This window comes from Panicum hallii, chromosome 2 (assembly GCF_002211085.1).
Source record: "Panicum hallii strain FIL2 chromosome 2, PHallii_v3.1, whole genome shotgun sequence".
Taxonomy (NCBI): Eukaryota; Viridiplantae; Streptophyta; class Magnoliopsida; order Poales; family Poaceae; genus Panicum; species Panicum hallii.
In genome coordinates, this window is record NC_038043.1 from 36168687 (window position 1) to 36240775 (window position 72089).

Genomic DNA, 72089 nt, shown 5'->3' on the forward strand with positions numbered 1-72089 from the left:
TTAGGGCACGGTGGGTGGGGGTCGCAGGGCCACTTAAGGGCGGACGTCGAGGCCTCGGCGTGCAGGCCCAGAGGGGAAAACCGCCGGCGGATTCGGAGGCCGTTGAGCGCCGGAGGAAACAGAGGAAGGAGAGAAAGAAGGGGAGGACCGGCGCTGACACGTGGGTCCCGATCGCCAGAGGGAGACGGGGGAGAGCGGGAGAGGACGAGCGCGCTCGGGCTGAGGGGGGGAAAGGTGGGCCGGGGCGCGGCCCACGCGAGAGAAGGAGAGGGAGGGAGGGTGGAGCTCGGGTTTGGCCCACGCGGGAAGGAGGGGAAAGAGGAGAGAGGGGGAAAGAGATGGGCCGAGAGAAGGGCCGGCCCAAGGGCTTTGGTTGCTTTCCTTCTTTTCCTTTTCTTTTTCTATCCTCAAACATTCAAACAAAACCATTCGAATTCAAATGCAATTTGAATTCAAACCTATGAACTCAACACAAATAAAATAATGCTGCGGCATGAATGCACAAACAATTTAATCCTATGATAAATTTTATTTCCTTGTGTTATAAATTACTTTAAATACGAGATAATTTAGAGAAAACCCTGGAAAATTTATTCAAGCCCAAATAATTTAATTAAAATTTGAGGAAATTACCTTAGGGTGTTACAAACCTACCCCCCTTATAGGAATCTCGTCCCGAGATTCGGGTAGGCTAGCTAGCAAAGAGATCGGGGTATGTCTTCCTCAGCTCGTCTTCTCGCTCCCAAGTAGCCTCATCCTCCGTATGATGACTCCACTAAACACGGCACATCTTGATCTTCTTGTTTCGAGTGACTCTCTCAGATGTCTCCAAAATCTTCACCGGATGCTCAATATAGGTCAGATCTTCCTGCACCTCCAACCCTTCTATCGGTGCTTGCTCTTCTGGCACTCTCAAGCACTTTTTCAGCTGAGACACGTGGAACACATCGTGCACTCCTGAGAGATTGAGTGGCAACTCCAGACGATATGCCACCTCACTTTTCCGTTCCAACACCTTGAACGGACCAATGTATCGAGGAGCTAGCTTCCCTCGTACATTAAACCTGCGGATTCCTCTCATCGGCGAGACCTTCAGATATACATGATCACCCACTGCGAAGGTCAAATCTCGACGACGAACATCCGCATAACTCTTCTGACGAGTCTGAGCGACCCTCAGATTCTCTCGCACCTGCTGTACCAACTGTTCTGCCTCTTCAACAATATCTGGACCAAATACCTGCTTCTCACCAATCTGATCCCAATACAACGGAGTCCTGCATTTCCGACCATACAGGGCCTCAAACAGGGACTTCTTCAGACTAGCCTGATAACTGTTGTTATAAGAAAACTCTGCATATGGCAGGCATTTATCCCAGCTGGTACCATACTGAATAGCACAGGCTCGAAGCATATCCTCCAACACTCGGTTGGTTCTCTCTGTCTGCCCATCTGTCTGAGGATGATAAGCAGTACTGAAGCGCAGCTTCGTATCCAACGAATCATGCAACTGCTCCCAGAACCGTGAAGTGAACTGAGACCCTCGATCAGATATAATCTTCTTCGGAACACCATGCAGACAGACAATCCTGGAGATGTACAACTCTGCGAGTCTAGCACCGGAGTAAGTAGTGTTCACCGGGATGAAGTGAGCAACCTTCGTCAACCGATCCACTACTACCCATATGGAGTTGTACCCTTTCTGAGTACGAGGCAAGCCAACGATGAAGTCCATAGTGATTTCCTCCCATTTCCACTCTGGAATCTTCAACGGCTGCAATAACCCTGCTGGCCTCTGATGCTCTGCCTTGACACGCTGACAAGTGTCACAGATGGCCACGTACTCCGCAACGGAACGCTTCATCCCATACCACCAGAATCGTTCCTTCAGATCGTAATACATCTTCGTGCTGCCTGGATGGATAGAATATGCTGTATCATGAGCCTCACTCAGAATCAGCTTCCTGAGATCGTTCACATCCGGCACACATATACGACCCTTGTACCACAGGGTACCCTGATCATCCTCTCTGAAATGAGGAGCCTTGCCCATCTTGAGCAACTCACGAATCTCCTGCAGCTTCTGATCTCCCTTCTGATGCTGCCTAATCTCAGCCTCTAGAGTGGGTTCTGCCTCGAACGATGTACCCGAGGTATGATGCAAGAAACCCAGGCTCAACTGCTCAAACTCCTCGCATAACTCCTGAGGCATCTGAAAAGCCACGGCCATGTTAACATAGCTCTTCCTGCTCAGAGCATCTGCTACAACATTAGCCTTGCCCGGATGATAGTGGATCTCTAGGTCATAATCCTTGACCAACTCTAGCCATCTTCTCTGCCGCATATTCAGCTCACTCTGAGTGAAAATATACTTGAGACTCTTGTGATCGGTGTAAATATCACACCTCTGCCCAAACAAGTAATGCCTCCATATCTTCAGAGCATGCACAACTGCGGCTAACTCCAGATCATGAGTGGGATAATTCAGCTCGTGCCGGCGCAACTGCCGCGAAGCATAAGCTATCACTCTGCCTTCCTGCATCAGGACGCAACCAAGACCATCTCTCGAAGCATCACAATACACTGTGAACCTCTTGCTCTGGTCTGGCAGAGTAAGGACTGGCGCCGTAGTCAACTTCTTCTTCAACTCCTCGAAGGCACTCTGACGCTCATCAGTCCAAGAAAAGCCCACATCCTTCTCCAGCAAGGAAGTCAAAGGCTTCGCAATCCTGGAGAAATTCTCGATGAACCTCCGATAATAGCCTGCTAAGCCCAGAAAAGAGTGGACTTCCTTCACCGTCTGTGGTACAACCCAGTCAAGCACATCCTTCACCTTTCCGGGGTCCACAGCAATACCTCCCTTGGAGATAACATGACCGAGGAATGGAACCTCGTCAATCCAGAATTCGCACTTGCTGAGCTTGGCATACAGCTTGTGCTCTCTGAGCCTCTGCAACACAAGCCTCAGATGCTTCTCATGCTCCGCTTCTGACTTGGAATATATCAGGATATCATCAATAAATATCACCACGAAGGTGTCCAGATAATCCATGAAAACCTTGTTCATCAGATGCATGAAGAAAGCCGGAGCATTAGTCAAGCCGAAGGACATGACCGTATACTCGTATAACCCATACTTGCAGGTGAATGCCGTCTTCTGAATATCCTCAGGGCGAATCTTCAGCTGATGATAACCCGAACGCAGATCAATCTTCGAGAATACACAAGCACCCTGGAGCTGATCAAAGAGATCCTCAATACGGGGCAATGGATGCTTGTTCTTGATAGTGACTGCATTCAGATCCCGATAATCGACGCACATTCGCTTCGCGCCATCCTTCTTCTCTACAAGCAATACAGGAAAAGCCCAAGGAGAGAAACTGCGACGGATATAACCCTTAGCTAGCAGCTCGTCGACAGTCTTCTTAACCTCCTCATGCTCGACAGGAGCCATACGATAGGGCCTCTTAGCAATAGGAGCTGTGCCAGGCAAGAGATCAATAGAAAACTCAATGTCGCGATCGGGCGGCATACCTGGCAGATCATTCGGAAAGACATCCGGGAATTCAGACACCACGCGAATACCATCCGTGGGTCTAGCCTCCATCTGATGAAGAAATCTAGAAGGCTCTGTGGCACCGACAGTGACCTCCTGACCATCCGGTGCTGACAGAAGAACCGTCCTCTGAGCACAATCTATTCGGACTCCCCACTTAGCAAGAGTCTCCATCCCAAGGGTCACATCAATGCCCTTGGAGTCTAACACCATCAGATTTGCACTGAAATCTACCCCCCTTATGGCCACTCTGACTCTGGACAGAAGACATGAGACCTCAACCGCCCTCCCGGTGAAGATACTATCATGCACCTCTTTAATGTGCTAGTAGGAATGCCATGATGCTCAACAAAAGACCGGGTGATGAAAGAATGTGTAGCACCAGTATCAAAAAGCACTGTAGCAGGATGGGCATTAACCATGAACGTACCAATAACCACGTTGGGAGCCTCGGCCGCTGACTCGGCCGTCACGTGGTTCACCCTGCCCTGAGCTGGGGCCTTGGGCGGTGCTGCACGTCCCTGCTGTCCTGCCTGCGCCTTCCGAGGGCAGACGTTGGCGTAGTGCCCTGGCTCGCCGCAGTGGAAGCACACTCGAGGAAGTGCCGGAGCCTGCTGCCCAGGAGGAGGAGTGGGCGCTCCCTGCCTCTGAGCTGGTGGAGCCGGAGGCGCTGGAAGCCTCTGACCCTGTCCCGCCTGCTGCTGCTGCTGAGGACGAGGCGGGTACTGCTGCCGCTGCTGGTACTGCTGGGGCGGCCTCTGCTGCTGCTGCTGCTGCTGTGGAGGGTACTGGTAGCGGGGACGGGTGTTGCTGCCCGAAGAGGATGGAGCCATCTTCCTCTTCTTGTCCTCAATCTCCCGGCGCTTGCGCTCGGTGTTGAGGGCCGCATCAACCAGCTGGTTGAAGTTGTCGAAGCGGTGGTTCAGCAGCGCATAATGGATGTGATCATCCAACCCCTCCTTGAAGTACTCCTGCTTGTCGCTATCACGAGCGACGTCAGCAGGGGCGTAGCGGGCAAGCTGAAGGAAACGGTCACGGTACTCCGTCACCGTCATAGATCCCTGAAATAGCGAACACAGATAACAAGGATAGAAATCGCTCAATTGGTCAGGTTACAAAAGAAATCAAGGATGGATCAAGCTCAAAAGGAATGGTAGGGAATTCCGTTAAATTTTACCTGCTTAAGAGCACGGAACTCCTTCTGCTTCATCTTCATGATGCCCTCAGGAATGTGATGGTTCCTGAAACGCTCACGGAACTGGTCCCACGTGAGAGCCTCACGATCTCGAGCAGGGTAGGACTCCCACCAGTCAAGAGCGGAGCCTCGCAGCTGCCCTGCTGCGTAAAGGACTCGCTCCCGGTCGTCGCACTGCGCAACAACCAACTGGCGCTCCACCGAACGAAGCCAGTCGTCCGCCTGGAGTGGGTCCGTGGCGTGAGAGAAGGTCGGCGGGTGACCTCTCAGGAAATCCGCACGCCTGTCACGGGGCTGAGGCGGCGGAGGAGGCGGTGGCTGAGCATGGATCTGCTGCAGAGCCTGAACGGTGTTGTTCAGGGTAGCCATCATCTGCATCTGGAGCTGGAAGAACTGCTCCGGGGTCAGTGGTGGCGGCATCGGCAGCGGCTGACCAGTACTCTGGTTGTTCTGCTCCTGCTGGTCAGAACCGGAACCGGTGCGCCTGGTGTTCACCATCTGATTGCAACAACGAAATTTATGAGAACGAGATATTGTGCAGCTGCGGAAATGAAACTTCGGAAAGATATGCCAGAAAGGAAGGAATATAGGTTTTACCCCCCCAACGTTCTAACTCAATTTTATTGTTTAGTTCAAGTGGGGTTAGGTCGATTTGCATGAACAAGTTTAACTACTAGCCTATGCAATCAACCAAAAATCCAAATCAAGCATTTGCACAATAACAAACATTCAATATTCACAAATTAGTCGAGTTTTCCACACTACTCGACCAACACACACGTTCTAGCGTATTTTTATCGGGACAACCTAAACTTATAAATTACAGGATTAGGCGACTCAGGCCAACGTCTACGGAAAGCTCAAGCTATTTCTCAAAAAGGCGGGGAAAACAGCAAATCGAGGGCTTAAGACTCAAGGAATAGAAGCAGAATCATGATGGTTGAGGATTTGCGGAGGCAAGCAAGAGAAAAGAAGTCCTAAACTCGACCAATTCTACCTAGGTTTCGTCCTACAGTCGACACGGCTCTGATACCAATCTGTCACACCCGATTTATAAGAACATAAATCGAGCAATCATATATGCGCCAGGATCAAGTCACGCATATATACAACAGATTATCAAGATATCACAACACATGCCACGAATAACATGAATATAAATCGTAGATAAATCAATAAATGAATTATTTTATTACAACCGAATCAAGAATCGGTTCAAGAGTGCGGAAGCGTAAAAGAGATACGTGAAGAGCTGGGCGCCACAGGGACGTCGACTGGGAGACAAACGCCTAGAAGTCGTCGAAGCCGCTGACGTAATCCTCCACGTTGCCGGGCACTGAGCAGCAGTCGAAGATGTCCGAAAATAGAACAGAAGAGTAGAGAGGCAAGTGTGAGTACAAACTCGTACTCAACAAGTATAACACAAACTATGAGGCTCTAGGCTGGCTGACTCAACTGCATTAGCTTTTAGTCTTGGCAAATTTTATTAAAGCTAATTACTACAAGTGGATTGGTTACCATAACCCAAATTGCATAAGAATTAATCAATATTAATTAAGAACTACTGAGAACCACCCAAACCAAACCACCCGGGGAATCGCCCTCGTCAAAGGTTGATAACCCCACTAATCAGACGGAGGATCTGGGCCGCTCATGACTGTGAGCACAGCTGATATATCAGTTTTACACTCTCGAGAGGTTGCACATCTTTACCCACAAGTCGTGAGCTACGCTAGTTGTTCATCACACTTCCTTAGGTGAGATGGCTAGCAAGCACACTACGAGACCGTTACAAAGGACACGTTGGTAAGGTGTAACCGCTAAGGATTCTGGATCAGCGACGATGGGGCCCACCTCCGGGGGTACAAGCACACAGCACAGACCAAGCCGGAGGAGCAGGGACCATTGAAGCCTACCACCCCTCTTGCCCACGCAGGTAAGTTACTCCCGAACCAAAATGACCTAATTAGTAAGTCAAGACCGTCCCATTCCAGTCTTGTGGTTGCGCGGTTGTCCCAGGTTGTCGCTCTATGAACCGGTCCTTATGGAGAGTGGCCAACCAAGCACTAAGCACCGTGCTGGCCCCCTAAACCATGTTTCTAACAAAAACATCTTTTAAGGACGCACAAACCACTCACGCACACAGCACAGAGGGTCGGCTCCAGAATTAAGTTGCATAAGACCATTAACAAATTAATTAAAAAGGACCAAGTGTGTTATAGCGCAGCAACCTAGCACAACTAACCACAATGCAACCCAAAGGATATATATAAAGGATATAAAGTGGCTAGGAAAGTCCTTATGGGTATATAGTATTAAAATGCAGTATGAAATTGTATTAAAAAGTGATAGGAGGTTCATGTTATACTTGCCTTCCTCGTACTCTCCCGGCTGCTGCTCGAACTGCTCGGAAGACGGCTGCTCCTGGTACTGCTCCAAAGGCTCCGCGTCTACTCACGATCATCAAACATAGTCCACACATACACACATGCACAAACAATAGCAAAATATAAGAAAACAGTACAACATCACATAAAAACAGCATACAAAACTAGCCTAGAACTAATCTACGCGTTACAACGATCGCGTGGATATAAAGAACACCTAAAACGGAGCTAAAACGCGAAAACTGCGCTTAAAACAGGATCCAAGGACCTATTTGTAAGAAAAACAGAACTTCAGGGGGTTCTGGACAAAAACCGAGGACTTAAACGAAATTAAACCCTAGATCTAGGGGCTAGCGCGGAAAAACTCAAGAGATGGACTGCGGGTTCAAATTCCAGAGAAGCCAGGGGCCTAAAAGCATAAAACAGGACCTATCCGTAATTATCTTTGAACTTCGCCGGAGCGCGGGTTGATTCCCAGAAAACCCGAGGACTCTTTAGCAAAAGAACAGCCCGAACCGGTATCTCCTGTTCTGGGCCCTCGGATCTTGATCGTGCGGCTGGGATTAGATCCACTAAGTGAAGGGGTACGCGTGCATCCCGTCCGTTGGATCCAGATCGGATGGTCGGGAACGGATCTAGGTTTACAACTCGCGCGATCCACCGGATTTGAATTGGACGGCGGAGATTTAAAATCCCGGCGAACCGGTACGCGCTGCTTGGGTCCCTTGGATCTGAATCGCACGGCTCAGAGCTACCCCGGCACGATCTAATCCTGGGCGTGGGCTCTAGATCGGATGGTTGGGGGCTCTCGGGCGCTCGGGCGGCGGCGCTGGTCGCCGGAGCTTGTCTCCGCGGCGGCGCTTCGCCGGTGATGACCAAACTTGGCCGTCCGGGCTTCGTTTGGGTCGGGATCAAGCCGTGGAGATTGCTGGCGGTACGGGTAATCCACCTGGGCTATCAACGTGGCGGATCGGGGCTCGGGTGGGCGATCCCCGCAGCGAGGGCGGCTCGGGGCGGCGAACACGCCGGTGTGCGTGCGTTCCAGGGGCTAGGAGGGATTCCAGGCTTCGGCATCTAGTGTATACGATGCGGGGGAACGTGTAGTGCTCACCAGGGGCCTGGGGTAGCTGGTGTTGTAGCCGAGGGTGGCCGGCGACGGGCTTCCGCGGCGGAGGAGATCGGGTGCTCACGGGGAGGGGTGCTGCCGGGACTCTCCTAGCTCCGGGTCACCGTAGTCCGTCGCGTGGGAGTCCTGTGGAGGTGTAGCGGGGATCAGCGCGGCCAAAGACCCAACGACGGCGAGCAATTGGGGAGACGGAGCAGATCACCGGCGGTGACGTCGAGGCCTGATTCCGGCGATGCTGAGGTCCAGAGCTCCAACACACGGCTCGGTAAGCTAGCGGGGATCAGCGCGGAGCTACTGCGGGTGACGTGGTGCTCTGGGGTGCAGCGAGGTGACCTACCGACGGTGAGGCCGAGGGGAGGTGGCGCGGAGGAGCGGGGGAAGGGCAACGCTAGGGTTCTGGGTGGCGGCGGGGTTAGGGCACGGTGGGTGGGGGTCGCAGGGCCACTTAAGGGCGGACGTCGAGGCCTCGGCGTGCGGGCCCAGAGGGGAAAACCGCCGGCGGATTCGGAGGCCGTTGAGCGCCGGAGGAAACAGAGGAAGGAGAGAAAGAAGGGGAGGACCGGCGCTGACGCGTGGGTCCCGATCGCCAGAGGGAGACGGGGGAGAGCGGGAGAGGACGAGCGCGCTCGGGCTGAGGGGGGGAAAGGTGGGCCGGGGCGCGGCCCACGCGAGAGAAGGAGAGGGAGGGAGGGTGGAGCTCGGGTTTGGCCCACGCGGGAAGGAGGGGAAAGAGGAGAGAGGGGGAAAGAGATGGGCCGAGAGAAGGGCCGGCCCAAGGGCTTTGGTTGCTTTCCTTCTTTTCCTTTTCTTTTTCTATCCTCAAACATTCAAACAAAACCATTCGAATTCAAATGCAATTTGAATTCAAACCTATGAACTCAACACAAATAAAATAATGCTGCGGCATGAATGCACAAACAATTTAATCCTATGATAAATTTTATTTCCTTGTGTTATAAATTACTTTAAATACGAGATAATTTAGAGAAAACCCTGGAAAATTTATTCAAGCCCAAATAATTTAATTAAAATTTGAGGAAATTACCTTAGGGTGTTACAAGGAGCTCATAGGCTGTATGGCAGCCCTGAATAGATTTATCTCGTGACTTGGAGAACGGGGATTACCCTTCTTCAAATTGCTCAAATGAAATGACAAGGTCCAGTGGACCGAGGGGTTGAAGAAGGCGCTGGAAAATCTCAAGCATCATATGCAGTCGCCCCCCATCTTGACAGCTCCACAACCAGGAGAGAACTTGTTACTCTACATTGCCGCGACTACTCACGTCATCAGCACGGCAATCATGGTGGAACGCCAGGAGGAAGGCCATGCTTTTGGTGTGCGGCGACCAGTCTACTTTGTTAGCGTAGTTCTTTCTGAATCCTAGGTTCGTTACGTGACAATTTAGAAATTACTCTATGCTATACTCATCACCTCCAGGAAGCTTCGCCACTATTTCGACGCACACAAGATCTCAGTGGTCACTAATTTCCCATTGGCGGATATTCTCCATAATCGAGACACCACTGGGTGCATCTCCAAGTCGGCAGTGGAACTGAGGGCTCTTACTCTCGACTTCAAGCCCTGAAGTGCCATCAAGTCGCAAGCACTAGTCAACTTTATGGCAGAATGGCCACAAAACCAAGTGGAAGCCCCAGCCAACCTACCAGAGCATTGGGTGATGTACTTCGATGGCTCACTCAAGCTCGGAGGCAGTGGCACGGGAGTACTCTTCATCAGTCCAACAGGAGAACAAGTCAAATATGTATTCCAAATACTATTTGAGGTCTCGAACAACAAAGCTGTGTATGAGGCACCACTGCACGGGCTACACCTGGCAGTCTCTCTGGGCATCAAGCGACTACTTATTTACGGCGACACCTTGCTGGTGATCCAACAAGTCAACAAAAAGTGGGATATCAACAAGGACACCATGGATGCGTATGTCGCGGAAATACGCAAGCTCGAGAACAAGTTCTCAGGCTTGGAAATTCATCATGTGATTCACGATAATAATGTGGGAGCAGATGTGCTCTTGAAACTTGGTTCCAATCGAGCTAATGTCCCACTAGGTGTTTTCGTCCACGAGTTGCATCACCCATCCATCAAGATACCAAATCAAAGCACCATTGCTCAGGGTCCAATAGAACCCGACTGAGAGGCCTTGATGATTGAGGTCGACTGGCGGGTGCCTTTTCTCGACTTCATCAAGGAGCACAAACTACCTCCCTGCATTGACCCAAAAAGCGCTGAGGCCGCACATACCCTAAGACGCAGCAAGGGGTACATTCTAGTCGGGGACAACTTATACAAGCATGGATTAGCATCAGACATACTAATGAAGTGTGTGTTGACACCATTTTTTTTGGCACGTGTCAAGATAGACGTCGGAAAGAAGTAGGAGGGCCTTTGTGGAATGAAGGAGGAAAATTGGCCGATTCAGATGACTGAGAGGAGATAAATGGAGACCGGCCGATGGGGTTGCCGATTGGAGGCTTGGCCGATTTTGCATAAGGGGTTCAGCCGATTGCCGATTGAACATTACTGCCGATTGGGCCAAATTGGGCCCGCGGCATTTTGTGGTCAATTAGGGTTTTGTGTCGAGTCCGACTCTTGCATGGGTCGATAAGATTGTTTAGGCAATTTGTTTCTTTAGCGTCATGTTTTGTATTTGTCGTGATCGACAAGGAGTCTATATCCTAGGATATAAATAGCGACCCTGCGTGGTCTAAAGAAGTTGAGTACACACCAACATAAACGAAAACCCTAATTTTTTTTGCAATCTACTTTTCGTACTTGACGACTTCATCGAATCTTTTTTCTTTTTCCACGAGTTCTTTCGAGCTAGCAGGGCTGCATCGTTTCGATCTCCAGATTGCTGGAAAGTTCCGCGTTTACCGAATATTTTCTAGACTCTAACTTCGGGCGCATCGCTGTTGTTTTCTCTAGTTTTATTCATAATTTATTGATATCTGCTAGATCTGCAAGTTTTAGTTTAAATCTTGTAGTTTTAGTTTTTATCATCAATCGATTTAGCTTGAAATAGCTTCTATCAGCTAGATCGGATCCATTAAAATATACTGTCTCACAGCCGATTTAGATTTGTTTCGAGTGTTGTTCATTGAGCTTTGTTTAAGTTACGTTTTAGTAGCTTTTTCACTCATGTTATCACAATCGGCTCTCTTAGCTTTTTGTCTTTATCTGCATCGGTAGCTTTGCAGTTACCACCTATCAGAGAGATTCGGTACAGCAGCCGTTTCGCTCCTGAATTTAACCTCTCGTTTCCTTGTCAATCAACAGGTCAGATTGACTGGCATGCCTTTGGTTCAGGTTCAGTATGCTAGTATGTGCAGGTTGCCGCCCGATTTTTGCGTCAACACACTTTTGCCATGCCTTGTGGGACACGAAGCATTTCCAAGATGTCACTTCCTGATCCCTAGAACGTTTCGAAATAGAACATCATGTTGGTAACTGAAGAGTATCTGAAAGCTGAATAGAGGGAGGATATGGCAAAGGCTATGGATGAATTCAAGGCGGTGTTCCTCAAGTCGTTCAGCAAGACCAAGAGTGGGGAAGTTATCAAGAAATTTCCTCCTCTGTCTCCCTGCAATATTGTCATCCATGAAGATCCAGGGAAGTTGAGTGAGATGGTCAATGAAGCTCTTCATCATGCATTAATTAACCAATCTGATGTCATGACCAATGCAATACATAATGCCGTTGTCCAGGCTCTAAGAACTGGAGAAATGTTTTAGGGTTTCCATGGACCTACATATAAAATGCCAGGAGCTCGAATTGGCAGTACACATACAACATTTGAGGCAGCTGCAGCAGAATCATTGGTCACTCAGCCGATTCAATCTGAAGGTGTTTATTACACATTGCCTCAACAGTTTTCGACATCTTTGCTGCAGCAATCGGCACCTCAGCCTCCTCCAGTGTTCACCACTTCATTGCCGTTAATCGCTTCATCGGGGCAAGGAGTCGCAGGGAATTCAATCAGATGGGATCTGAAAACTGGCTTTGGAATGCCACCCAATTTCGGAGGCACGTCCACCAATACACCTTTGGAGACACCACCGAGACCTCCTTCACCTCGGACTCCAGTTCCTCGGTCAGCCAGTTTATACCAGATGCATACACCAAACTCCGGGCTGACAGGTACTTTGGTTCACCATCAGGATGGGATTAAACTAGTGCTGCATGATCCTACAACGGATTAGTATGACACCTTGAGATTCCTCCGTTGCAGGCATCACCACAACAATAGCCACCTCCATAGCAAGAATCGGCTCCACATATGACGTCACAAAACCAATATCAGATTTCAGGTTCACAGCCGATTCATCAACATCAACCTCAGATGTCGGCACCATGGATGACGCCTCAGCAATATTAGCATCAGCAGGCAGTTTACCAGCACCAGATGTAGGTGGCTATCCCTCCATCGCAGCAGCTCCGACAACAGCAGACGACAACAACTCGACCGGTGCAACATCAACCGATGGCTCCTCAGCCGGTTTATCAGCAGCCACAATCGGCTTCTCAGCCGACAGGTCAGGAAAAACAAAACTAGCTGATAGAGCAGCTGCAGCAAGTACAAACAAACAGTTAGGTTGATTGGGCTGCAAAGATAGATGTGGTGATGCAGGATCAGTTTGGATTAAAGCCGAAACAGCAGACATACATGTACAGGACTCCATATCCACCTGCATATGATCTACTTCTGTTTCCTAATCAGTATAAGGTGCCCGACTTCATTAAGTTTTCTGGACAGGATGAAACCTCCACCATTGAGCATATTAATCACTTTATAATTCAGTGTGGAGAAGCAGCTACAACCGACGCTCTGAGGGTTCGATTGTTTTCTTCGTCTCTCTCCGGATCGGCGTTCACATGGTTCACGACATTGCCAGCCAATTCCGTTGTTTATTGGGCTGATCTGGAAAAGCAATTTCACAAGTATTTCTTTGCTGGTATAATGAGATGAAGCTGACAGATTTGACTAGTCTAAGGCTGAGGAGTGATGAATTGGTAGCAGCTTTTATACAGAGATTCAGGGAAGTTAGAATCAAATGCTATAGTCTGACCCTGAATGATGTATAGTTAGCTGAGTTAGCTTTCCAAGGGCTTTTGCCACATATCAAAGAGAAATATGCATCACAAGAATTTGAAAGCCTGACCCAATTGTTACATCGGTTGTCGAACCAAGATGTGCGCCCCTATGAACAAAAGAGGAATTTCCAAAAGAGGGTCGCATATGTGGAGTATTCGGATATCGAAGCAGAGGCTGAAATCGGCTTGGCTGAATGGCTCGGAAACAAAAAGCCGATGACAATGCCTTATGGGAAAGAATAAGGTCCAAAGTTTGGGTTTGACGTGACCAAAGCCGAAAAGATCTTCGATCTATTGTCACAAGAGGGATAAATCAAGCTCTCTCAATATCATGCTATTCCATCGGCTGATGAGTTGAAAAAGATCAAGTATTGCAAATGGCATGCTACTTCCCACAGTACCAATGATTGCAAGATCTTTCGTCAGCAGATTCAAACAGCAATTGAGCAAGGAAGGCTTAAGTTTGAGATCCCGAAGAAGCCATCAAAGCCGATGAGAATTGATCAACACCCCTTCCCAACCAATATGGTAGAAGTCAATGGTAAGGCTAAAGTATTGAATTCCCAATCGGCTAAAGCCAATGGAGCCATTGATCCGGAAGTCCAAATATCGGCTAGAAAGGTAAAGGGGAAATATCTGATTGAAGGGACTGAATGTTCGAAAGGAATACGACATCCTGTAAATGTCTCAAATGTTGTTAAATAAGTTCCAACGACAGCATGAAGAAGCATGACGTGAAGAAGAGATGATACGTCGGCACAAGGATCATTGGAGATGCCCGTTCTTCATATACTATTGGGAGGAAGGAATCAAACTACCGTCAACTGATAATTGTCTAGAATGCAATGGGCCATTTCGAGATAGCCAATGCTTCAAAAGACCATGTTTTGATGATAGGCAGCAGAGGCTGATCATCAGGGATAGGCGTGATTATGAAGAAAAGCGTGTTCCAACTCATGATCGGCCGGGGGGCAGAATTACAGTAAAAGATCGGATGACAGTAAGCGTTCATGATCGGCTAGAGGAAAGGGCTAATAACAGAGTCCTTGATGAAGAGCCGTTGTGTCACGAACTGGAAAGATGGCGGGCCCCGGAGCACAGTGGTGTAAGGCATCCTCGGTGGTGCCCAGATGGGTTAACCAAATCTCAGAAGAGGAGAGTTCAACGCCAATGCCAGTGGGAGCAACAACAACAAGAAGAAAGACACACTCTAGAGAAAAAGAAAGTTAAGTCTCAAGTACAGCGTGCAAAGCCAAAAGTCGATGATGCAGGCACAAGCAAATCGGCTGCAGATATTAACATGGTATTCATCTTGCCAATGGAGTTTATGGCTCCCGCTAGCGATGGAGAAACATCAGACACGGAAGGAGGGATGGCTCAACTTGCTTTGGATCCGATGCCGACTACTTTTGAAAAACCAGAAGAGGAAAAACGTCGGCACTTGAAAGCATTGTTCCTCAAGGGACAAGATGATGGGAGGCCCGTCACCAAATTGCTGGTAGATGGAGGTGCAGCAGCGAACATAATGTCATATGCCATGTTTTGCAAGCTCGGCAAAGGCGAGGAAGACCTGATAAAGACTGACATGATGCTCAAAGATTTTGGGGGTAATGTCTCGCCAGCTCGGGGGGCACTCTGTGTTGATCTGACTATCGGAAGTAAGACTCTACCTGCTACTTTCTTTGTTGTTAATGGAAAAGGGTCCTACAACTTGCTCTTGGGATGTGATTGGATACATGCGAATTGTTGCATCCCTTCGACCATGCACCAATGTGTTATTCAATGGGTCGGAGATTCTATGGAGATTGTCAACGCTGATTCCTCCTTCAGCATTGCTGCAGCCGATGCCCAACAATGGAGTTATGAGATGGTAAGCTGCATGTCGGGCAAGGTATGGGATACCGATTTTGTCAAGGTATCTGATTTTGACCTACAGCTGATCTAAGCAGTTGGCTCCGAAAAATCGTCTTGATGGATAATTATATCGAAGAATGAAAATTAGATCATGGGTTTACGTCAGCCAATGAGTTAGAACAAATAGATCTAGGTGATGGTAGCAAGTCAAGGCTGACGTATATTAGTGCTAAGTTAGATCCTGAGTACAAGCAAGAGTTAATTCAGTTATTAAAAGAATATAAAGATTGTTTTGCTTGGGAGTATTATGAAATGCCTAGTTTAGACCGTTCTATTGTTGAACATCGGTTGCCTATAAAACTAGGGCATCGGCCACATCAGCAGCCTGCTAGATGCTGTAATCCTAAAATATTACCTGATATCAAGGCCTAGATTACTCGTTTAATTGAAGCGAAGTTCATTAGGCAGTGTCGTTATGCTGAATGGATCTCTAATGTGGTTCCTGTGTACAAGAAAAATGGTCTCTGAGTCTGTATTGATTTCAGGAATCTTAACAGGGCAACACCGATGGACGGTTACCCGATGCTGATTGCCGATGTGTTGATAGATGCTGCTGCAGGGCACAAAGTTATTAGCTTCATGGATGGTAATGCTGGATATAATCAAATATTTATGGCTAAAGAAGACATTGCTAAGACTGCGTTCAGATGTCCTGGGCATGTTGGATTATTTGAGTGGATCGTCATGACTTTCGGATTGAAGAATGCAGGGGCTACATATCAATGGGCCATGAATTACATATTCCATGAGTTTATCGGTAGGATAGTTGAAATTTATATTGATGACGTTGTGGTTAAGTCAGAAGGTTATAAGGAGCATTTGGCTGATTTACGTAAAATTTTGGAGTGCACAAGAAAACATGGGCTGAAAATGAATCTAAATAAGTATGCTTTTGGTGTATTGGCTGGACAGTTTTTGGGTTTCATGATTCACCAAAGAGGCATCGAGTCAGTTAGAAGATGATTGGTGCAATCAATAAAGTTACTGCTCTGACGAATAAAACCGAGCTTCAGTCGTTGATCAGCAAAATCAATTTCGTCCGGAGATTCATATCAAATTTATCTTGGAGAATTCGGTCGTTCAGCCCTTTGTTGAAGCATAAAGATGATCAAGAGTTTTTATGGGTGTCCAATCAACAAAAAGCATTGGAGGATATTAAAAAGTATTTGGTGACCCCACCAGTGTTGGTACCTCCTCAAAGGGATAAGCCGTTTAAATTGTACTTATCGGCTGATGAAAATGCTATCGGATCGGCTCTTATTCAAGAATTTGAGGGCAAGGAACGGATACTTTATTATGTGAATAGGAGACTTTTGGATGCCGAAACCAGATATTTTTCGGTTGAAAGGCTATGTTTATTCCTATATTTGTCTTGCACCAAACTCAGGCATTATTTATTATCAGCAGAATGTACTATTGTCTGTAGGGATGACGTTTTTAAGTACATGTTGTCATTGCCGATTTTGAATGGGAGAGTCAGAAAATGGATTTTGGCATTATCCGAGTTTGACTTAAGGTATGAATCGGCTAAAGCTGTCAAGGGGCAAGTCATGGCCAATTTTGTGACTCAGCATTATGGCTTAGAAGTTAAAGTGGTGGAACCTGCGCCGTGGACTTTATTCTTTGATGGATCATCTTGTGGAGTAGGATCAGGAATCGGCATAGTACTAATATCGCCTCAGGGGGCAAGTTTTGAGTTCTCACTGCCGATTGAGAAGATTGCTGCGAATAATCAAGCTGAGTATCAAGCTGTATTGAAGGGGATTAAATTATTAAGAGAAATCAAGGCCGATGCTGTTGAGATATTTGGGGATTCTATGCTGGTTATTAATCAGTTGCTCAGAGAGTATGAATGCAAAAATGATATTTTGAGGGTTTATCATGAAGAATGTCTCCAGTTGTTAAAAGAATTCAAGACTGTGATGATCGAGCATATTCCCAAAGCCTATAATGAAGAAGCCAATAAACTTGCTCAAGGCGCTTCTGGATATCGACCGATTTATGGGGCAATGGCAGTGGAGTTGGCGGCCGATGATTGGAGAAAGGAGATCGTTGATTATTTGAAGGACCCATCTAAGAAAGTTGATAGGCGGCTACAGTACCAAGCGCTAAGTATGTTCTACTAGAAGACGAGTTGTGTTACCGAACAATTGATGGGGTTTTACTCAAATGCCTTGGCAAGGAAGAAGCCAAGAACTTGATGGGTGAGATTCATGAAGGAACATGCGGGGCTCATCAATTGGCTTTCAAGATGAAATGGATGATTAGGCAAAATGGGTATTTCTGGCCAACTATATTGGAGGACTGCTTTAGATATTATAAAGGTTGTCAGGAATGTCAGAAGTTCGGCAATGTGCAGAGAGCTCCAGCGTCAGCAATGAACCCGATAATTAAGTCATGGCCATTTAGAGGTTGGGCAATTGACTTGATCGGTCAAATTTATCCACCATCAAGTAAAGGGCATAAGTTTATATTAGTGGCAACTAATTATTTTACAAAATGGGTTGAGTCGATTCCTTTGAAAAAATTGATATCGGCCAATATGATTGATTTCGTCAAGGAACATATTGTTTATCGGTTTGGAATTCCTCAAACTATTACAACTGATCAGGGGACTATGTTCACCTCGGGTGAGTTCGATGATTTTGCTACTGAAAGGACCTCAAGATGCCTAGAGGGGGGGTGAATAGGCTAATCTGCAACTTAAAAACACTTTGAACACGGTTAGCAACACAGGTATCCGGATACTCCGGATATATGTCCGGATACTCCGGATATAGAGTCCGGATACTCCGGATATATTGTCCGGACTATCCGGGTATGAGAGAACGTGCTACTAATCACTGATTTAGATGCTGTAAATTGAGTTCAGTAAATTTAGAGGGACTAGTGGTACCTTTGAGGTGTTTCTCACCAGTTGTCTTACTAGTGAGACTTGTACAAAAGTAGATCGGTCTCAAACCCTAAAAGGTTAGTATCACAAGCAAATAATCCCAAATGTGAAGTAGAAATATGAGAATGACACAGAATTTGTTTCCCGAAGTTCACTCCCAAAGGAGCTACGTCTCCGTTGAGGAAGAATTCAAGAGACGGTGCTCAAGAACTCCTATGCTCCTCTCCCAAGGGTGAGACCAACGCTCAAACCCTAGGGTTACTTACTATGAATTCCTCGGGGAGGAATGAAGGTTACAAACCAGCTGTGATGCTCACAAAACAATCACGCAATCACAAGCGACGCCTAGCCGTCTAGGAGCTTGAAACTCCAAGAGTAATAAACTAGAATCCACGGGCTAGACTTGGATTGATGTGCTTAAGAGATGAAATCAAGGCTTACTTGCACAATCTTAGCTCTTGCAACAATCTCACTTCAAACCCCAACGAAAATCACTCAAGAATGTAGCAAATAGGGAGTGAGAGAGCTCACTTTTGGTTTTCTGCAGTTCTGGTCGAAAAAGAGCAAGAGAGAGAGAGTGAGAGGGGGTATGGGGGTATTTATACCCCCTCTCCTAGAAACTAGCCGTTGGGAGAGCGGTACCCGGAAACTCCGGGTATACGTCCGGATACTCTGGACGTAGGGGTCTGGACACTCCGGACCAGACAGGTTTTGCAGACCGGTAACAGTAACCCGGATACTCCGGGTATACGTCCGGATACTCCGGACGCTCTGTCCGGACATTCCGGACGTGTCCCGGACATTCCGGGTTGGACACTGAATTTCACATTTAAGTCCCTTTTGAGTGTTGAGATGGTTTCTTATGATTTTTGTGGGTTCTCTTGAGCACACCTACCATGTCTACACTAGTGGATCATAGTTCCCCTTGATAGTACGGCGTTCCTATACTCAATGTTAAAAATAAAATCTAATCTTCACGAACACTTGAGGATGCCGCTTTTCATATCCTTTTTGAGGGTTCACACATCTCTAAAAGTTTTGCTTAGTCACCATTACCACCTGCACACATGCTTAATAACACGATTAAATATACATGTGCTTTGTCATTTATCACCAAAACCCACTTAGGGGCCTAGATATCTTTCAATCTCCCCCTTTTTGGTGATTGATGACAACTCACATGTATCTCATTTGATAACAAAAGAATGTAATCATAAGCATGTAAAGAGCTCCCCCTTAATGAATGCCATGAATTTGAATTTCAAATTGACTTTTCTAAAGTCAAGATTGGCATATTCGTAAAAGATATGGAAACTCTTTATACATTCTACAGTGGGGTAAGCATGTGTGTGCGCTGAAAAATGTGTGATGCAAATGTCATGATATATGACCAACAAACACTAGTGCAACCCGGAGACTCCGGGTTTATGTCCGGAGACTCCGGACCATGTGTCCGGAGTATCCGGAAGAAATTCCGGAGTATCCGGACCATCAGGTTAGAACACAGAGAAAATAACATTGCATCATAATCAAATTAAGATCACACTATCAGCTCATCCTTAGAAACAAACTGCAAACTGATGAACCACAGAGTAGCACACATTACAAAGTTCCTCACACCACATAGTCCTCACATGAGAAGAGAAAAGTCAAAAGAAACGCATAAAGTTGATACATAGCTGAAAAGTCAAAAGAAACGCATAAAGTTGATACATAGCCCAAATGAGTACATAAATGACATTTTCACTCCCCCTTTGTCATCAAGTGCCAAAAAGGAAATGAAAAATGGCAAGAAGGTCTTCTACTCATCATCATCTTGGGCATCCTCATCGGAGGTGTCCTCATCCTCATCCGAATCGGGGATTTCGCGGTAGTTTGGAGGTGCTTCTTCCTCAGTCTCATCCTCTTCATCAAATATCTCTTGGCCACGAGGAGGAGAGCAACGAGATCGTGTAGGGGCACGTGTGCGCTGACGGGGGCGAGGAAGGGGAGCATGAGCAGCAGCAGTTGCGGCCTCATCCGCAGCATCCCATTCGGCAAATGGGTCATCAAACTCGGGCAACTCATGGTAGGGATCCGCCGGAAGCCCCAAGTGACTCTTAATCTCAATAATGTCACGGCGGTTTTCATTTATCTCGTGAGTTGCAGTCTTGCACATGCAGAATATGCTCTTGAGAGCCCTCTTAATAAACGAATCATGATGACCACGGCGAGAGGAAGATGGACCCGAATAAGATGGAGCTGGGTCAAACCGAGGGTTCCTTGTGGCACCGGCATGAAGAGGAGGGGCGTGCGGTGCATCACCGGATCGAGGACGAAGATGTAGAGCAGCATGCTTGCAATCCTTGGGAAAGGTGACCTTTGTAACCCTCTCAATCATATACATAATGTAAGGAGCAGATGGTAGAAACTTTTGTGGATCATTTATCGTCCTCCTTAACTCATTCCAAATGAAATCCATAATAGAGAAGGGTCGCCCACCGGGCATAACACGGGCAAGGAGATTGCAAGCAAAGTACCTAAGAGCAGTGGCATCACCATCCTTTGCATCAATGGTGGCATGAAAAAATTGGTTCATGGTGTAGTAGAAGGGTTGAAGAGTGCTTGCATTGCCGGCTTCCGCTAGAATAGGGTTGTAGAAAAGAGCCGGTAATTGACTCGGTTTTAACTGATGTTCCACATGAATAGGATCCCTTTTCTCATCCTCTGAGCCAAGTCCAAGGAGTCTAGAGAATGTCATGTAGTCAACTCCATATTTCACTCCCTCGGTAGTCCAAAAGAAGGCAGTTTGCCTTGCGTCATAAAATAGAGAGGAGTGAAATTGAGCAAGAATCTCCTCATTCCAATCATATCGAAATCCCATGATATCATAAAGACCAAATTCCTTACACTTTGCAATAGCTTGATTGAAGAATGGGTCATTCATCCTCTCAAAATACTCCCAATCAACATACTTGCAACGAACAATTGGAGCTTTGCCCTTGCGCATGACAACGGAGGAGTAGAAATCTTGATGCAACTGACACCAAAATCTCCTTTCCAAATTTTCAGCCTTCTCATACTTGTAAACATCCTCCTTGCGTGCATCCATAAGAGCCACAGTCTGCTTGAAATAATTCCGTCCCATGGAAACAGTAAACTCAGTGAGAATTTGAGGACGGTGAAGCTTTGGGCACCTAGGATATTGGCGTTGATCTTGTGGATATTCAACTTGAAGACGAGGAGGAGTGCGAGGGCAGATTTCCCAAGCAATTCCCCGTCTTGATGGATTAGCCCGAGAAGGAGGAGGCACGGCCATGCTTGGCATCATGTATGGAGCTTGACGAGGTGGCCGGGCATGTGAGCTGCTTCCTGCAGGCTCTTTGCCCGGACGGTGACGAGGACGAAGTTCTCTAGGAGGAGGACTAGGAGGTGAAACTTCCTCCTCTTGGATTTGAGGATCATGACGGCATTTTTGCCGTCTCTGACCGGAAGAAGCAGGTGCACGCTCACATCCCATAGCCTGGATATAGGAGATATCGATTAGGAGCAAGCTAGAGGCTATAGGAATGAGACACGTAGGCTGAAACTATAAGAATCCGGAGAGTCCGGATATATGTCCGGATACTCCGGACAGTCCGGAGTATCCGGACAGAACATCCGGAGTCTCCGGGCATCGACATGAAAACTCTACTTTCAAGAAATCTAGAGATTTGCCCATGGGATTTGAATGAAATTTGGGGCACAAGCTGCTTCACAGGAGGGAAGATAATGCCCCAAATGATATCTAGTTTTGACCACTACATTGAGAGATCGGGCGATTTGAAGTTTGAATACCTTAATGAAGAGGAAAACACGGGAAACTCCAAATCCAAAGCGTTCTCCGGAGATTCCGGACGAGAGAGAGCACTCCTTTCAACGATTCGCAAACCTTACGGGAAAATGTGGTGGAAATCGCCCCTTGGGCGAGTGGGAGGCAGTGGAGAGGAGGAGAGGCGCGGTGGAGGTGGAAAATAAGAGATAGAACCGTTTTTGACCGACCCCCCGTGGTATATATAAGATGGTTTTACCATCCGGAGTATCCGGACATATGTCCGGAGTATCCAGATGTCCGGAGTATCCGGACGTATGTCCGGAGTATCCGGCTCCCCCTAACACTGTGATGAATTCTAATGAGAATAGGATTGAATTTTGATAAGAGAAAACTAGTGATGTGAGAGACTCACTTAACTTGATACTAGCCAGCAATCAACAATGGGAACAATAGTCTCAAGCAAGCAAGAGAAGATTCAAATTATTTTGAAAGTCACACTCCTGGCAATTCTAGTATATTTTTCAAAGACAATTTCGCTATAGCACTCAAACATGTGCATGATCTCAAACTAAGTTACGAGAATCCAAAATATTTAGCTCACTCCTCAAGGTACAAAACCTTTGCTCATCAAGTGGTTTAGTGAAGATATCGGCTAGTTGTTTATCGGTGCTCACATGACTTAAAACGATATCTCCTTTGGCCTCATGGTCTCTCAAGAAATGGTGCCTTATGTCAATGTGTTTGGTTCTTGAGTGGTTAACGGGGTTGTTAGCCAGCTTGATTGCACTCTCATTGTCACACAAGAGTGGAATCTTGCTAAACTTACAACCAAAGTCGCTCAAGGTGGATTTCATCCAAAGTAATTGTGCACAACATGCACCTGCAGCAACATATTCGGCTTCGGCAGTAGATAAGGCAACGGAATTTTGTTTCTTGGAACTCCAAGACACAAGGGACCGGCCAAGGAATTGACAAGTCCCTGATGTACTCTTCCTATCTACTTTGCAACCGGCATAATCCGAATCGGAGTATCCAAGTAGATTGAAAGTGGATCCCTTGGGATACCACAAGCCAAGGTACGGAGTGAAAACTAAATATCTTAGAATTCTCTTAACAGCTATAAGATGACATTCCTTAGGATTAGCTTGAAACCTTGCACACATGCACACACTAAGCATGATATCGGGCCTAGATGCACAAAGGTAAAGAAGGGATCCAATCATGGAGCGATATACCTTTTGATCTACGGCCTTGCCATCTTCATTTAGATCGAGATGTCCATTAGTCGGCATGGGTGTCTTGATGGGCTTGGCATTCTCCATGTCAAACTTTTTCAACATATATTTGGTATACTTGGTTTGACAAATAAAGGTTCCTTCCTTGAGTTGCTTGATTTGAAAGCCAAGAAAGAATGTCAACTCTCCCATCATGGACATCTCGAATCTCTTCGTCATGATCCTACTAAAATCCTTGCACCAAGATTGATTAGTAGAACCAAATATAATGTCATCGACATATATTTGGCACACAAAAATTTCTTTGTCAACTTTGCGAGTGAAAAGAGTAGGATCGGCTTTGCCTATCTCAAAGCCTTTCCTCAAGAGAAAATCCTTAAGACATTCATACCATGCTCTAGGAGCTTGCTTAAGCCCATAGAGCGCCTTATGGAGCTTGTAGACATGATTAGGTAGCTTAGGATCTTCAAAACCCGGTGGTTGCTCAACATATACCAATTCGGAGATTGGTCCATTAAGAAAAGCACTCTTCACATCCATTTGGTATAGCTTGAAATCATGGTGAGTTGCAAAGGCAAGCAAGATACGAATTGATTCAAGCCTAGCTACGGGTGCATAAGTCTCACCAAAATCCAAACCTTGGATTTGTGTGAAGCCTTGAGCAACCAACCTTGCCTTGTTTCTTATTACCACGCTATGTTCGTCTTGTTTGTTTCGAAAGACCCACTTCGTTCCAATGACGTTTTGCTTGGGTCTTTCTACCAAGGACCAGATTTCATTCCATGTGAAGTTGTTCAATTCTTCTTGCATGGCCATCACCCAATCCGGATCATCCAGAGCTTCTTCAACCTTAAGTGGTTCCAAAGAAGAAACAAACAAGTAATGTTCACAAAAGGTTGCTAAACGAGAACGAGTAGTTACCCCTTTGTTTATGCTTCCAAGGATGTTATCCACGGGATGATCCTTTTGGATAATTTGATGAATTCTTGGATGAGGAACTTGAGCTTCATGTTGTATAGGCTCGACTTCTTGTTCAGCTTGAGGTTGATCTTGATGTGGAGATGACGGTTCATCTTCTGTAACCCGGATACTCTGGCCTTCTGTCCGGATACTCCGGACAGGGGATCCGGAGTCTCCGGACATATTACCGGAGTTTCCGGGTTGCGCCGCGGAAGTCGATGTAGATGACCCTTTGAACATCAACACATCATCATCGTCTTGATCCTCTTGTTCTTGTGGCTTTATTTCACCAGTGGCTAGCTTCTTGATCGCCTTGTTTGGTGATTCTTCCATGCCTACAACATCATCGACTTGCTCTTCTTGAGAGCCATTAGATTCATCAAATGTCACGTAACACGCAACTTCAACGCAACCGGAGGTTTTGTTGAAGACACGATATCCATGAGCATTTGAGGCATAACCAAGAAGAAAGCCTTCATCAACTTTAGATGCAAATTTAGAGTTCTTGGGCATCTTGTTGAGAATGAAGCACTTACTTCCAAAAACTCTAAAATATGACACGTTAGGCTTTTTACCAAGTAGAAGCTCGTAGGCCGTCTTGTTCAAGATCTTGTGAAGATAAAGACGGTTGATCACGTGGCATGCCGTGTTGATTGCTTCCGCCCAAAATTGATCCGAAACCTTGTATTCATCAAGCATTGTTCTTGCGGCTTCAATGAGAGTTCTATTTTTCCTTTCAACAATTCCATTTTGTTGTGGAGTATATGGAACGGAGAACTCATGCCCAATGCCCTCTTCTTCTAAGAATTCTTCAATGTTGGTGTTCTTGAATTCGGTTCCATTGTCACTTCTCACTTTCTTGATCTTGGTCTCGAATTCATTTTGAGCTCTTTTTGCAAATTTTTTGAATGTCTCTTGCACTACACTTTTGTCATGCAAAAAGAATACCCAAGTGAATCGAGAATAATCATCAACAATGACAAGTCCGTATTTGTTACCACCAATGCTTATATAAGCCACCGGACCAAAGAGATCCATGTGTAGTAGTTCAAATGGCTTGACGGTGGTGATGATGCTCTTTGACGGATGAGGAACACCAACTTGCTTTCCGGCTTGACAAGCACTACAAATACGATCTTTCTCAAAAGAAACATTTGTTAGTCCTAGAATGTGATCCCCCTTTAGGAGCTTGTTGAGATTTCTCATCCCAACATGAGCTAGTCGGCGATGCCATAACCAACCCAAGCTAGACTTTGCCACCAAGCATGTATCAAGTTGAGCCTTTTTGTGACGCCCTTAAAATTTACCAAATTAAATCGCGCGCTAATGTGTTTCAATGAAAAAAAAAAAACACTCGTCATCGAAACCCTAAACCTAGCCCCTCATGTCCAACAGCGGACTTAACCGCCGTCACATCTCGCACCGCTCACGCGCGACCGTCCGCCGTAATTAACGCAGACGCGACCCCCCTTCCTTTCCTCCTCTCCTCGTGCCGCGCACATGGCCGACCGGCCGCGACCAATGCCGCAAGATGCGCCGACGCTCCTCGTGCCGCGAGCGAACCCCGCGCGCGCGTGGCCGCGGTCGCCGCCGCGATCGGCGCCGGCGCGTTCTTTTTTTTTCTCTCCTCTCTCTTTTTCTTTTTCTTCCCCCCATTTCTTCCTTTTTCTTTTCTTTTTCCAGCCTCTCTCTCTCTTTTCCTTTCTCTCCTTTCCTCTCTCCCCTTTTCCTTTTTCTTTCCCTTTTTCCTTCCTCCTTTCTTTTTCCCTCTTCCCTTCCTCTCCCCTCTCTTTCCCCTGGCTCTGCTCCCGGGCGCCCGAGCGCCGCTGTGCGCTGGCCCCGCCCGGCAGTGCCGCGCGCGCGCACGCCGTGCGCTGCAGTGCCGCGCGCGCGCACGCCGTGCGCTGCCGTGCCGCGCACGCGCCCGCTCTGGCCCGCGCCGTGCTGCGCCCTCCGCGCGACGCGCTGCGCCCGGGCCGCGCCACGCCGCCCCGCGCGCGCACGCGGCCGCGCCGCCCGCCGTTCGCCGTGCAGCTCGCCGCTGTGCACCCCGCCTTGCCGCTCGCGCCGCTCCTGTGCCGGCCCAGCACCACGTGCGAGCTCGGCGCCCTCCCCGCCACGCCGCGTCGCGACGAACGGAGTGCGGCCGAGGCGCCATTAATGGCCCCTCACCGGCCACCACCGCCCCGCCGTTTCCCCGGCTATAAAACGGCCCCTTGCGCAGCCCCTCACTCCCCCACAACTCCCTCCGCCGCCGCTTGCCTCCTCCCTTGCTCCCAGTGCCGCCGCCGCCCACTGCCCGCCGCCGCCCGGCCCCTCGCTCCACCTCGGCTCAAGGTGAGCAGGGGAATCGAGTCCCCCTGGCCCCTCTCCCTTTTCCCCCACACCCCCGAGCCGCCCTGGCCCTGGCCGGCCGGAATTTGGGCCGCCGGCGCCCCCCCATCCCCTCCTCTGCTCTGTGCGGGAGGAAGGAGGAAGAAAGGGATTATTTGCCCAAAACCCCCTCCCCCTTTTCTGTTTCCAAAGAAAACCCCCCCCCTCCTTTAACTACCCCTTTTGCTAATAAAACCTCACTCTTTTTACTATTCCAAATCAAGTCCCTCCACCACGTAAACCTAATTACACTCGACATCTTTCAGCGTGTCCTGCGTATTTTTAGAAATTGCAAATAGGCCCTTGTTCCCTCCAGATACTTACGAATAAACCCCCAGAGCCCGGTTTAAGCCCTGGAACCGCCTTTAGCGCGTCATTTTATGTGCGAAACGACCTCCGATTGACCCGAAACTTTACCACTCCGCTTCTAGTATAGTTTTAGCCATGCCATTAAGAAACCACCCAAAGATATCACCCCTAACTCCGTAACTAAATTATTTCCGATTCAAGCCTATCGGTAAAAGCTTTTAGTTCTTTCGCTTGATTGTGTGTCTGTTTGTCTGCGTCGTAGGACACGGAGTGAACGACGAGGTTCCCGACCGCGACCAAGCAACTGAGGACCAGTACTGCGACCCCGAACCCGAAGGACAGTGCTTCGATCAGGACTTCCCGCAAGGGTTTGACGATGGCAAGTTCAATTCCGCCCTTTGATGCATATTTTTGTCCTAGTTCTTATAAACACAACCCAGTGGCCTGTTTTATGAAATTGCATGGTTTTGCGTGCCGTAAACATGGTAGGGTAGCCACCCTTGTTGTGATAACCATACCTTGAATACCTGATTTTATAAAGGAAATGCGTGTGTGTGTGGGAAGGGATAAAATGTGGTTTTGAAAAGTGAGTTAGACGAGATGGATGGCATTCTTGTGTGAATTGCCGATTGGTGTGCTCGTACCTGTGTGGTTGAGCGAGGAAGGGAGGTATCCATCTTGTCACCCCTAAGGACCGAGTTGTTGTGACATCTCACCTAGCTTCCTGTCGTGCGAACCACTTGACCGTTGTATGGGCAACGGCTTGGCCTAACCCCACTAGTTAGTCTGATAGCCATCAGGAGAGCTGGGAGCAACGGGTGATCAAGGAGACGGGATAAGCTCTGTGTGACTTAGGCCCCGGTTAAACCTCAGTGTTAGGTCGAATGACCCCTTGATAGATCCCGTGGTGGCTAGTCAGGTCGAGCTAAGGTGGGTAAGGGCTTCGATGGGATCTGCACCGGCACTAAGGTGTTCGTGCTGTGGTACCCCGCCTGTGGGTAAAGTTGCACACCTCTGCAGAGTCAAAAATCTATTCGAATAGCCGTGCCCACGGTACTGGGCAAGTTACGGTGTGGTCACATAACTAGTGTTTCTCTCTGGGAATGGTTGATCTAGTGTGAGTTGCTTGGAAAGTATCCGGCAGTGGTGCCGTGTGCTACGGCGGACGGGGAGTCCGGTAGCAGTTTTAAGCGAGATCCTGTGTGGATCAACACCGTGTGCCCCTCGATGATTAGCGACTTGTTTTTGAAAAATGTTTTGAAACGAACCTTTGCATAAAGTCAAGTTTTCCGCAAATGAACTATAACCTTGTCCTTGGATTATCCTGTGCATGTAATTCTGTTATAACCCCTCCGCGGGTGTGATTGGACTTGCTGAGTACGTTTGTACTCACCCCGTTCTTACTTTACAGTGGAGGATCCCGACTACAACCCCGAGAACGACGAGTAGGGTCCCGTCCTGCACCCAGTCTTGCCTGTGGGTGAGGTCACCGTTGGAGCTCCGCATGGCGCAAGACTCTGATGATCCTTTGTTCGTAGCTAGTGTAGTTGTGTGGGTTCTGGTTGTAATCCTCGCGATAGTGGCGCTTCACTGCCCATTACCGCGTAGAGTTGTACGGTGATGTACCATCTGATGTAATAAAAGTGTTATCAGCCTCCTGGGACTGATAAAGTGACACTTTTAAGTCTTCCCTGATGGGGGGACGCTTCAGGTGGTATCAGAGCCGTAGGCTGGCCGTAGGACGTGACCCTAGGAGCGAAACCTTTTTTTTTAGGCCCGAGGACTTGTTCTGACTTCGATATTTTTCTGCACGAACACTCACCACTGGTTTTTACCCTGTTCCAGATGGCTGACAACGGATGGGTCAACGGAGTCTGCTACGCAGAGCCTGGCCTTCCTAAGTTATTGTTGCTCAGCCTGGAACGCGTTGGGGTCATGGAAACGCCGGAGTACGCCTACCGAGAATACATCTCCGGTGGCACCCTTCGGTGCGACACGATGATCTTTGTGGAGAGAAGCCCCCGCTACCCTGAGGTGGACCCTTGGTTCATCTCCACCACTGGTTTCCGCTTCCCCGACACCTACCGAAAGGCCGCCCGTAAAGCCTTACGCCGACTGCGTGTGCTCTATAGGCACCACCTTCAGCGGACTCCTATGGGATTTTTCCCACCCACTGAAGGTAGAGGACGCACTTGGATTGCCCGGATGAGGGGACTTGGACGAGAAGAAGAGGATCTAGAAGATACGGTCTCCCACCTGTCTATCTACCTTACGGGCTTAGATGCGCTCTGCAACGAGCAGGCGGCACAACTGAGGAAATTAATCCATGGAGTTGAAAAGTTAACCCAGGAGCTGGAGGAACAACGGACAAGAGCCGCAACCGCCGAGTATTCCTTAGCCGCCCTCCAAGCCCAGATGCAAGAATACGAGACCCGCAACGGAATAGGTGGGTGGATCGAAGAAGAAGAAGAAGAACCCATGGAGACCCATTGGGACAAGGGTACTCAGACCGAAAACGAGATGGATCGGTTCCTGCCAATAAAGAAGCGCTCCATCAGGACCGAGGAAGAATCCCCATGATAGGATTAGCACCCCTAGCAAAAACCCTACCCGAATGACCACGTATCCATGAAAGTTGTACCACCCTTGTTGTAATAATGAATATCATCTACTCCCGTTGCACCTATACCAGATTGTTCACCCTGTTTCTGTTTCAGATGGCTGAGGAGGGATGGACCCAGGGCGATTGCCAAGCTGCACCTGGATTCCCCAGCCTCTTGATCAACACCCTCGAAGACCTTGGCGTTACGGAGCGCCCAAGGTACTACAGCCGAGAGTACGAGCACCATGGTACCCTCCGCTGCAGGGTGATCCTGGTCATCGCCAGGAGCAACCGCTACCCCGACATCCAGCCCTGGCGGGCGACCGCCACAGGGTTTAGACACCAAGACACCTACCCCTTGGCCATCAGAAAAGCACTCCGTTACTTGTGCCGGATTTTTGAAGAACACCTCGCCCCTACACCAGCGAAGTTCTTTCCGCCGGCCATCAGAACCCCGGTCTGGGAAGCGCGCATGAGAAACCTGGAGCGACGTCGCCACGAAGAAGGCCCCCTGTACCAAGTAGCGACTTACCTAGCCGCCCTGGACCAACTCTTTGACGAGCAAGCCAACCTTCTGAGGGAGCAGACTCACCGAGCCGAGCAAGCAGAGCTCGCGGTGAGGATACAGCAGATCCGAGCCGCCCATGCCGAGGCGAGAGCCGCAGCCGCGGTCAGTAGCGAAGCTGTCGCCCAAGAAAGCCTTAGACAGGCCCGAGACCGGCGTATGCAAGATTGGACCCAAAGTGGAACACCAGTCCCGGCGATAGGGGAAGACCACGTTCTACTTGGGACGCCCGTCATAGGGTGGGGATCACTCTTCGGGAGCGCACGCGCCCCACCCGAGAACCCTGAAAGCTCTGCTGCCGCCGACGGAGGGGATGCTGCAATGCAACCCCTGACCGATGGGAACCCAGAAGACGGCGAACGAGAACCTCTCACCCTGTCCGCCCCGGAGGAAGACACACCACGCAAGTAGAGTGACCGACGCCATCCCAGTGATGCCTTCCCAGCCTTTCTGTTTAAGACATGTCCTTTTGCAAGACCCCGGCCGAGTAGCACGAGACTTAGTCGTACCCCTAAGTTGTATCCTCCCTGCTTAATAAAATAGTTGGTGCTTGTTGCCTGTGATGTTGTGTGCTGATGTGTTGTGTGCTGCTTAATTATATGGATATCGGCAGAAGGTAGATTCTGCCTTACATACGAATCAAACAACTTAAACATCACATAACCGTAACCCCAATTTACCCAATCAACAGGTGACTCCCCGGAACATCGCGAGGGCCTCCCGCGGCCGGAACCCCGTAGCCGCTAGTGTCGGAGCACATCCCGTTGAACAAGATCTCCCCAAGGAGAACAAGAAGTAAGCCAGAACCGAGGGGGAAGCCAGGAAGGAGAACAACTACCGCCACCCCCACCCCTCGGAGACCTGGCGCAGATCATCCACAACCAAACTCTCATACTGGAAACCCTGGCGAATGCCCTCATTAACCGGCAGCCACGAGGGCAGAACATGAACGACAAGCTGACGGCCTTTCTAAGGACCAAGCCACCAACCTTCGCCGGATCTTGCAACCCGTTGGATGCTGACGACTGGTTGCGAGTAATTCAGAGGAAGCTTGAACCATTCGAATGCCAGGACCGGGATAAAGTCCTTCTGGCAGCCCACCAGCTCACCGGAACGGCATTATCCTGGTGGGAAAACTATTGTGCTGCAGCCGAAGATGCCTCCACCATCACCTGGGGAGAATTTGTAAGGGAGTTCCGCCGCTACCACATTCCTTCAGCCACTATGAAGCGCAAGGCGGATGAATTCCGCGCACTACAACAAGGGAATATGACGGTGGAAGAATACACCCACCGGTTCATAGAATTGGCCCGATATGCGCCGGAAGAGGTGAACGACGACGATAAGAAGCAAGACATGTTCAAGAAGGGGTTAAGCCCGGAGCTACGGACCTTGCTTACTCCCCAGATCTATCCGGACTTCAACACCCTAATGAACAAGGCCATCCTCACGGAAAGGGCCAAGGCCGAAGAAAGAAAGGACAACAAACGCAAGTTCTTGGAAAGTAAGGCTCGCCAACAAGACCGTTTCCAGAAGCCGAGAAATTCCAACTATACTGCACCAGGAACTCAGGCCCCAATGCAGTATAGAACTCAGTCCCAGGTGACAGGATCACAGGCCCCGCCTAGAGGCCAGAATACCTCGAGGGCCCCGCAAAGCAATGCAAGTCAGGCCACCCCCGACAACAACAATGTTAGGGCTTGTTTCAACTGCCGTGAGACAGGGCACTTCATCGCCAATTGCCCCTACGCCAAGAATAAGCCGGCAACGTCGACCTTCTCCAACACAGTGAATGGGCCCAGACCAGCCCTGACCGGTGCCAACCGAGTGCCCGTCCGCAACAACGACAACGGCCAGCAGGCGAAGCAGCAATCGTTTGGACGAGCCCGCGTCAATCACATCGACGCGCAGGAGGCTCAAGAAGCTCAGGGCGTAGTGCTCGGTGAGTACTTAGTCAACTCAGCTCTGGCGACAGTATTATTCGATTCTGGAGCATCGCACTCGTTTATATCCTCGAGCTATGTGGAGAAACACAAAATACCTACAGTACTACTAAAAACACCCCTATTAACCCGGACGCCTGGAGGCGACATCAATTGCCAATTAGGTTGTTCACGGGTAAGGATCAACTTAAGTGGGGTAGACTTTCTAGCAGATTTGGTAGTACTTAAGCCTGGGGGAATAGACGTGATCCTTGGGATGGATTGGTTAAGCCGACACAATGGTCTCATAGGCTGCACTGATAAAGTGGTACACCTAACCAACCACGAAGGAGTACAAGTGCTCTGCCGTACCCGGGATAGTAAATTTGACCCAATGGTATTTAGCATGGAAGCCAAGCCCTTAGAAGGAGTCCCGGTAGTAAACGAATACCCAGATGTATTTCCTGAAGAGCTTCCCGGTATGCCGCCGGACAGGGATATAGAATTCGTCATAGACCTTATTCCCGGAACCTCTCCGATAGCCAAGAGACCCTATAGGATGGCGGCCTCGGAATTGACAGAATTAAAGAAGCAACTAGAAGAACTGCAACGGATTGGTTTCATCAGACCAAGCTCGTCGCCTTGGGGAGCCCCAGTCCTGTTTGTCAAAAAGAAAGATGGGAGTATGAGGATGTGTGTAGATTACCGGGCACTGAATGAAGTCACCATTAAGAATAAGTACCCCCTCCCTAGGATTGATGACCTTTTCGATCAGCTAAAAGGAGCTAAGTACTTTTCCAAGATCGATCTAAGGTCAGGATATTTTCAGCTCAAGATTAGGGAAAGTGACATCCCTAAGACAGCTTTTGTCACCCGCTATGGGCAGTTTGAGTTCACCGTAATGTCCTTCGGACTAACCAATGCCCCTGCCTATTTTATGAACCTCATGAACAAAGTGTTTATGGACGAGCTGGATAAGTTTGTCGTAGTCTTTATCGACGACATACTTATCTACTCTAAGAGTATTCAGGAACATGAGCAACATTTGCGGGTAGTATTGGAAAAGCTGAGGGCACATAGGTTATATGCCAAGTTCAGCAAGTGCGACTTCTGGCTGGAGAGGGTAGCTTTTCTTGGTCACATTCTAACCGCGGAAGGAGTAGCAGTGGACCCAGAGAAGGTTGAAGCCGTATCCAATTGGCAGCAACCGACTAACGTTAGTGAGATCAGAAGTTTTCTTGGATTAGCCGGATATTATCGGAGATTTATTGAAGGATTCTCTAAGATTGCTCGACCCATGACGGAACTTCTTAAGAAGGAGAAAAAGTTCGCTTGGACAGAATCCTGTGAGAGGAGTTTTCAAGAATTGAAGCGAAGACTGACAACCGCCCCAGTGCTGACCCTACCGGACATTCATCGGGACTTTGTCATTTATTGTGACGCATCCCGACAAGGATTAGGGTGCGTACTGATGCAAGACGGGAAAGTCGTTGCATATGCCTCCCGTCAACTCAAGACTCATGAGCTGAACTATCCGACCCATGATTTGGAACTAGCAGCCGTAGTGCATGCCCTTAAGATTTGGAGGCATTACCTGATCGGGAATAAGTGTGAGGTTTACACCGACCACAAGAGTCTGAAGTATATCTTTACCCAGCCGGATTTAAATTTGAGGCAGAGAAGATGGTTGGAGTTGGTCAAGGACTATAATTTGGAAATTCAGTATCACCCCGGAAAAGCGAATGTAGTGGCCGATGCCCTAAGCCGGAAGACGTATGGACCTAAGAATAACAACCTGCGTGAGGAAATGGCACGATTAAATGTGCACATTGTTCCTCGAGGTTCCAGCCATGTGTTAAGCGTCCAATCAACCCTAGAGGATAGAATTAGAGAGGCTCAAAGCTCGGATCAGGAGTTAATGAAAATCTGCAAACAAACTGGAGAAAACAAAGCGCCGGGTTTCAGAGTAGACGATAAGGGGACATTATGGTACGGGGATAGGATTTGTGTGCCCCAGAATGGAGATTTCCGGCAATTGATCATGGACGAAGCCCATAACTCGGCTTACTCCATCCACCCAGGATCCACCAAAATGTATATGGACATAAGGCAAAAATACTGGTGGAATGGAATGAAAGCGGATATCGCACGATTTGTGGCACATTGCGATACCTGCCAAAGGATCAAGGCCGAACATCAAAAGCCGGCAGGATTATTGCAACCCTTGCCTATCCCAGTTTGGAAATGGGATGAGATAGGGATGGACTTTGTAGTGGGACTACCTCGAACGCAGAAGGGACACGATTCCATATGGGTAATTGTGGATCGACTCACTAAATCGGCACATTTCATACCCGTAAGGACCACTTATGGCGGAGAAAGGCTGGCAAAACTTTACGTGGAAAATATAGTGAAGTTACATGGAGTGCCCAGCAGAATCGTCTCGGATAGAGGTACCCAATTTACATCTAGGTTTTGGAAAAGCCTACATAAAGCCATGGGCACTAAGTTAGATTTTAGCTCCGCATACCACCCACAGACGGATGGTCAAACCGAGAGGGTGAACCAGATAATGGAAGATATGCTAAGAGCATGTGTCCTGACCTACGGAAACGATTGGGAACAAAGTCTGCCCTATGCAGAATTTTCGTACAATAATAGTTACCAAGCTAGCCTGGGTATGTCGCCATTCGAAGCCCTCTACGGAAGAAAGTGCAAAACTCCCTTAATGTGGTCGGAAGTCGGAGAACGTGCCCTAGAAGGACCCGACTTTATAAAAGAGGCAGAAGAAAAAGTAGCGGAGATCCGCGAGAAATTGAAAGCAGCTCAGTCCCGACAAAAGAGTTACGCAGACAGAAAAAGGCGAGAGATAAGTTTCCATCCGGGCGATTTTGTCTATCTCAAGGTCTCACCCATTCGAGGGACACGAAGATTTCAGGTACACGGAAAATTAGCCCCTCGATACATTGGACCGTATCGGGTTCTGAAGAGAGTCGGAGCAGTGGCATACCGACTCGAGTTGCCAGAAGAAATGTCAGATATACACCCGGTATTTCACGTCTCGCAACTAAGAAGGTGTCTGAGAGTACCCGAGGGAGAACATGTGCCGGTGGAAACAATAGACCTGCAGCCGGATTTGCGATATCAGGAAGTGCCGGTCAAGATTTTAGACACTGTCACTAAGAGGACCAGAAACTCCGAAGTACGGATATGCAGAGTTCAGTGGAGCAGACACGGAGTAGAAGAAGCGACTTGGGAGCGCGAAGAGGCTCTGAAGAAGGAATTTCCCCATCTGTTTAGGAGCCAGCCGAATCTCGAGGACGAGATTCATTTAAGTGGGGTAGGTTTGTGACGCCCTTAAAATTTACCAAATTAAATCGCGCGCTAATGTGTTTCAATGAAAAAAAAAAAACACTCGTCATCGAAACCCTAAACCTAGCCCCTCATGTCCAACAGCGGACTTAACCGCCGTCACATCTCGCACCGCTCACGCGCGACCGTCCGCCGTAATTAACGCAGACGCGACCCCCCTTCCTTTCCTCCTCTCCTCGTGCCGCGCACATGGCCGACCGGCCGCGACCAATGCCGCAAGATGCGCCGACGCTCCTCGTGCCGCGAGCGAACCCCGCGCGCGCGTGGCCGCGGTCGCCGCCGCGATCGGCGCCGGCGCGTTCTTTTTTTTTCTCTCCTCTCTCTTTTTCTTTTTCTTCCCCCATTTCTTCCTTTTTCTTTTCTTTTTCCAGCCTCTCTCTCTCTTTTCCTTTCTCTCCTTTCCTCTCTCCCCTTTTCCTTTTTCTTTCCCTTTTTCCTTCCTCCTTTCTTTTTCCCTCTTCCCTTCCTCTCCCCTCTCTTTCCCCTGGCTCTGCTCCCGGGCGCCCGAGCGCCGCTGTGCGCTGGCCCCGCCCGGCAGTGCCGCGCGCGCGCACGCCGTGCGCTGCAGTGCCGCGCGCGCGCACGCCGTGCGCTGCCGTGCCGCGCACGCGCCCGCTCTGGCCCGCGCCGTGCTGCGCCCTCCGCGCGACGCGCTGCGCCCGGGCCGCGCCACGCCGCCCCGCGCGCGCACGCGGCCGCGCCGCCCGCCGTTCGCCGTGCAGCTCGCCGCTGTGCACCCCGCCTTGCCGCTCGCGCCGCTCCTGTGCCGGCCCAGCACCACGTGCGAGCTCGGCGCCCTCCCCGCCACGCCGCGTCGCGACGAACGGAGTGCGGCCGAGGCGCCATTAATGGCCCCTCACCGGCCACCACCGCCCCGCCGTTTCCCCGGCTATAAAACGGCCCCTTGCGCAGCCCCTCACTCCCCCACAACTCCCTCCGCCGCCGCTTGCCTCCTCCCTTGCTCCCAGTGCCGCCGCCGCACGCGGCTCCGCCGCCGCCCACTGCCCGCCGCCGCCCGGCCCCCTCGCTCCACCTCGGCTCAAGGTGAGCAGGGGAATCGAGTCCCCCTGGCCCCCTCTCCCTTTTCCCCCACACCCCCGAGCCGCCCTGGCCCTGGCCGGCCGGAATTTGGGCCGCCGGCGCCCCCCCATCCCCTCCTCTGCTCTGTGCGGGAGGAAGGAGGAAGAAAGGGATTATTTGCCCAAAACCCCCTCCCCCTTTTCTGTTTCCAAAGAAAACCCCCCCCCTCCTTTAACTACCCCTTTTGCTAATAAAACCTCACTCTTTTTACTATTCCAAATCAAGTCCCTCCACCACGTAAACCTAATTACACTCGACATCTTTCAGCGTGTCCTGCGTATTTTTAGAAATTGCAAATAGGCCCTTGTTCCCTCCAGATACTTACGAATAAACCCCCAGAGCCCGGTTTAAGCCCTGGAACCGCCTTTAGCGCGTCATTTTATGTGCGAAACGACCTCCGATTGACCCGAAACTTTACCACTCCGCTTCTAGTATAGTTTTAGCCATGCCATTAAGAAACCACCCAAAGATATCACCCCTAACTCCGTAACTAAATTATTTCCGATTCAAGCCTATCGGTAAAAGCTTTTAGTTCTTTCGCTTGATTGTGTGTCTGTTTGTCTGCGTCGTAGGACACGGAGTGAACGACGAGGTTCCCGACCGCGACCAAGCAACTGAGGACCAGTACTGCGACCCCGAACCCGAAGGACAGTGCTTCGATCAGGACTTCCCGCAAGGGTTTGACGATGGCAAGTTCAATTCCGCCCTTTGATGCATATTTTTGTCCTAGTTCTTATAAACACAACCCAGTGGCCTGTTTTATGAAATTGCATGGTTTTGCGTGCCGTAAACATGGTAGGGTAGCCACCCTTGTTGTGATAACCATACCTTGAATACCTGATTTTATAAAGGAAATGCGTGTGTGTGTGGGAAGGGATAAAATGTGGTTTTGAAAAGTGAGTTAGACGAGATGGATGGCATTCTTGTGTGAATTGCCGATTGGTGTGCTCGTACCTGTGTGGTTGAGCGAGGAAGGGAGGTATCCATCTTGTCACCCCTAAGGACCGAGTTGTTGTGACATCTCACCTAGCTTCCTGTCGTGCGAACCACTTGACCGTTGTATGGGCAACGGCTTGGCCTAACCCCACTAGTTAGTCTGATAGCCATCAGGAGAGCTGGGAGCAACGGGTGATCAAGGAGACGGGATAAGCTCTGTGTGACTTAGGCCCCGGTTAAACCTCAGTGTTAGGTCGAATGACCCCTTGATAGATCCCGTGGTGGCTAGTCAGGTCGAGCTAAGGTGGGTAAGGGCTTCGATGGGATCTGCACCGGCACTAAGGTGTTCGTGCTGTGGTACCCCGCCTGTGGGTAAAGTTGCACACCTCTGCAGAGTCAAAAATCTATTCGAATAGCCGTGCCCACGGTACTGGGCAAGTTACGGTGTGGTCACATAACTAGTGTTTCTCTCTGGGAATGGTTGATCTAGTGTGAGTTGCTTGGAAAGTATCCGGCAGTGGTGCCGTGTGCTACGGCGGACGGGGAGTCCGGTAGCAGTTTTAAGCGAGATCCTGTGTGGATCAACACCGTGTGCCCCTCGATGATTAGCGACTTGTTTTTGAAAAATGTTTTGAAACGAACCTTTGCATAAAGTCAAGTTTTCCGCAAATGAACTATAACCTTGTCCTTGGATTATCCTGTGCATGTAATTCTGTTATAACCCCTCCGCGGGTGTGATTGGACTTGCTGAGTACGTTTGTACTCACCCCGTTCTTACTTTACAGTGGAGGATCCCGACTACAACCCCGAGAACGACGAGTAGGGTCCCGTCCTGCACCCAGTCTTGCCTGTGGGTGAGGTCACCGTTGGAGCTCCGCATGGCGCAAGACTCTGATGATCCTTTGTTCGTAGCTAGTGTAGTTGTGTGGGTTCTGGTTGTAATCCTCGCGATAGTGGCGCTTCACTGCCCATTACCGCGTAGAGTTGTACGGTGATGTACCATCTGATGTAATAAAAGTGTTATCAGCCTCCTGGGACTGATAAAGTGACACTTTTAAGTCTTCCCTGATGGGGGGACGCTTCACTTTTCTTGTGAAAAATTCACTAGATAAAGCTTTCCCTTGAGTACACCCTTGAAAGCAATGGAGCCATCGCTTCTCCTAATGACGGTCACACCTTCGTTAGTGAATAAACAATTGAAACCCGATGCACAAAGTTGTGATATGGATAACAAATTATACCCAAGAGATTCGACTAAGAGAACTTTTGAAAGAGAGAATTTTGAGTTTAGATCAATGTTACCGGTACCAAGCACTTTTCCCTTTTGATTTCCGGCAAAAGTAATGTAGTGATCATCCTTTGATTCTTTCAAACTCTCCAATATGCTTCCTTCTCCGGTCATATGATTTGTGCATCCGCTATCAATCACCCATGTTGATCCACCGGAGAAGTATTCCTACAAAACAAGATTATTCCTTTCTTTTAGGTACCCAACAATACTTGGGTCCTTGAGTGTTAGTCAAAAGTACTTTGGGTACCCACACATGGCTTTTCACCTTAGTGTTCCATGAGCGGTGACCCACAAATCTAGCAACCACTTTACCATGGTGGTTCCTAGTTAAAACATAATCCGCATAAAATGACATTTGAGATAATGTCTTTGGTGTCTTGGATACTTGGAATTTGTCTTGCTTCAAAGAGGATGCAACAATTTTGGCACCTTCATCACACGTTGTGCCTCTCTTGATAAACTTGATTTGACTTAACCCTTGTTTCTCTCTACTTCTCCTATGGATGGGAGTTGTCATGTTCACTAGGCCTCCTCTTGCCCCTAAGGCGGCTTTCTTGTTATTCTTCACATAAGGAATGGTTTGAGAAGTACCATCTTCATTCTTTCCTAGTCCCTTACCTTTCTCAAATCCATATTTGCTTAAGTATCTTGAACCAAACCCCTTGGTATGCTTCTCAAACTCACCTACCCTCGATGAGCTCGATGAGGGATTTGTTTTGAGTACTTCCTTGTGAGATATTGCCTCTTCTTGCACCAATTGGGTGAGTCTACTAATTTCTTTCCTCATGGCTTGTACTTCGGCATGGTTAGTCACACAAGTTTTAATATCAACATTAAAGCATTGTGCACAACCATTGCTAGTTGAAGGACTAGATGACTTTGATGCCTTACAAGTGTTAGAGGAACTTACTAGGAGAGTGCTAGCTTTAACTTCAAGTGCCGTGTTCATGGCTTGCAAGCTTGTCAAGCTTTCTTGAAGTTTATCATTGTCTCTCTTTAATCTAGCATGAGTGTCTTCAACTAAAAGAAGTTCTTTAGTTAAGTCATCCACCTTCCTCTTTTCACTAGTAAATGACTCTTCTACCTCAAGAAGCATGTTATCCTTGGCTTTTAGAGATTCTCCAAGCCTCTTGTTTTCCTTCCTTTCATAGGTAAGGTGCTTTTCAAGAGTCTCGGATTTTTCTCTTTCAAGCCTAAACAATTCCTCTTGTGATTCAAGAGTCTCATCTAGATCATCTAGTTTCATTATTAATTTCATTATTCTAGTTGCCGCACTCTTGCCATATTGTTTAATAAGACTAGCAACTTCATCATCATCATCTATTTCATCATCCGATGAGTTCGGAGATATTACCTTTGAGTTCTTTGCCATCAAGCACATAATTTGATCTTGATCTTCATCATCGGTGAGATCTTCAAACAAGCTCGGTTGATGTGAAGATAAAGTCTTAAATGCCATGGTTGCAATATCTTCATTGTCGGAGTTGCTTTCTTCATTTGAATCCCATTCTTGACCAAGATGAGCTTCACCAACATGCTTTTTAAATCTTGACTTATCCCTCTTGGATGAACTCTCCTTGGCATTCTTGTTCTTCTTCTTTTCTTCCGGACAATCCGCAATGAAATGCCCGATTTTCTTGCAACCGAAGCATGGCTTGCTTGATCTTCTTCTTGATTCATTCTTGTTCTTGCAAAAGTTTTCGAAAGTTGCCCTTCCTTAGAACTCTTCTAAAGTTCTTGATGAAAAAGGCCATTTGCTCATCATCAAGCTCATCATCTTCACTATCACTAGAGTCATCAATCTTTGATGGTTGGGTTGCTTTTTCCTTGCCTTTCAACTTAGCTTGAAGAGCCAACCCATTATTCTTTGCAGCTTGCTCTTGTAGATCGGCTAAATCTTGATTTATTTTGACTCTCTTCAATTGATCATGATGAGCCTCAATTCTTCCAAGAACATTCTCGGCGGTGAAATGCTTGAAACCCCTCTCCGCTCTTATCAAACTAGGTAATGTGACATCCCTAGCCATGTAGACGGTTAAAAGCTTATCCACTATCTCACGATCACCCTATTTGTCTCCACCAAGAGACTTGATTTGATTGGTGATCTTTTTCATGCGGTTATACATCTCCTTAACGGTTTCATCTTTCTTCATGGAGAATAGACTTAGTTCATCTTCCAAAGTCTTGATTCTTGATTCTCGGACCTTTCTTGACCCTTGATGATTTACTTGGAGTGTGTCCCAAGCATCCTTGGCGGTAGAAGAATCTTCAATTTTGTCAAACTCTTCCGGACTCACGAAAGAGTGAAGAATGTTCAACGCTTGATAATTTCTTTGTAAGACATATGCTTGAACGGGTGTTGTGGCTTCTCCATCTTCCGGGATTTCACACCCTACTTCAATGATTTTCCATAGATCCTTGTGAATTGCACTCAAATAACCAAATATTTTGGTCTTCCATTGATTATACCCCGTTCCATCAAAATAAGGGGGCTTTCCCATGTGAATTGAAGCATTATGATCACTAGGAATTTGAAATGTATAGTCATGACCAACTTGGTGATAGTTGGCTCTCTTCTTCACCTTTGAAGAGCTTGAAGATCTTCTCTTGTAGTCATTATCCGAGTCATCACTTGACTCGATTATAACTTTAGTGCTTGATTTCTCTTTCTTTCTTTGCAATTTCTTCTTTTTCCTCCAAGCCTTCCATTCTTGATATGACATCTCATCGTCGGTTGTTTCCAAATCTTCTTCCTCTTCTTGTAGCCTGTTCTTTTTCTTATCTTCTGATCTTTCAAATGACTTCTCCTTCTGAACTTCAACCATTGGATCGGCTTGACCCTTGGATAAAGCGTCACTCGACATCTTGACTCTCCAAGCGGTTAAGCTTCAAATATGGAGATCCTTGCTCTGATACCAATTGAAAGGACCTCAAGATGCCTAGAGGGGGGGTGAATAGGCTAATCTGCAACTTAAAAACACTTTGAACACGGTTAGCAACACAGGTATCCGGATACTCCGGATATATATCCGGATACTCCGGATATATTGTCCGGACTATCCGGGTATGAGAGAACGTGCTACTAATCACTGATTTAGATGCTGTAAATTGAGTTCAGTAAATTTAGAGGGACTAGTGGTACCTTTGAGGTGTTTCTCACCAGTTGTCTTACTAGTGAGACTTGTACAAAAGTAGATCGGTCTCAAACCCTAAAAGGTTAGTATCACAAGCAAATAATCCCAAATGTGAAGTAGAAATATGAGAATGACACAGAATTTGTTTCCCGAAGTTCACTCCCAAAGGAGCTACGTCTCCGTTGAGGAAGAATTCAAGAGACGGTGCTCAAGAACTCCTATGCTCCTCTCCCAAGGGTGAGACCAACGCTCAAACCCTAGGGTTACTTACTATGAATTCCTCGGGGAGGAATGAAGGTTACAAACCAGCTGTGATGCTCACAAAACAATCACGCAATCACAAGCGACGCCTAGCCGTCTAGGAGCTTGAAACTCCAAGAGTAATAAACTAGAATCCACGGGCTAGACTCGGATTGATGTGCTCAAGAGATGAAATCAAGGCTTACTTGCACAATCTTAGCTCTTGCAACAATCTCACTTCAAACCCCAACGAAAATCACTCAAGAATGTAGCAAATGGGGAGTGAGAGAGCTCACTTTTGGTTTTCTGCAGTTCTGGTCGAAAAAGAGCAAGAGAGAGAGAGAGTGAGAGGGGGTATGGGGGTATTTATACCCCCTCTCCCAGAAACTAGCCGTTGGGAGAGCGGTACCCGAAAACTCCGGGTATACGTCCGGATACTCCGGACGTAGGGGTCCGGACACTCCGGACCAGACAGGTTTTGCAGACCGGTAACAGTAACCCGGATACTCCGGGTATACGTCCGGATACTCCGGACGCTCTGTCCGGACATTCCGGACGTGTCCCGGACATTCCGGGTTGGACACTGAATTTCACATTTAAGTCCCTTTTGAGTGTTGAGATGGTTTCTTATGATTTTTGTGGGTTCTCTTGAGCACACCTACCATGTCTACACTAGTGGATCACAGTTCCCCTTGATAGTACGGCGTTCCTATACTCAATGTTAAAAATAAAATCTAATCTTCACGAACACTTGAGGACGCCGCTTTTCATATCCTTTTTGAGGGTTCACACTTCTCTAAAAGCTTTGCTTAGTCACCATTACCACCTGCACACATGCTTAATAACACGATTAAATATACATGTGCTTTGTCATTTATCACCAAAACCCACTTAGGGGCCTAGATATCTTTTAGCTACTATTATGGGGATTAAAATATTAAACTCTTCTCCTTACTATGCTCAAGCCAATGATCAAGCCGAAGCAACCAACAAAGGGGTTATCAAGTTAATAATAAGAAAAATTGAGGAACAACCAAGATGTTGGTATACTACTCTGAATGAAGCATTGTAGGCCTATCGTATAGCTTGTCATGGGTCAACAAAGTTGTCTCCTTATCAGTTGGTGTATGGGCATGAAGCCGTATTGCCTTGGGAATTAAAAATAGGGTCGAGGCGTACAACATTTCAAGATCAACTCATGGCCGATGATTATTCACTTTGATGAAAAATGAATTAGAAGATTTGGAGGGATATCAGCTGAGAGCCTTGATCAGTATTGAGGAAAACAAGAAAAGGATAGCCAGATGGTACGATAAGAAAGTTAAAGTTAAAGAGTTCTCTTAAGGAGATCTGGTCTGGAAACTCATATTGCCGATTGGATCCAAAGACCCTAAATTCGGCAAATGGTCACCAACGTGGGAAGGACCGTATCTCATAAATCGGTGCGCTCCGGGCAACGCGTATATTTTGGAGACGCTTGAAGGAGAAGAGTTTTCCAGGGCTTTAAATGGGAAATATATAAAGAGGTACTACCCTAGTATATGGGTAGACGCTTAGCCGATTTGTATGGAAATATCGGATGAACTATTGTCGATTTGCTAAATCGCCTTTGGTACAAAAAATAAATAACAAGGTTAAAATTGTTGAGGATTTATTAGCCGATTGGATTCTGTACTCATGGATTGAATACATGGCCGACACGATTTGTGTCACCCTTAGGGCAAAAAATTACATCAATGAACTTTAGATCTATGGGATTACAAAGGAGAGATTACATCTGATCTTGGATTGCTAGAAGAATAGAATGGCCGATAAACTAGTATAGTTTGGAAAAGTCATCGGCTCATAAATAATTGACACAAATCACATACTATCACAATCAGGATTTCAGAATCCCTATTATTACATCAAGTCTAGAAAATCTTGGATTGATTTTACCACTTGTAGATGGATTTGGCGTTCTTCTTCAGATATTGCTTTGCCTAATTGCATTTTGGTGATGTCAATTTCGTTCAAGGTCTTCTCCAGCTCCTGCAAGACACTTTCCCTTTTGTTCTCTAGAGTTCTTAGCTGGTCTTGAAGGATAGAGGATAATAGCCTAAAACTTGGAATTTGCCGATTGTTCTGACGCCTTGGGCCGGTAGAATTAATGAATCTAGGACTGGAGTCAAATCTGGTGGGAAGTAGTCTATGATTTGTTCAATGTTAGCTTTGATCAGATCTTTGTCAGCCTGAGAAAGCCTCTTGTTGGATTGGAGGATTTGAAGTATTGCTTCAAGATTATTAGTTGTTGAGTTTGGAGGCTACAGAAGAAAAGGAAAATATGAAATAATGATGAAATCGGTGAGGTAAAGATAGGCTGGTGACCCTCACCTGATTGACTAAGGAGGAGGATGACGCCATGGCTTGATTTGGTGTTCTTCAGGATTCGTTTCCCGAAGAGAAAATGGAGGGGTTGTTGTGTTCTATGTTTGCCGTTTGGAGGAGAATGGATGCACGTATTTATAGAAGAGGTTGGAGGGATGAGAAACGTTCGGTCAAACATGACCGTTCCAAATACCAACGTTCGGTCAAAAGCACTATAAACAGAAAGAGTAGGTAGCTGTTCAAAGAGTCAGAAAAATGTAGACAGTGTCAGAGTACTTACAACCATGTGATTCTGCCTCGATGGGCACGGCACAAGAAAGTTTAAAAATTACAAGTTTAAGAGGCCAAGGATTGTGTCTATCGCACGCAAATGAATCTGATCGGCATCCTCTATCTTCTTGAGATAGGCATAGGCAGATCCAGGAATCGGCTGAATATTGTTGTGGAGCCGATTAGCTTGCTGAGCATATCGCAATTTCTCTTGTTCAAGTCCATCAGTGGCATTCGGGAGCTCGGAAAATTTTGTTTCTTCTGCAGTGATCGCATCTCCGATTAATCTAAGCTCCTTCATTAGTTCTGCTTTTCTAGCCTTGAGCCGATCAATTTCTCCTATGATGGTAGGATGAGAGCAGCGTAGTGTGTCGATTCTTCTACGGAGATCTTCAACACGAGCTAAATAAGACTCTTTGTCCTTGGCCATTTGCTCTTGACGAGATCGATCAGCTAGTCATGGATTTCAAAACCTCGAACTGATGACTCTCGATATAGGCTGCAGGGACAAGGGCCTCTATGGCTGTTTCTGGGAGATGGCCCCTGATTCTATGGAATAAATCCCAAATCAGCCCGGCATCTTGAACCAGTTGTTCGTTGTTTTGATCAAGGAGAATGAGCATAGTCTGGAGCTTTGCCTTAGCGTCCTCGGGAAGCTCACTAAGTGCAAGAAGAGTTGACTGAGCATCGTCTTTTTCAGGTGGTTCTCCGATTTTGAATGAGAAGAGGCTATTGTCTGGAGTATCCTGCGTCTGCATAAATAATACTTAGTTGATGAGCTGAGGAAAAGGGATCGGTTATGAGAAAAAATTGATTGACACTGAGTCTCACCATTTTCAATCTGATTTTGCCAAAAGGTGTAGGCATCACAATTCCCGTTAGAGGAGGTTCTTGATGATTTGTGCCTGCTTCAGGAGGCGCTTCAGGGTTTGTGTTAATCGGAGGAGCTGAAATGTTGGGCTCTTGGATTGCAGCCGATTAGATATTGGAAGAAGTATCCTGGAAAAGAACTTATCATCAGAGAGCAGAATAAAGGGTTGAGAAATCGGAAGTACTGATGAAATGTTATACCTGGAGAGCTGTCGTGTTCGTTGAATCGGAGGCGGTTGCTGATGAATCTGATATGATGATTTGGGTGTTTTGCGCTGGGTTGATTACTGGTTCATTTTCTGAAATCCTTTCGAGTGATGCTCCAGGGACAGGGTCATTTGACTTAGGAAGTTGGCTTTGAGTCGTTTCAGCCGATTCCGATTGGGTTGGCACGTTTTCGGCTAAGTCTGGTTGGGGATTGAGAGCTACTAGTGGAAGTGCTCCTATCCCTGCCGATGGTTGAATCGGATGATCTTGCGCTGTTTCAATTGGAGAAGTTGGATTCTCTCCCAATAAGACCTACAGAGACAAAGAGTTAGCTCGAATGATGTGAATTTGAGCACATGTTCGGAAAAAGATAATCGGCACCTGAAATGCATTTTCTGCAAGTGATGTCGCTTTTAAAACCTTTTCTCTTTCATGCTCGTCCGACGCGTCTGATGGGTCAAGAGTGCATTTTTTGCGAGATATTTTCTTGACGACGGTCTTCTGCTGGACTTTGCCTGTAGCAACATCCTTAAGGGAAGGCGCGTTGAAGCCGATTGATGAGATAGCCGATGGTCGTGCATAAGAAATTGGCTTGTTGCTCCGACTCACACTCAGAGGGGTGATGCTAGTTCCCTTGGGAGAAAAGTGGGAAAAGACAATAGCGAAAAATATTAAAAAAGAAATAATAGCAATCGAAGGATAAGATCTTTACCTGATTGGAGACGTTGTGTGTGGGGTCAAGTTTCTGACAATATACCATTGCTGGTTCACAGAAGAGGTGTTGACGATATTCTAACCACCGTTGTTTAAATGGCTTAGTTGAAAGATACAAGACCCCAAGAATCCAGGTCAATGTTGGTGGTAGTTGGAGCTAGACTCATAACTCGGCTGTGTTCCAGGCCTGTAGACAATATTTCTCTTAGCCTTATAACATCAGCGAAAAACAGTTTGATTGGTGCTTGACCAAAAGCCAATTGACGTGCAGCTAGAGATGGATAGTAGAACTCATATGATGTTGGATGTATTTTTCCTCCAAAGAAACCAGCGTGGAGAATTCCAAGTGTGATGGATGCAATAAGATTCTTCTTGCTGGTTTCATCAGTTGTAGCCGTGTTGAAGTTGAAGTTGAAGGGTAGCTCAAAGAGATTTTCATCATCAAGATAGGCAAACTAAATGATTGCATTTTTTATAAGACCATTATAGAAGGCCCTGAAGAAATCGGCTGTATGACATGGAGTATACTTGGGACGACTGACATGGCTTCACCAAAAGATGTGCATCGGCGAGTCTCGGGCTCTGCATCTTCTTGTTGCTCTTTTGGAAATCAAAGTTTCTTAATATCATATTTCAAAACGGCCTTAAGGTGCAAGTTCAACAATAAATTTATGAACCACCAAGGGCCACCCAGATTGCCGATATGTTCTCCAGCCGATAATTTAACCGATACTTGGTGGAGTAGCTGGTACACTGCTCCGTGGAGATGCTTCCCTAGAGGAACCGCATTCCCTGATGTTAGGGTTTCAGCTAAGGCAAGAGGATTTGTAGTGGGTCCTGCCGATTTCCCGCAGAAAACATGTTTTTCGAGCCACATGTTTAAGAAAGTGGTGTGCTCTCTGGTGTCAATGCTGCCTATCTAGGCATATTTTAAAATGTAACCTTTACAGCTACCAATACTTTTGCAATCTATTTTAAAAGAAGGCTTGTTGAGCATCAAATCAGCAGTAGTGATATCCAAGCCAGTTAGCATCACTAAATCGGCCAGAGTTGGTGTCATCAGCCCGTGGCTGAAAAGGAAGGCATTCAATACATCAGACCAGAAATATGAGGCTGCTATGAGCATCGGCTCATTCGTATCAATGTTTGACAAAGAAAGGGTAATGCATTGGCCCATGTCATACTGACCCCAATCGGCTCTTTTGGAAGCAGCCATCCTGTGGTACCAGTTCTTCCATCCGATGGTCACTTTGGGCCACGACCTAAAAGTTTGGTTCCAATCATCTAGATTCATGGGGCTAGATTTGAAAGGGATCCTCTTGGTTTCTGAGTTGATTAAATATGAAAGATCAGGATCACCCATGGGACCGAAACAGATGAATCCAGGTTTGTCACTTATAGGGATTGTGAGATTGTGCCTAAGGTTTTGAAAATAAAAGAAATTGCTCTAAAGTTAAAGAATGAAAGAGAAGGAAGAAGAGACGGTACTGTAGAGACGGAGAGCATACCTCGGGGATCGAATCAAGAGTAGCCATGGAAGAAATGCGGATTGGATCTACAGGATCACTGAGAAGAGGCGCCGTTCAAGCTTGATAATGAACTCATCCCGGGGTCGTTGCTCGAGAAATCACCGCAGGCAAGAATAGATCTATGGAATTTAGCTTGAAGAGGAACCGACGAGAGGAAGGAGACGATGGTCGGTATTTATAGTCTTGCTCTGGAAAGGGCGTATGTGGTGTTTCAAAGCCGCCGTTTGCGAAAAGCGCAGGATTCGAGGTCTACTCGGTTTCGGAAAGCAATCATGGATTGAGAAAGAGTTTCAAAATAAAGAGATATTTTACTCCGAAACTGGGGGGCATGTGTTGACATCGTATTTTTGGCACGTGTCACGATCGGCGTTATAAAGAAGTAGGAGGGCCTTTGTGGAATGAAGGAGGAAAATTGGCCGATTCAGATGACTGAAAGGAGATAATGGAGACCAGCCGATGGGATTGCCGATTGGAGGCTTAGCCGATTTTGCATAAGGGGTTCAGCCAATTGATGATTGAACAATACTGCCGATTGGGCCAAATTGGGCCTGTGGCGTTTTGTGGTCAATTAGGGCTTTGTGTCGAGTCCGACTCTTTCATGGGTCGATAAGATTGTTTAGGAAATTTATTTCTTTAGCTTCAAGTTTTGTGTTTGTCATGATCAAGGAGTCTGTATCCTAGGATATAAATAGCAACCCTGCATGGTCTAAAGAAGTTGAGTACACACCAACATAAAGAAAAACCCTACTTTTTTTTGCAATCTACTTTTCATACTCGACGACTTTGTCGAACCTTTTTTCTTTTTCCACTAGTTGTTTCGAGCTAGCAGGGCTACATTGCTTCGATCTCCAGCTCACTGGTAAGTTCCGCGTTTACCAAATATTTTCTAGACTCTAACTTCGGGTGCATCATTGTCGTTTTGTTTAGTTTTGTTCACAATTTATTGATATCTGCTAGATTTGCAAGTTTTAGTTCAAATCTTGTAGTTTTAGTTTTTATCATCAATCGATTCAGCTTGAAATAACTTCTATCGGCTAGATCGGATCCATTAAATATACTATCTCAAAGCCGATTTAGATCATTTTCGAGTGTTATTCATCGAGCTTTGTTTCAGTTATGTTTTAGTAGCTTTTTAAATCGCTCACATTATCACAATCGGCTCTCTTAGCTGTTTGTCTTTATCTGCATCAGCAGCTTTGCCGTTACCACCTATCGGAGAGATTCGGTACACTAGTTATTTCGCTCCCGAATTTAACCTCTTGTTTCCTTGTCAATCAACAGGTTAGATTGACTGGCACGCCTTTGGTTCAGGTTTAGTGTGCTAGTACGTGAAGGTCGCTACCCGATTTTTGTGTCAACTGTGTGTCCGCATGGAGAAAGGCAGAGAAATACTCCATGAGATTCACGAAGGCGCATGCGGAAACCATGCTGCTTTTCGCATGCTAGTCGGGATAGCCTTTAGATCCGGGTTCTACTCGCCGACTATTTTGGCAAACGCCGAAGCACTCGTTCGCCGGTGTACAGATTGCTAGTTATTCAGCAAGCAGCCCCAAGTCCCGGCCCACAACCTTATTACGATACCACCTTCATGCCCGTTCGCATGCTGGGACCTGAATATAATAGGGCCCTTGACAACTGTGCCAGGAGGTTTTACTCACGTGTTGCTAGCCATCGACAAGTTCTTGAAGTGGATCGAGTACAAGCCAATTACAAAGCTCTCTGCAGATTGAGTGGTTAGCTTCATCTGCGACATCTTGCACCAATTTGGCTTCCCCAACACTATCATCAAGGATCTGGTATCCAATTTCCACTCCCATCATTTTTGGAATTTCTGCGAGTGCAGCGACATTGAGGTCAAATATGTTTCAGTAGCTCACCCGCGGGCCAACGGTCAGGTTGAGCGCACCAACGGTGAGAATAGCAAAAAGGGAGGCAAATGGATCAATGAGATCTCGTCAGTAGTCTGGGGGTTTCGCACACGACCAAGCAAGGCCACAGGACATTCACCTTTCTTTCTCGTCTACGGGTCCGAAGCTATACTATCAGCTGATGTCATGTAGCAATCTCCTCGACTAGAAATGTACGAAGAAGGCAAGGCTAATGATGCAAGACATCTAGTACTTGACTCAGCAAAAGAAGTCAGATGCAATGTTTTGCTTCAGTCGGCCTGCTACCTACAAGTGGTCCATCGTTACCACGACTGGAACATTCAAGCAATATCTTTCAATGTTAGAGATTTGATCCTTCACCGCATCCAGGTTGAAACCAGGCTGCACAAGCTTAGTTCTCGATAGGAGGGACCCATCATCGTGCTCAAGTTTACAGGACCAAGGTTGTATTGCTTATAGTACCCTAATGGCCAGTATATCCCAAACTCCTAAAATATCGAGCACCTACGCCGTTTTCACCCTTAGCTAACTTATATCCCAAGTTGTCAGCTGCAGTGCAGCGTAGTTTACTAAAGGGGCATCGCTCCCACTCTTCCAGTACTACTCCGTTTATTAGTTCTCGACTAGTACTATGTGTAGTTTACTGAAGGGGCCTCGCTCTTATACTTCCAGTACCACTCCATTTACTAGTTCTCGACTATTACTACGTGTAGTTTACTGAAGGGGCCTCGCTCCCATACTTCCATTAATACTCTGTTTACTAGTTCTCGACTAGTACTACGCATAGTTTACTGAAGGGGCCTCTCTCCCATACTACCGGTAATACTCTGTTTACTAGTTCTTGACTAGTACTACGTGTAGTTTACTGAAGGGGCATTGCTCCCACACTGTGAGACCCGGGCATACGGGACTGCGCACATGGCCTACATCTTACAGGATAAGGGGTGGGATATGGCCCACGTCCTACGCTGGTTGTAACTACTTGTAGCCTAGTAGAACTACTCGTACTGTAGTAAAACTAGTCAGATACAGTAGAAAACTACCCGAAAAGTACTCGAGTTGGAGTCTAGGGCTCGTATCCGACTAGGACTTTCATGTAAACTTATCCCCTAGACTATATAAGGGCGGACAGGGACTCTCCTCAAGAGGGGAGCGTGAGGGACAACTCATGCCTCATGCAACGAGATCACCCAATCCCCACCTAAGGCAATACAAATCACACAGGACGTAGGGTATTACGCTCTCGGTAGCCCGAACCTGTCTAAACTTTATGTTCCTTGCACCTTCGAGTTCCTGATCTCGGTGAAACCCTACCTACAAACTCAACACCTCGGGGGTATCCCTCGGTGGGCATGGCGGTAAAACACCGACAGCTGGCACGCCAGGTAGGGGTGTTCATCGAGCATGCACTGGAGAACTCTATGGCATTTCTTAGCTTCAGTAGCACCGTGTTCGACGAGAGCACAACTTTCATCTTTGGCTCCAAGATCTGCATCGCCAACAGCTTGGGTGGCTTCAACAGCCACCAGGCCTCCACAACAACTTGAAGCAACAACCTCTACGAGTTCATGGACAACCTTGACGAGTTGCTGCTCCTCGATCTACCCAGGCAGATCGAAAGGACGTCCGTTTTTTATGCGACTTCAATTCATGCTGCACTAGGACTAATCGAATCGGATTCAAACCGATCTAAGGAGGCTACGTAATCCAAGTCCCTCTCCGACTTGGAGGAGGATTTGGATCGTCCTCTCAAGATTTGAGATGAGGGAGCTACCGTTTGTCGGGGGGGCACCCATTTTCGACAACTACACAGACTCAAATAAAGAGTACCCGTCAACTACAAGTTGGAGTCGAGGAGGACTCGGGGATGAGGGAGACACTACTTGTCGGGGTGGCAGAACCAACCTGAATTATACCGGCTCAAGTACGCGAGTCCATTCCTGATGGCTCCAACGTGCTTCAAACGGTATAATCCCTTGGCCTGTTGGGTAACGTCCCGATAAACCACTGAATACAGGATCAATAAGGTTACCTCACACGAAGGTGAGTCCAGAGATACAGTCACCATCATATTTTACATCACAGGGGATTACATTACAAGAGTTTCCAAAAGTAGTACGAAATTTCAAACTTAGAGAAAATAGTACAAACTGTTGAAGTTTTGGCTTTTGGCAGCAGAAAATATACGCGATGATTTACAATACGTCGTCAAGACGGATGTCATGCTAAGCCCGGGCACGACACCACTCGGTATCATCAATGTTGGCCGGGGACGGATCTCACTCCGTGGACCAACCTTCCGGAAGAGCACAGGGCCAAGACAGGGGAAGAGTAGGGGCTTCAAAGACTTTACCTGAAAAACAAGTCACTAGCAAGACTGAGTATACTAATACTCAGCAAGGCTTACCCGGGATTGGGTATACTTTAGCCCGTAACTAGACTCATGAAGGCATTGTAAAGGTTCTGGGTTTATTTTCAGCTGAAAAGCAACTAAGAGTATAACTTACTTTCAAGTTATAGCTTTCAGATTCTAGCTTGATTAGCCATTCTAGATAAGCACCTATACTAAACAAGCAAGATAGATATTATCATCCATCAAGATTATTTCATCAACAATTACACTTTTTACTCTATGTGGTAAAAGGGATAAGCAGTCTCATTCATCGTGAGTGGCAGACGATTCGTGAATCGAAATTCAACCTTGCAAGGTAAACCTAATACACATGCTTGGAATACCAACAGGGCGTTCCGAAGCAACTGTTTCCCTCATATTCCGGGTTATGGATCAGGGCCACCACAAACGACTGCAGGACCGTACGCACACCAATTGTGCAGGACATACATCTGTAGCGCGACTACAAAACCCGTATTTCTATCTGCCATGCAGAATGTACTCCCACACATCGGTGCGTGTAAACATAAAATAAAAGTCGAGTGGTGGAAACGCGTCCATATTTCGCGGCATGTGGCTAGTACTTTCAAACGCTTAACCACCACTACCACACATTTCGACCTTACAACTTTTATCAAGACAGACAGGGTAATTCTCAGGTCATGATACAGCATATGACCCTGTCTGTCATCCTTATAATGGTTGCAGAATGGTAAACATGCAACTCCTATATCGCGCGAGTGACAGGCAATCACCCAACTTTTACCAGTCCTATTTAGCAGAGCATCTAAGCGATAAGGACTCGGGAGCATTACATTGGATTCCTAGGGTCTTATGCAATTAGGGTTTCATCTCAACTCCTAGACGTAATGCAGGACATATAATGTATAAGTGAAATGGTAATAAGTTGAAATACTGGGATATGCATCGGGGCTTGCCTTTACTGGTGGGACTGAAGTCAGGGATGTTAGTATACTAGCTTCCGAACTTTGGTTCGGGGCTTCCGATACCCTTTGGTGACATTCGCTTGGTCTTCAGGAACATCCTCTGCAGATTCCTGGGAGATTTCGTAGGTACCGTCTGCAGAAGTAGTCGTATCTACATGCAGTGCAACATTACATTCAAAGTGTGCACATAAAACTATCTTACTTCGCAATAAAGTTGCAATCTAACACTTATTTAACATACTACATACATAACAATCAAAAAGATCTACAGCTAAACTTAGATAGAGCTTTAGGTGGACAACCAATTAGAATCGGCTACTTGTTGAAGGTTACAACAGAGCCAATGGGAACAACAGGGGTTTAGCTGATAGAATTGGTAAAGAAGGAGCTATCTACTTGCCTTAGGAAATCGGCTGATTTCCGTTTGGAAGAGAAAACGGCAGAAATGGTCTCTGTATATAAGCAGAAGAGGTTAGCCGATTTGAATTCACCTGGGGTCAAATCAGCTGATATGGATAGGAATGTTAAAGGTACAGTGCTTCAAGGATAGAACAAGGAAGGATCTTGCCGATTGGATTATCAGCATGTCTTTGGTCTATCTAATTGGTTGGGGTATTGGTCTTGGCCTTAACCGATGAGGATGCATCAGGTTTAGCCGATTGATGTGCTTAGGTGTTATCCTAGGTAGCTAGGTGCGGTTGTATCGGTTTGATTACGTCAGCACCACAATTGAGTGACGTACAGCCGATTGGAGTGTGGTTGTGGGTATGTGACCGATAGATATATAGCCGATTCCCTAGCTGATAAATCGGCTGATAGAAGTGTGTAGATAAGGATAGGAAAAATTAAGGATTGATCGGCCATGTTTGACCGATATGGAAAACAATTAGAATCGGCTTAGATCGGCCGATAGCAAGAACCCTAAGATCGTGTGTACATCTTCGATACATCGACTATGTACAGCCGATGTAGGACAGAACAGAAGAATTATATCGGCAGTAGCCGATATTGGAAGGATAACAACCGGATTGGCTAGTCAGCCGATGGTAGAAGCATATCAAAAGAAATGCATCGGCTGACAGCTATTATACAGAAACATCACGGACTCAAAGGAGACGGATGCTTAGCGACGGGGCTGATAGCCGACGCTGAAGCATAGCTGCGAAGATGTATAGCTAAGCAGCAAACATACATGAACTAACAAGGATCCTTATATGAAAAGGACCTTAAGAAGACTGCAATCAAGACAAGGATAAAGTCTTGATGACAGGGATATGAGCACTCGTGTGAAAAGATTAACTAAATATCACACATCTCTACTTAAGATATACATCCTATGTTTTACCTTTCGGTTATAACACATGCATACAATATAAGGTACAATTAAAGCATTCATTTCCTAATATTTAACCTAGACCACAAATCAAAGACTTTCAACTCAAGATCACAACATAAAACTTGTAAATTTTGACCTAAGGACTAAAAAAAAACTGATTTTATATTTTTATGAACTTCTTACGAAAATCTATGAAATGTAGAAGTTCACTGATTTGAAATAAAGAAAGTTCTGGAAACCTTACAGAAAAGACCCTAGAACTTTCTAAATCGAAGCAATTAAGTCCCTGGTCGGGGAAAACAGAGAACAGGAAGATAATGACGATATTCCGGCAAAGGAATCGCCGGCATTAGAAAGATTTAGTGAATCAGGGCAAACCTTGGGGTAGCCTTGGTTGTGGAGGAGAATGGGTGGAAAGTGAATTCCCGCGATGAACAGGATTGGCGATGAGAAGTACTCGACGGTGACGAGATTCCGTGGGTGTCGAAGAAGTTTGCCGGGAAGGGTTGCAGTGGGTGGAAGATGGCCGGAGGGTATTCCTCACGGTAACCTGTGGTGACGGTGGTTGGTTGGGTGATCAACGAGGGGTAGGAACTGCTGGATGTTGTGGACCCCTGGGACGAGACGATAGAGCTAGATTGGTTCGCTATGTCAACTCCTCCGCGAACCTCAAGGCCCTCCTGCTCATGGGTTGAACTTCCTCTGCTCACGCATGTGTGCCACTGAAACACGACCGGCACACCCGCGTAGCTTCCTGCAGGACTGCCGCGCTTGGCTGCATCTCCTGCGCGCTGTTCCCGTTCTGTTTTCACACCTCTAGCCCTTAACCTGCTCGTGCGTGGCCTGTTGCCTTGCACGCGCACATGCCTACGGAATCGAGACGAGCCGGCCACCGGCGAAACACTTCCGCTCGCACTCGCGAACGCGCCGATTCAATTCTGCTCGGACCTCCGGGTCCTGTAACTCCGCCGCCTTTTCTTCCGGCTCACCGCGCCATAACCGCTTCTCCGCCTCCGCGAGGACCGAGGCCTGCCTGCATCAGGATCACACCTTCCACTGCCATCCGTGCCAGGCCACCTCCGTTCTCCACGAGCAGTTCGCAGTGCCGCCTGACTTTGTCCGCGACTTCCTCCTCAACGGTCTCCGACGTCCTTCACGTGCGGCTCCATTGCTTTCCCCGTGCAGGTCCGCGCTGAGTCACCGCGCCGCGGCACCGCGTGCCCTGAGCTCCGCTCCTGCGCCATCGCCGACAGCCTCGCCGACATCTCCGCATACGTGTGCCTGCACGTTCCCGCACCGCGAGCTCTGCGCTCAAGCTCGCGCAGACCGTTCCACTACGCGCCGCCGGTCCCGCATCCGCACACGCACGCCATCGCCCTGCGCTGCTAGCTCCTGCGCATGCCGTCGCGCTGTCGAACCGCGCCGTGCCGCAGCCACTTCTGCTCGCCCTGCATCTGTTCCTGTTCCAGCGCGCGCTCTGCTCCAGCTTTTGCGCTAGCGCCGCCATTGCTCTGGCTGCCCAACGCCGCCTGTGCCGAGCCGGGTCCACGCCGGGCCGCCCTGCGCCAGCTCTGTTGTGGCCGCCGCTCGCGCTCGAGCCGCCCGCTCTGGCCCCGCCCGCGCGCTCTGCTCGCTGCCGCACCAGCCGAGCCGCAGCCAGCGCCCGCGTGCTAGCGCCGCCTCCGAGCCGCTCCCGCGCCGTGCGCCTGTGCCCGCAGCGTGGCTCCGCCTGCGCGCTGCCGTAGCTCCGCCTGCGCGCCGCTAGCCGCCAGCGCCAGCCGCCGCTCCGCTCCAACGCCCTGCTCTGGCGCCGCCTGCGCCGTGGCTCAGCTTGCATCGCGTTGCCCGAGCCGCGCCTGCCTGCTGCGGCCGCCACCTTCGCTCGGGCCTGCGCCCGGCCCGCACCTGCCGCGCCCCGAGCGCTGCTCGCCCGCGTCGCGCATCCTGCGCCTACACCCCAGCCACGCCGCAGCAGCGCGCTGCGCCGCCGCCCGGGGCAGGAGCGCCCCTTGACGCCGCCTACTGCCGCTTGAAGCCGTGCCAAGGGAGGGGGGTAGGAGAATAACTCCCTGGAAGAGGCGCCGCCAGAACTAGAGACGCCAGGAGAGGATAAGAGAGAGAGAGAGGAAGAACAGAGAAGAAGGAGGAATGAAATTCCCCAAGGACTTATGCATAAATTTAGAAAATCATAGGGACCTTTCTGTAAAGTCAAATTTCCCATCAATCTAAAACCCTAATGAAGAAATGCCCAAACGAAAGTTGAAGAGTTTTTCAAACTCTACAACATTGCTTTAGGGCCCAAATTCAAAAACTCAAAACTTATATCTTTACATGTGAAGTTTTGAACAAAGATTGGATTTGAATTAATTTTGTCCTAAAGAGTGAAATATCATAACATTTAGGACCTAGATGCAAGCATTTATGACACGTCATGATGACGGGATAGACACGTCATAATGATTGGATAGACATGTCATAATGACTTGCACCTTTTACACTTTAGCCCTGAGTAACTTTTGAAAATTACTTTTGTAAATCAAATACTTGCATAAAAGGACTTGTACTTTTATAAAATTACATAAATACCCTTATTCTCACCACTTTACCCAAATTTTTACACATTTTAACACATGCATTTCTAATGCAACTTTTTGGATAAATATATATATTTTTATAGGACATAAAGTAAGAAAAACATGTTTGCAAAATCACCCTTCACTTATTTTGAAGTTACCTCCTATCCAATTACATTTGCAAAAACAACCCTAGTTTTTCCATAATTACAAAAATACCCTTTTTACTTGCACTTTAATTTTTCAAAAGCTTCACATAAACACACATGAGCTTTACACTAACAAGCACATACTTCACACTAACAAATAATATGCCTAGCTTACAAGTAATTGAACTGTCACAGTCGGGAGGCCCCAGTCCTTAGCAACCACTCGCAACCCAATGATTACCCCGAATCATTTTCGGGTAATCATCTGGGTTTAACTATAACATCTATGCTGCAAGGCCATTTCATGTACTGGAAGGGTCTAGAGCCCTCTGAGTTATTCGAATATGACTCCCGCCTTGTGGAGCTAGAAGAATTTGACTACTCCGCTCAACTTCACCTCGCGCCATGACATCGACGCGTTGCAGCGACAACCTCGACTACTCGACTTGCACCGTAGTTACGACTGCTTCGACAAATCAGCTACGCCAACGACAACCTCAACTACTCATCTCAACTAGAAACTAGTCAGGGATGAGTCTTAATCTACTCGGCGTCTAGCTCCGCAGGGTCAACAACTAGCCGGAATCAACTCCAACTAGTCGGCTTCGTCGACAAATTACCCACGGATCAAAGTTACGCTTTGATGCCTAATTTTTGCGCAACACGCACTCTCTCTATCAACAAACTTGAAACCCCCAAACCATCTCCAGATTGGTTTGAGGCGGTTCAACCCAGGACCCTCTCCACATTGGAAGAGGATTTGGATCTTCTACCACCACTTGGAGAAGGCAAAGCCACCGCACGTCGTGGCGCTATTGTTTCCTACAACTACTCGGATTTAGCTACTCATATGACCTGGAGTCTGGTAAGGGGATCAGATTGGTCGGGCAGGTTTGGACCTTGGAAGGGCATCAAACCCTCCAGGTTTCTCAAATCAAGTCCACCACGATCCATTACCACACCCGGGAACTCCCTTTTCAAGAAGGCAGATCCCTCCTCCCATCCGACGATGAAGATGATGGTTGTAACACCCAGGTAATAAGAGATATAAATACTAAACTTTGGGTGAAATAGACATGGTTGTAAGGGTAGTAATAAGGGCTAGGGGTGTATTTGTAAATTTCCATGTAATATAGGTCTTTAAGTGCAAGGTGTGCGTTTTGGAAGGTAGCTTTAAAATCTAGAGGAAATATAACATTAAGTGCTAAATTGATGTGATCATAAGGAAAAAAAATAATAAGCCCTAAACTAAGGATAAGGGCCTATGTGTAAATAAATATAAGTCATAGGGTCTTTTGTGCAAATGGTTGAGGAATAAAAGTAACTTTATGTTTACTTGAGGGTTTATTTGTAAAATTACTGTCATCATGACATTTCTTAAACATTTGCAAAAATATCAAAAGTTTGATCAAATCCCCTTGGTAAGGACAAGGGTAATTCAAAATTCTACTTTGTTTAAAATTCAGCATGTAATGCTATAAACTTTGAGTTTTTGAACTTGAGCTCTAAAGCTAAATTGTAGAGCTTGAAAAGCTATACAACTTTCATTTTGGACCTTTTCTCATCTGGTCTCTAGTTCAGTGGGAATTTTTGATTTACTGTGAGACCCCTGGACTTTTTAAATTTTCCAAGTTAGTCCTTCGGGTCTTTCCCTCCCTTCTTCTTCCTCTGCACACCCTCTGCTCCCTCTGCTTCTGCTCTGCTGCCGGTGCAGGCCCTTCCCCCTGGCCACTGCCCTGCCCTCACCGCCGGTCATCCCTGGCCTACTCTATTCCCCACGTGTCACCCTACTTCTGGCCGCCGCTGTAGCTCCTCCCCACTGTCCTCTTCTGTGCGCGCCACGACTGCCCGAGCGCCCGTCGGCCGCCACCGCATCACCGCCGTGGAGAGCCCCCGAGCAAGCCCTGAAGCTCTTATCTTTCGCGCGCACTAGCTCCGCCAGCATCCCTACATCCCTTTTCCCCGTTTTCCCTGGCATTCCCTGAGCTCCCAACCCACTCCCCACTGCCGCCTTCGTCCCCTACTCCGGCAACACACGGCATCACCGTGGGCAGCTGCTTCTAGCCCCCATTTGCCTTCACAGACCCTCTAAATCGCTTCTCCAGTCTCCACCCATGCTCCCCAGCCACTGGTCATCTACAAATTCCCACCAAAACACCCTCACCGGCGATCACCGCCCGCCGCCGCCTCCTGCTCACCGTGGGCAGCTCGCTCCAGGCCTTCCCACGCCACCACAATACCCTAGCCAGCACTACATCACTACTACGAAGGTCTCCGACCCATCAATTTGTTCCCTAAAGCATTACATCGACTCCCCGATGAGCTCCCCGAGATTTCCATCGCCGCCGCTTTCTATTCACCGTGGAACACCTGCTTCCAGCCATCCCCGACCTCAATTAGTTGCACTCCGAGCTTCCTCCCCTCGCCCTGAAGCTCGTTGACTCCTCCCTTGCCCCTCCCGACCACTGGAGTATCCTTCCCGCCATTCTTCCCCATCGCCGGCCGCACGGTCTCCGTCGAGCCACCATCATAGCTTGCCCCGACCCGATTCCAGTTGCTGACAGGTGCGCTCTGACGTGGTCGTGTTTCCCCACCTCTCCACCCTCGCCGCCGGCGATCGCCGACGACGAATCATGCCGGTCAAATCTTCTGTCCCCTCTCTGACCGGGATTGAGGACCTCGGGTTAGAAGATACAAACTTCCAGGGGGGTCTTTGCAAGGCCTGTGACCCAATGAAATAGTACCCCAGGGGGACCTCTGTGTAAATCTTTCTATTATTGCATGTATTTGATGCTGCTGTCTTGTGGAATTCATAACAAATTGTAGAAAATTCCAAAAATTGTCAAATCAATTTTGCTGGAAATTAGATTTCAAACCCTACAGCTTTTGTTAATAAAGTTTGGTGTGAAACTAAATATTTTTGGATCTATTTTAAATTCAAGGTAAAAGGGTAAAGTATGCATAACTTTCACATGATTGCTTTGTTGCTTGTAATTTTTGGTATGCAGCTTCCATAGGTTATGTGTGAGCTTAGGTAAAAGTTTCAAACCCAGCAATGTTTTGTAGTCTAAGTTCTTTTAAACTTGGGTATCTCAAATTTGAAATATTATGAATTTAATTAAGTGTATTCATTAGGCTTTATAATTCTTTTGTCCAAAATTTAAACTTAATTTTGAAATTGGTATTCAAATTCAAATATTTTAGTTCCTGTTTCAGTAAATTTGATACTGTAATCATGACTTAAATATGAGTGCTAACCCAAAACTAAACTCTCTTCTGTATCATAAGTTTATGATATTTTATGTATGTTAGCTGTTTAGATTGCAACCTCATTATGGAATAAAATAAAAAGAATATGCATTTCTTAACCTTATATTTTTGCATATCATGTAGAACCGTTTACTCTTGCTGATGGTGACTACGAGCTGATCGCGGACCAAGACGAGGACACTCCTGCAGATCCCGAAGACACCGTCGAAAATCTAACTAAAGCTCCGAACCAAAGTTCGGAAAACCTTGATCCTACTGCCCCTAACCCTACACAAGAAAGCAAGCCCCGGACATAACCCACTATCTTAAATACACTGCAATCTATATCTATTTATATAATTCTATGCATTAAGTTCTTAGGAATTGCTTGAAACCCTAGTTGCATTTCCCTAGGAACCAATGTATTGAATAATAACACTTGAGTCCGAATAGCTGCTATGCTAATAGGACCGGTAGAAGTCGGGTGATTTCCTGTCACTCGCGCGATATAGGAGTTGTAATATTTACATTCCTGTTACCACTATAAGGATGACGGATGGGAGTTTATGAGGTATCATGGTTGAAGTGATACCCCGTCTGTGTTGTCGAATGGGATAAGGTCGCAGTGTGTGGTAGCGGTGGTTAAGCGTTTGAAAGTACTAACCACATGCCGCGAAATATGGTAAGCGGTAAGCCTAGTAGCCAATCAGCCCGAGGAGTGGACATACCTCCCACCACTCATCTTGCTTCTTCTGGTTACTTAAGTTCGACATGTGGGAATACGTGTTGCAAGGGCAACCAGGAGTACGGGTTTTGTAGTCGTGCTACAGACGTACGTCCTGCACTTTGGAAGTGCGTATGGTCCTGCAGACGCTTGTGGTGGCTCTGATCCACGAGTCGGAATGAAAGGCAAACGGTTGCTTCGGAACAACCCTTTGGTGTTCCAAGCATGTGAGTTAGGTTTACCTTGCAAGGTTGAATTCGATTCAGAATCATCTGCTTCTCACGATGGTTGAGACTGCTTAATCCCTTTGCCACATTGAGTAACAAGAGCAATCATATTATAATAAAAAAAATGATGGTTGACCAAAGATTATACCATGCTTGTATAGATGTAGGTGCTTACCTAGAATGGATATCCAACTAGAACTTGAAAGCTAAAAGTTAAAAATAAGGATCTACTCTTAGTTGCTTTTCCGCTAAGAAATGAACACATATCCATTACAAGTCTTCATGAGTCTAGTTATATGGCTATGTATACCATTACCGGGTAAGCCTTGCTGAGTATTAGAATACTCAGCCTTGCCTTGTAACTTTTGTTCAGGTAATCCTCCTGCTGACTCAGCTCTGCCTGTACCGTGGCCCTATCCTTTGCCTGATGGTTGGTCCGTGGAGTGGGACCCGTCCCCGGCCAACGCAGACTCTTCCGAGTGATGTCATGCAAGGGCGAGCATGACATCTACATTGGCGACGTGTACCATACCGTACTTTAATTTCCGCTGCTTGACCTAAAACTTATGTCGGTTTTGTAATAATTTCCCCGATTGGGAAAGTTATGTTACTTTTAAACACTCATGTAATATATCTGCCTGTGATGTAAAATGTGACGGCCTTTGTATCTCTGGACTCGCCTTCGTGCGGGGTACCTTGTTTGATCCTGCATTTGGTGGTTTATTGGGACATTACCCGACAGGCCAAGGGATTATACCATTTGAAGCACGTCGGAGCCCGCAGAAGTGGACTCACGTACTTGAGCCGGTGTAATTCGAGTTGGTTCTACCACAATGATTCACACCGGTGAGGACTGTGAAGGCTTAGAGCGGGTCCAGTTAGATGACTATGATGACTACCTCATTGATCCACTCAACGAAGACGTAGACGTAACAATGGATAGTGAATCCCTAGACAACATCAAGGTAGAAGATGCAGATGACATCCAGAAAGAATGTCGTAGGCTTATCAATGCGATGTGCGCCAAACACAGGCACTGCACGGTCGAGACGAAACAACAGGGCAGCAGCAACCTCCACGATTGCTCCATGGGCGACCTTCGCATCATCATCAATGCTGGTCGGGACACCCGCAATGTCATCATTGCCAGGCAGCAGGAGCGCGAAGAAGTGGAAGCCTACAGCCGCACGCACTATCAACTCCCTCTCAACTACCTGGAGACTACTCAGAAGCGCAAGCTAGAAACTGGGGAACAATCCACCCGTAGAAGGAAGACTCTCAATTCGAAGAAACGATTCGAGGAAGCCCTCCATGGCCAATGCCCGTGGCACCTGAAGAGCAAGCATTCTGCGTTGGAATGTCAAACCCTTCGGAGGGCCCTCGGAGCTCCGCCAAAACTCCAAAGAACGGCGATGGGACTACCCGAATAATGATTTATACATAACTTAAGTACCCGATTGAAGGAGGTTTTCTAAGGGTCTTTTAGGTGTTTCATTTTTTAAACCATTGTTTTGGGATTGTATCCCAAAACAAGGGGTTCTGTACACCTAAAAGCACCCCTTTTTACCACTTAATCAGGGTTGCCATTTATATTTATTATTCAGGTTAATCATGCCTTCCTCGCTAAACTTAGGGAACCCTATCAGAGCCGAACCATGCGACTGCCAAAAGTGGTCGCCCCATTCCGCAATGACTAGTGGAACCCGTTAATTAGCCAATTAAAGCACCTACGTGATTATCTATCAAACACTTCCAGTAACGCTCAGATTACTAGTCCACGACTAGTTTCCTTTGTTACTAAAGGGGCCTCGCTCCCAAGCTCCCAGTAACACTCAGATTACTAGTTCCCAACTAGTTTTCTATGTTACTGAAGGGGTCTTTACCCCAAACTTACAGTAACACTCCATTTACTAGTTTCCGACTAGTATTATGCCTAGTTTACTGAAGGAGCCTTGCTCCCGTACAACCTCGCCAACGGTCTCGGCGGAATTCAATTTTCCAACCAGATGCAGCCTGAAGCACCCATACCACCCGCATGGATGTCAACTGTGCAATCGACAACTTGATCGATAACATGGAACCCCTCGAACCGAATCTGTCTCGGTCCGAGGTCCTGTACACAAGTTCTTCTCTTAGTCGGAGAAGGATTTGGATCATCTACCACAAGCTGGAGAAGGACTTGGATCGTCTACCACAAGCCAGAGAAGGATTTGGATCGTCTACCACAAGTCGGAGGAGGATTTGGATGTGACATTCAGGTAATTGGACAATATGGACACTAGGTTTTGGTATGATATTTGTATGCTTACCATGGTATATGTGGGTAGTACAAAAAGGCTAGGGGTATATCTATAATTTCTATAAAATATAGGCTCTTAAGTGTTGTTTGGGTGAAATAGAAGGTAGCACTAGAACCTAAGAGAAAAATAATACCAAGTGCTAAAGTTGTATCTTTATAGGAGGGAAGGTGAAAAAGGGAGGTTAAATCTTAAGAACAATGGGTTGTGGTGTAAAGATAGGGACCTATGTGTAATTAAAACAAAAACTATAGGGCTTTTATGTAAAATAAGTGATGTGTAAAAGTAATTTTTATATTTACTTGAGGGCTAATATGTAAAAGTACAAGTCATCATGACCTTCCATGAACTTTTGCAAATGCGTTCAAAATTTGATCAAAATCACTTTGGTAAGGACCAAGGTAATTCAAATGTTACTTTTATTCAAAACCTATCTTGTAAAGCTGCAAACTTTGAGCTTTTGAACTTGAGCCCTAAAGAATTTTTGTAGAGTTTGAAAAACTCTACAACTTTGATTTTGGGCACTTTTTCATTTGAGCTTTAAATCAGCGGGGAATTTCACTTTATAGAGAGGTCCTTGGATCTTTTTAATTTTGCATATGAGTCCTTGGTCGTTTTCCCCTCTCATCTCCTTCCTCTGAGCCCTCCTGTTCCCCTGCTCTGCTCCTGCCGCCGCTGCAACTCCTTCCCCCGGCCGCCGCCGTGCAGAGCGCCGCCCTCCACCTCCTGCTCGCCCTCTCCACGCGTCGCCCGGCCCTTCCTCCCGGTGCCTACATCCCCCTCGCTGGCCATCCCTCGTCTCTCCACGTCGGCAATCACACCCGCACGACCACCACGCACTTCCGACGAGCTCCCATCGCCGCCCTTCATCCCCTCTTCAATTACTTGTGCCCAGAGCCGTGTGAGGCCATCCACCAACCATCCCTTCATTTCCCAAGCCAACCTCGCTTCTACCGTCGCCGGATTTTGGCATTTCGCTTCGGTTCAGAGCGCCGCCGTCAACCGGCTCCGGTGGGCAGCTTTCTCCTGGCCCCTTGGGTCTGTTCTGGGTTGCTTAGGGGGACAAGGGCAAGTGGTAGATCGTAGTAGAGATATTCTAGCGCCTGCTCCATGTCTTGAACGGCCGGAACGCGCGCTGCCGCCATGGCCGAGCTGCGGCCATGGGGCGCCGCCGTTGAGCCGTGAGCTCCGACCGTCTCGAGGCATGGCTGAGGTTGGGGACTGCTCTGGGAGCGTTGGTGATGCTCCCTAGCCGTCTAATTGGGAGACCCATGGCCCTGGCGTCGCCGGCCACCATGGCCGAGCCTTGTCTCGCCACCGGCCGTGGCGTTTCGGGTCAGCAGAGGAAATAGGGGGGGGGGGAAGTAGAGATGCCCTGTGTGGGTCTGCGCGCAAGGATGCCGTAGAGCCAGATTTCGTGCTAGGCAGGGTCGCCGGCAGGGGCAGGCCGCCGCGCCTGCCTCGGCGTTCGGCCCGTGGCCGTGGGCAGAAGGAGGGGGGAGAAGAAGCAGACGCGGTCCCACCTGTAAGAGGAGATTAGAGAGGGAGGGGTGGATGTGTAAAGAAAAGAGGGTTCCTGAGGGGTTTTCTGCAAATAGCTATAGCTAGTTTTATTTCCAAGGGCTGAAACATGTTTAATTCGGTATAAATTGTAGAACAATCCAAAAATTGCAAAATTAGTTTTGTTGGAAACTAGATTCCAAACCCTACAACTTTTGTTTATGAAGTTTGATATGAAACTAAATACGTTTGCACCTATTTTAAATCTAAGGTTAAAAGGTGTTTGGTACATAACTTCTACATTTTTACTTTGCTTCTCATGATTTTAAATATGTAAATTCTATAAGATATGTGTAACCTTGTGTTAAAATTTCAAACCTAGCTCTGTTTTGTAGCTTAACTTCTTTTGAATTTAGGCAATTCAAATTTGAAATGTTAGCTAAGCATGTTCTGTAAACCTAAGTAGTTAAGATCTTTTTGTCACACTCTAATGTGTTAACAATGAGTGTATAATTAAATTTCCAAAACTTTATGATTTTTTTTACTTAAGGTCTTGAATTTAAATTTAGAATTCAAATTCAAATTCAAATGTTCTAGTTCCTGTTTGCAATAAATTCAGTGATATCCTCATGACTCCATTATAAATGGTAATTCAAACCTAAACCTTTTTTTATTTCATGAACTCTTGTGTGTAGACTTGATTGGTTTGCAACTTTGTTGTAACATAAGATCTTAAATATAAATATCATCTCATTTATATTGTTGCATATCATATAGAATCAACAACGCTTGACGACGGAGATTACGAGTTGGTCTTAGGACAAGACCAAGGGTTTTCTGAAGACCCAACACAAGCCGTCGAGGAACTAACTGAAGCCCCGAACCAAAGTTTGGAAGCCTCTGACACTCCTGCCCCCGATCCCACTCAAGAAGGCAAGCCCCGATACATACCCCAGTAATTCAATGTATTACAATTCCATTATTATATTATATATCTTGCATTACGTCTAGGAGTTGAAATGAAACCCTAGTTGCATAAGATCTTAGGAATCCAATGTATTGTACCTGAGTCCTTATCGTTTAGATGCTCTGCTAAATAGGACCGGTAAAAGTCGAGTGATTTCCTGTCACTCGCGCGATATAGGAGTTGCTTGTTTACAATTTTGTAACCACTATAAGGATGATGGACAGGGTCGTGTGTTGTATCATGACCTGAAGGTTTACCCTGTCTATTTTGTTAAAAGTGGTTAAGGTCGCAGCATGTGGTAGTGGTGGCTAAGCGTTTGAAAGTACTAACCACATACCGCGAAATATGGTAAGCGGTAAGCCTAGTAACCAATCGGCCCGGCAAGTGGGCATACCTCCCACCACTCGTAATTTGGTTTTTCTCACGCACCGACGTGTGGGAGTACGTTCTGCATGGCAGACAGGAATACGGGTTTTGTAGTCGCGCTACAGACGTATGTCCTGCACAATTGATGTGCGTACGGTCCTGCAAGTCGCTTGTGGTGGCCTGCCCACGACCGGAATGAAAGGCAAACGGTTGCTTCGGAACAGTCTGTGGATGTTCCAAGCGTGTGTGTTAGGTTTATCTTGCAAGGTTAAATTCGATTCAGAATCGTCCGCTTCTCACGAAGATTGAGACTGCTTATTCCTTCTGCCACATCGAGTAACAAATGTAATTATTGATGGATTAATCTTGATGGATGATAATATTTACCTTGCTTGTTTAGTATAGATGCTGACCTAGATGGCTAATCAAGCTAGAATCTGAAAGCTAAAACTTGAAAGTAGGTTATATTCTTAGTTGCTTTTCAGCTAAAAATAATCCAGAACCTTTGCAGTGCCTTCATGAGTCTAGTTACGGGCTAAAGTATATCCAAGCTCGGGTAAGCCTTGCTGAGTATTAGAATGCTCAGCCTTGCTAGTATCTGTTTCAGGTATAACTTTCGAGAATTCCATGGACAACCCTGCATGGCCAACTTCCGTACCTTTTGGCTGGTCTGTGGAATGGGACCCGTCCTCGGCTGGCAGTGACCCTCCGGTGTGACCCCAGGCCTTGGGCTGAGCCTGGTGTCCACCTTCACGACGTGTGTAGTCGCGTAATCTTTTCTTTCCGCTGTGAGTTTGGACAAGCTGTTCTGCTTGTCAGTTTAAACTCAGTTTGTATAAGTTTATTCGAGTGTGAAACTAGTTTGTAATAATGTTTGGATATCTGTAAATTAAAAGTTGATGAGCTGTTCTATGATTGTAAACTCGCCTTCGTGCGAGGTAAGCCTGCTTCGATCCTGTTGAACCGTGGTTGTATCGGGCGGAGACCCGACAGACCAATGGGTTGTTCCGTTTGAAGTGCGTTGAGATAATAACAGTTGCATAGTGATCATTAGCGCACTTGAGTCGGAATAATTCAGACAGTTCTGCCACAGCTGGTATCAGAGCTGTAGGTTTACTCTTACATCTGGAGAAGCTCTTAAAAAGTGTTTTTGGGATAAAATTTGCCAACAAATGAGTTTACAAAGTACGTTGGATCCGTTAAGGTTGATGCTTAGAACGTAAAGCCCTAGGGACTTATATGGGAAATATCAGGTGGCTATTAGTATCTATATATGTATAGATAGTTCTGACTTGCAGCACTACTTTCTGTCGAAATTTAAATTCCTGCACAATTCAATCTTACTTTTCGTAACGACACCTACGATCGTGAGGTAAGGAGGTAAGGATCCTCAGCTAACTGGGGAGTTAGCCTTCCCGTCAGTGATGCGAACCGAACTCTGTTTCTCAAGCAGTGGCTTACTTGAGATGCTGCCAATATACCAACTTAGGTTGATCATATTGGGAGTATATGGTTCGGCACAGGGTATGGCGATCGCTGTTCATACCCCTGCCTTTTGCGGTACCCCCGTGAATACGTTGTTTCAATGACGTATGCTAACGTTGTCTATACGGCGGTAATTGTATGGATGCTGTTTCTATAGCGAACAGTGATGTTTGGGGACGCTTTCATGTCGTGATGCCATGAAAGGTTCATGATATATATATATATATATATGTGTGTGTTCTTTTGCAGTTACACTAACCACGATTAAGAGGTTAGGACGAGTAGGATTTATCGATTAGTTATATAGTGAGAGACGTATGGGTACACCACCGGAATTAACTACGTAAGTCCGAACCTATTCGGCAGTTGTTTTGGTTGTGAGGACGAATAGTACGTGCATGCATAATTTGTTAGTAACCAAAAGAATGTAATGTAAGTTTAATACTGCTAAGGATGAATGGTATGTTGTTTGTCTTTGGGAATGGGTTGATAGAGTTCTAATGATAGTTTTAAGTGGGGTATCTTAAAGTATCTTAGGCTTCCATCTGATTTTCAGTCCCTGCTATTATCAGAATTGATTATCCCGTTCTATTTATCTTGTACTTTCTCAGCAAGGTAAAAAGTCTCACCATTTGCATTTTTGTTGCAGATGGCAGCCCCTCCTAACATCTTTTGGGATCCGGCAGGGCATCTTCATACAAATGCCCTGCACTGGGAGGGTTTTCCTCGTTTGCTTTGGGAATCCCTAAGGTCGTTTGGCTATACCGACCCTCCACAGTATGATGCAATGGAGTATCAGGAAGAGGGTGTTTATCGAGCCCGAGTTAGAATGACCATTCCTCAACACCCTCATCGTTCTCAATGGCAACCCATTGAAATTGAAGTGATGGGTTATCGGATTGTGGATACCATTGAAGGGGCAGCACTAGAAGCTATCTATGTTTTCTGTAACCAGCACCCCGGGGAAGTCGCAGGACAACCCATTGGTTTATTTGCTACAACAGATCCTAATGAGTCCGAGTGGAATCTCAGGGTAATCCCTGAGAGTCACAGACTGGAAGGTCCACCGGAAGAAGCACTTTGAGGGATGATGCGCTTTACGAATGTGCAGTATCATTTCCAATTGTTACTGCGTCGTGAGATGGGCCAAGTGATTAATGCTGCGCGAAGTCTCTATAGGGAAGCTAATAGACATATCACCCAAGTGGATCAACTTCGAGCTTTGGTGATTGAGAAAGATGGAATCATTGCTACCCAAAATGAGACTATTCATCATTGGGAAGAACAAATCAATGAGAGTGATGCGACGATCACCCAACTTACACAATCATTGAATTTCGTCCAGAGCAGATTCATGATCTCATCCTTGAAGTTGATGATGCTAATGCACACATAAATGAGCTTCAACAGAAGCCTATACCTCCTGCAGTACCGGCCCTTGAAGAAGAAGAGGAAGATCCCGAGGAAATTGAGGGAGTCTCCGAGATTGACTCTGAGCACGGAGACCCTGTCATCAGCCCCCATCATTCCTCTTCGGGTAGTCAGTCATCAGTAGGCAACTTTGATAACTTTTAGTTGTGGTTCAGTGGGTGATAGTCTAGTTGTAACTAGTGTAGTTAAGTGTAACCTAAGCGATGTGTAGTCTATCTAGATGTAGAGCCACTTGTTGTATATGTGGCATGTGCTTTTAGGCAAAGGTTGGTGGTGGTTCGGGTGTGTTGATGTAAGATGTAAGGATCGCTAGTGTTTATATAGGAATCTAAATCCTGTGTTTTGTTATCCGATTCAATGTCCTTGCATCTGTTATGAGTGAATTGAATGGAGTGTATGAATTACATTTCTATCTGATATCCGTGTATCGTCTGAAATTGGAGTAGGAATATGGTTAATAATGGATATCTCCTTTATTTCAGATGGTTGGAGCTACTCGTGGAACCCCGGAAGGATTCCGGGCAGATCAGCCCAGTGGTTCTCGGCAACCGCCACCGCCACCTCTAAATCTGGCCGAAGTTATGGCCCGACAAACAGAGCTTCTCAATCAACTTGTACAAGCTCAAATGGGCCACTTTCATCAGCAACCCCGAGGCCGAGATGAACCCCTGTCAGCCAGTTACTAGGACTTCCTCAGCACTCAACCTCCATTATTCCATAAGGCAGATGAGCCTTTGGACGCAGATGCTTGGCTTTGAACCATCGAATCCAAGTTCGCCTTATTATCTGCTTCATGTTCAGATGAAAATAAGGCGCTGTTTGCAGCTCAGCAACTCCGCGGCACAGCTCGCCTATGGTGGGATCATTTTTACGCCATGCAGCCTGCCGATCATGTTATCACCTGGGATGAATTCCGGACCGCCTTTCGAGCGCACCATATACCTGAGGGACTCATTGAGCGCAAGCTCAATGAATTTTTGAACTTAACTCAAGGAACCCGCACTGTCATGCAACATGCACAAGTTTTCAACCACTTGTGCCAATATGCGGGATATCATGCGGACAGTGATGCCCGCAAAAGAGACCGTTTTCGCCGAGGCCTAAATACCAAACTTAAGGAACGATTGAATTTGGTAAGGGCCGACAATTTTAATGAGTTGGTCAATATGGCCATTACTTAAGAAGATTGTATTTCAGCCCACAGAGCAGAAAAGAAACGGAAGGCACCTACAGGGCCTGCAACTCCACAATCGTCACGGTATCGGTTGGTCCCGAGTAACGCCCCTCGAGCCCCGCCTCGAGGCAATTTGCCTGGCAGATGGGTAGCCAGACCACCCCAACAGGCACGATTCAACCGACCACCGACGCCACAAATTCAACAGCAACCACAACAAGGTCCGCGGCTGAGCTTTCCGCCACCCACTCCCGGAAACAGCAACTATTGTTGTTTCAATTGCGGAAGCCCGTCCCACTTCATCAAGGACTGCCCTCAACCTAGGAAATCTTTCCAAGGGCAGACATCTGGTCCGATCAACAAGAATAAGGGCAAGAGACAAGTGGTCCAGGTCCGTCAAGGGAGGGTGAACCTCACCACACTCTCCGAACTTTCCGAGGGGACACCGATAATGACGGGTGCATTTTCTATCAACCATCACCCCGTTATTGTTCTTTTTGATTCTGGTGCCACCCATAATTTTATCAGTAAGGATTGTGGGACTAAGGTAGGCTTGTATATCTATTCTATAAATGAAGCTTATAGAATTATAACTCCTGGTGGTAAGATTTTATCCAATCAAATCTGTAGAATGGTACCCATTCAGCTGGGTAGTCACCTAATCAAAACAGATCTGTTAGTGATGGACCTAAAGGGAATGGATGTTCTCTTAGGTGTGAATTGGTTGACCCAAAATCATATATCTTTAGATATTTCCTCCCGAACAGTGGAAATAAATTTTCCTGAACATGAACCTACTGTCCTGTATCTCCCACAACAGGAGCGCACCAATTCCTGTACCTATGCTGTCACCGGGATCAAACTAAAGGATATTCCAATTGTCTGTGAACATCCAGATGTCTTTCCAGAAGATTTACCTGGAATGCCCCCAGATAGAGATATCGAGTTCATCATAGAACTCCAACCTGGCACAGCCCCTATCTCTAAGAAATCCTATCGCATGCCTCCTAACGAGTTGGCTGAGTTGAAAATCCAACTCCAAGATCTCTTAGACAAAGGTTTCATCCGTCCAAGTGCATCACCATGGGGTTGTCCAGCCCTGTTTGTGAAAAAGAAAGACAATAGCCTAAGGCTGTGTGTGGACTATCGTCCTCTCAATGCGGTAACTATCAAAAACAAATAATCTCTACCCCGCATTGACATTCTTTTCGATCAACTAGCCGGAGCTAAGGTATTCTCTAAGATTGATCTTCGTTCCGGCTATCATCAAATTAAGATCCAGCCCAGTGATATTCCAAAAACAGCTTTTTCCACTCGATATGGTTTATACGAGTATTTGGTCATATCGTTTGGTCTTACCAATGCTCCAGCATATTTCATGTATCTCATGAATTCTGTCTTCATGCAAGAACTCGACAAATTTGTTGTAG